Here is a 72,089-nt window from a genome sequence, read left to right on the forward strand (position 1 = left end):
AAGATTAGCATTTCTGAAATTAAAAATAATATAATATATTAAATAATTGAACAGTGGAAAGAAAAGAATTCCCCACTCTCACCGCTTAACCAAAGCAAGAACACTCGCTCGTCAGATGAACTATGCTGCAAAGGTATCCACAAAGCAACCCCACGTGGCGCGGTGACGGCTAAATTCTGGAAAAGAGAGTGGGAGGGAGACATGCTAAAACTGGGAATGTTGTGAGAGAACGAGGAAGGAAAAGAGTGAGCGGAAAAGAAAAAAAAAAACGTAAATTCAGGAAGAAAGAAAGACAGAATGAAGTTTGAACAAACGTAGATAGGCGTCGTCGCTGGAGTCGTTCCGTCTGAATTTTCTCGGTAAACAAACAGCAGGGGGCTTCTGTTGTTTGTCATAGCAAAAGCTTTCTGCATAGAGGGACGGAGAGAGAGAGAGAGAGAAATGGCTTTGTCTTTGTCTTTATCTCTGTCATCTTCGTCTTCGGCGACGGTGGCAGTGGACAAGGCGACGAGCGATCTTCTGATAGGTCCTGATTGGACTATGAACATCGACATATGCGACTCCGTCAATTCCCATCATTGGTAATATCAGAAACAAACCTCTTTTTTTTTTTCTTTGAAGTTCTTTGTTTCTTTTTTTTTTTTTTTTTTTGGTTCCCTGGGGTTGACTTTGACGTTGTTTCAGTGTAGGGTTTCTGTTTGATCGAAAGTTGAGTTGTTTTGGATGTATCTTTGTGTTTTTATCCGCAAATTTTTGTATATTCTTATTTTTATGTATCTTATTTCGACTTCCGTTCTGTTAATATGTTGGATGATAGTTTTAAAAAAATAGATATGTTGGGTGATAATTATTTCTTGTTTTTTTCCTTTTTTTTTTTTTTTTTGGATTACTATTTCCTAATTAAAACGTAAAACAAGAAATTTTCCTTTTAAGTATTTTCGTAGAAATTGTATGCCCGCGAAAACTATTATTGTGGCTAACTTTTGGTTCTTTGGGTTTCCCTTACTTCAAACAATCAGAGCTAGAGCTAGTGAACGCGGGATGGGAGAAATGATTTCTGGGGCAACTTTCTGGGAGTTAGAAGTGTCGTTTTTGGTATAAGCAAATTATTTATTTATTTAATACTTTTACCAGCTGTTAGTTGAAGGGACAGGATAATGTTCCCCCAAAGCTTCACCCCAAAATTTGGAACAAGATAAATCGGGACTAGAAAGGAAAATACTTTTTTTCTTTGTTGGAAAAATCTTTTCATTATTCTTTTCCTTTGGAGCAAGCTTAGTCATATAGACTATGTGGAGTTTTTGTTGAATTTCGGTATTAGTTCCTATTACCTTAAAAATGAAAAAACTGCTGGAAACTTTTATTATGTTATCGTATGGAAAAGGTGAAAAGAAAATTTGGCAGGTTTAGTGATGAGGTTTTGTTTAATTTGCTCAGGCAGGCAAAAGATGTCGTGAAAGCTGTGAAGAAAAGGTTGCAACATAAGAACCCAAAAGTTCAACTACTGTCTTTGACGGTACCTCTCTGTTTCTTTTACTGCAATTGATCCAGACATACTTTTTGGGAGTCATAACCTGAAATTTCTACTAATCTACTTTTTGTTTGATATGTTGATTTGCTTAGTTTGAGACGGATTTCTCCTATGCAGCAAGTTTATTGATGGATTTATTGTGGTGAAATCTGATTTTGTAGCTCTTGGAAACAATGGTGAAGAACTGTGGTGACTATGTCCATTTTCAAGTTGCTGAGAAGAAAATATTAGAGGAGATGATCAAAATTGTCAAGAAAAAGGTATGTCTTGTACATATTTGATATGTGTGGTATATCTAATTTGCATGGTTGAAAGGTAGTTTTAGTTTTTATTTCCTGGCTTTCTCATCCATCCACAGTATAATAGGCAGGGATCATTGAGACCAAGTCATGTTTTCCCCAGTTTTATGCTGGTTTAGCCCCGTTGTCCTATAAACTTTGTCGCATGTGTGTTAACAGTTCTTATGGTCATAGTTCAAGCAATCAATGACTTGCGGCAACTGGTTTGGAGCAAAACTATTGGAAGAAACAGAGATATCCTGTTATGGATACTCTATAAGTGGTGACATGTTGATAAGGTGCTTGTTTCCACTCATTGAAGAGAAATTATAGTGGAAACTGACAGGATCAGATTATTAATATGGAGTGGATGACTTGTTCAGCAAGTCATGATGAGCAAGTTTCATGTTTAAGGGTTTAACTCTAGACTCTATTGGCTAGGAATCTTTTTATTGAGATATTTTTTCCTTACTCCTTTTGAAAAAATGTCACCTGAGGTTATCCTGAGTGAAAAACATATGTAGTTTGGAAGCCCTGCTTCTTTATCTTAGTTTTAATTTGGTTCTTTAATTTGGGCCACAGAACAAGGAAAGCAGGGTCCATTTATGGAAAAGTGTCATGCTTATTGCAATTTCCATGCAATGATCATGGCGTTGATGAGGACGGCCTTCGCATTTGAACAACTGTTTGGTTGCCCATGAACAGTGGTTCTCTCCATGTCGTCATTATAACTTGAGCTAAACTTAATTCAACTGAACTCAAATGTGAATTTTGGGTTGATAAGATGCATTAGTCGTGGCCCAATGTAATATGTTCATGTGTTTAGTCTCTCCTTTTTATTGTGTTTGCATGGGGGATATATTGAGCTCTCGTTATGATTTAGTCTCTCCTTTTTCATTTTTGGCAATTGACATTTGTTTTTTGTTCTTGTCCTTATTTCTTTCTTATCCTCCCTTTGATAGTTGTTTCTGTTAATTGATTCTGCCAAACCATAAAAGATGCAGATGGATTTTCTTTCTTTTTTTTTTGTGATAAATACATCTATTGGTGGGTTTTGTAGGCAGATATGCAAGTTAGAGAAAAAATCTTGGTATTGATAGATTCTTGGCAAGAGGCTTTTGGGGGTCTGGAGGAAAGCATCCTCAGTACTACATGGCATATGAGGAACTAAGGGTAAGCACGTAACTACCCCAAGTCAACTGGTTATGCTTGACGGTTCTTTCCCGCCTGGTTTAATATTTCCACTGTATGTCTTTCCTTTTTTTATAGATAAAATATGATTTTATTTGATCATGTAAATAAGCAATGCCCAAGTACGCAGGAAGAATATATGAACATATCTACCAATCTATTGATTTGACACGTTTCATGACATTACATCAATGATATTAGGCTTATAGGTCTTACCATGATACTGCTTTTATGGGTAACTATCAAGGAGTTCATGTTTTACCTTAATGGCCAGCACATTATTAGGCTGCCAAAACCTTTGCCTATTTATAATCCATTACCTGTTTGGCATTTTGGGTTGTGTTTATTCTATAAGCAATATAATCAGTAATATATACTCTACTAACCAAGGAAACACGGTAAAGATGGACCCTACCATGTTGCACCTGTTGTTTTAGGAGAAGTGTTACATCTACACAAATCTTACACAAGAAAGTTTACACACTGATGTGACTTACTGCACTTTTTCAGATTTACTTAACAATAAAAAAAAAAATGGATTTTACAATATGATGGATCACATTAAACCATACCAAAGCCTGCCATTAAATTTCTTTGCTCCTTGATGAGCAGCCTGTTTGCATGCTTTTAATTCACAATTTTGAGTTGTATGAATGGCAGCATTCTGGAGTAAAATTTCCCAAGCGTTCTTTAGATGCAGCTCCAATATTTACACCACCTGTAAGTCATCCAACCCTGAGACTCAGTCAAGCAAGATATGGAAGAATGCCTAGCAATTCTTCAAGGAGGCTTGATGAAACCATGGCAACGGAAATAGAAAGCTTAAGGTGAGGGTTTGTCTTTGGTCTGCACACCCCTTTGGTCCTTTGTTGCCACTGCTTCCCACTTCTGTTAGTTCTCATTCTGGGCTTTGTTTTACAATTTTTTCTGATTCATCTTCATTATTATCTTAGTTTGTCAGACATGGATTCTATGCGGAATGTTATGGAGCTTTTAAGTGACATGCTTCAAGCTGTGAACCCCAATGACCGTGCAGTATGTTAAATGGCTGGGTTAAGAAGGATTATTACATGATGTTTCTGTTTGTGTTTATTAGGCTTTAAGAGATGAAGTTATCGTTGATCGGCTGGGTTATTTATGTTGAAAATCTAAGTAGGATTATTACATGATGTTTCTGTTTGTGTTTATAGGCTTTAAGAGATGAAGTTATCGTTGATCTTGTAAATCGCTGCCGTTCCAACCAGAAAAAGCTGATGCAGATGCTAACTACGACTGGGTTAGTTCCCTCCCATCTTATTTTGAGAAAAAGAAGGCATAACTTGTTTTCTGCATACCTCTTCATTATATGATTGAAGGAATGAATCACTTTGATCAGATGGGCATGAATCCTCCGGCTTGTTTGGAATTCTCATGTTGTCTTTTTGGTTGTGTGTAGGGACGAGGAACTTCTTGGTCAAGGTCTTGAATTAAATGACAGTCTACAAAGCTCGCTTGCAAAACATGATGCTATAGCTTCTGGTTACCCCCTGCCAGCTTTAGCTGCAAATTCCAGCACTGAAGTATGTGCCTCCAACACTAAACCAAGTGTAGCATTAAGCTTCAGCCCAAGACCTAATGCTGTACAACCAGTTCTCACAATTACAAGGGCCCCAATTGATGAGGAGGAGGAAGAGGAAGATGAATTTGCACAGCTTGCTCGAAGGTGGTTGCTCTCTTACTCCCATATACTCTGACTGCTTTTTCCTTTGTTTCATGGGAATGGCACTCTTAATGCTGGTGCTTATAGATTTCATGAACATTGAATTTGGATTCATATGATTAGCAGGGAAAATGTTCCACTCAGATGATGTAAATGATTATGTAGGAACTATGTTCCACTCAGATGATCATGACCTTTAACTGGTATAGGAAGGCACTTGAATGGAAGTTACTATTGCACACATTGGTCGCCTCACATTGGCAGTGTATATTATTAACTTTTGAAGGCTATAATCGGTCATCTTGTTCTATCAATGCAGGCATTCTAAAACTCAGCCCAAGACTTTTCACAGTACTGGAACCAACGAGGCTCTATTGTCAATGAATACCAGCACTTCAATAACATCTGTCCTTGCAGCCCCAACATCTGGACCACATACTGCATTAGCACTACATGATCTACCTGCACCAGTTAGGAGTACGAAAGAACAGGACATGATTGACCTTTTGAGTATCACCTTATCGACAATGTCAGCCTCCCCTCATACTCACACTCCACCAGCCTCTAACCAAAACATGAACCAGGTTCCTATTTCCCCCAGTGCACAACGTTATCTCAATGCTCCCCAAACTTATGCTGGAAACCAAGGGCAAGTATCCAATAATAGTTATGTTGTTCCATGGGCCCAACCACAACTGCAACCTCAAGGCTTTCAACAAGTCCGACATCAACCTCAAAGCTTTCAACAGGTTCTGACTCAACCTCAAAGCTCTCAACATGTTCAAACTCGGCCTCGACCTCAAAGCTTTCAACAAGTTCAACCTCAACCTCAAAGCTTTCAACAAGTTCAACCCCAGGCTCAACCCCAGCCACAACTAAAATCCCAGTCCCGACCACAAATGCAACCTCACTACCAATATCCCCCTTATTATCCTCCACCACCTTGGGCTCCAACCCCGGTTTATTCTAACAACCAGAACCATGAGTCTACGACTCCACAAGCCAATAAAACTGCATCTTACACGCCCATGCATGCGACTCGACCCTTGCAGCATTATAATTCTTTCCCTTCAGCAGGAATCAATGGTTATGCTATGTATGGAGAACCACGGGTGAGTGCTGGACCTAGGAACCCTGCTGCAGCCCCTGCCCCTGCAGCAGGACCAAAGTCCTTTGTTCCCTCGTACAGATTGTTTGAAGATATCGATGTTTTTGGCAATGTAGCAAGCGGCAGCACATCATCTAGCTTGTCAGGAAGTTCTGGACAGGGTATGGTTGGCTGGAGAAAGTGAAAGGCTAATGATACAGCTTGCGGAAGAGGATAGACCTATGTGAATATGTTGGGTATCAATATCAGTGTCTTCTTCGACTTCAAAATGTAATGTATTTTCTTTTGGTACACGCATTGGTTTGTTACGATTGCCATTGATGGTCGACATCAGTGTGTTGCTTGTGATCGTGAGTGCAAGCAAAAGATGTAAAATTCCTTCCGGCAAATACAATGCATTTGGTTTCCTGTCTTTGGCCCTCTCCCACATGATTAAATTCCCGAAGCTCTAGGACAAAACAAGTCTTTTCTCGTGACCGATGGAGAACTGGGACACAAGCTCAAGCTCAACTAATCTACACATTAGATAATCGTTAATGAAAGAACCAAGTGACCATCACCACCATCATCATAAAGTTAAAGGAACAGGGGTGAAGTTGAATCCCCCGTGTTTCAGGAGTTCAACCCACAGCACTATGGGCAACTCTCAGAATCGTGACAAATAGAGTGCTGCATTTACACGTTTTAACAGGCGGAAGAAACAATGAAGACGCTAAAATGGAGAAATACATATATCTATATATAAAGAGGATAAACTATTTACACTCATTTACTCGTGACAGATTATTTGTCGAAGCCCCCCAATAAATATGTACTTAAAGCCATGACCCACAGGGCGGGGGGGGCTAACGAATGTATAGCACACCATTGGTAGAAAGCACCCAACCAGGATTCCACGATACATTGACAGCGAAGAAGAATTAGGGCAGCGAGAATGTGTGGCACGTGATGATCCAACTGCACCAGTGAAAGCTCCAGCAGTGACTCCAATGGAAGTCTCATGCACTTGTGTCCCTCTAATCCCTCTGATTAGAAGCCTATATCAAACAGACATCAGGAAATAACTCGCCTTCATCTTGCTTGAGAGTTGTCGTTGGCATAGACAGTGACACAACCATCTACAGCACCAGCAGCAAGCAATACTTGGTAGGGATGGAAGGCAAGGCAGCTTACAGAACTTATCTTCTGGCCCATGAATGTATGCAGGTACCGAATAGTGCCTAGTTGTTCACCCTCAAGGCTAAAGACTTTGATAAGCTGTTTGGCTGAACCACTGGCAATAACCGGGGCATGTCTATGAACAGCTAAAGCTGTAAGGGAGCCTCTGTGAGCATCAATTGTGAGGTAGGCATCCCTATCATTTCTGATATCAAGGAATTGAATGTCACCAGCTTGAGATGCGCTAACAATCTGAAAGAGGATTTGATGGTTAGAGGCACTTCACCTTCCCACAAGGATATTTCAAATTGAACCCATCAAGAGTAACAAGGGTTTATAAATTGAATGCAATGGAAGACAGAAAGAACCCTAAGCCAAGTCTATTGTCTAAACAAGGCATGAAACATTATTGGAGCTACGTTTACCTTCGCAGGATCAAGCCCAGGTTGGAAGCCAATTCCCACAACTCTTTCACCCTTTTGAGAGTGCGGCCGTGTTTCACAGACAAGCCTAAGAATTAGATGACATGACATGTCAAGGTACCGAAGGCATTGCACATGCAGATGTCAAACATGAAAACAATTAGGAACAGATAACATGCAAAACCAATAATTGTTTTTTGGAAAAAACAAAGCACGACTCATAGTCAACTTAAACTCAAGCAATGTCACAGTGACATTAAAGTGATTCCTTGACCCGAGTTCTTACGGTCAATATTTTAATTACAAAGCATCATGATCATTCAGATGCGCCCAATAAATAACATTTCCATCAACATAAGTAATCTAACACTGAAAAAATTTATTGACCTAACATCATAAATATGCATTTAGGAAAAAACTAAATAGATCAGAGTTTTTAAATGCAAATTACATGTTCATGGCCATCACACAGAAGAACATTAAAAAGAAAGTCTGGGCAACAATTAATGCAACCATTCTCGCAAAGTTTTTAGAAAAAAAAAATATCTAGGACGAGATTTTTTATCAACTAAAAATATTGAGCCATTTCATTTTACAATGGTTAAACCACCAATCAAAAGTCTTAACATTTCAGTGTGCCTAGATATTACATTGGAATACAAAAGGGTCAAACGGATACTCTTGCAATTATCAAATATGAAAATAATCCAAGTGGGCCCCTTATGGTCCTGCACCATGTCACCTGCAATGCTAAAAAAAACCTGAGATAATTGGAAACGCGGGACAGACTTCACTGCTATGACAGCAGTGTAAAAAAAAATTAAACCTCGTCTTGCTATTAATGAACATTTTCAAGTAGCACGTATTTTATCAGAGTGAAGTGAACCTAATAAACATCACAAAATGCCTAAATAACAGACACGATTGGGGGGCGCATTTTCCGGATTTATGCAGAAAAGATTATGTTGCATATGCTTGGATCATTTTCCCGTCATGTTGGATTGCGGAGCTATTTAAGGGGCGGAAAATACTTTAAATTTGAGAACATGCAGGTAAAAGTGGAAGGCTTTGTGGATATGATTAGACAACGGTGGATTTCATATCAGTTTCAGGGTACTCCAAGTTTTATATTGGCAGGAAACTTGAAAGCTTTGAAGAAATATTTGAAGACTTGGAACGAACAGGTCTTCGTAACATGGAATGTCAGAAGAGGGCTCTGCTGCAGGATCTACAAGGCTTGGAGGGTTTAGAGGAGGATAGAGCACTCTCTGAGGTGGAGTGTCTTCGGAAAAACCAGGTTGTATCATCTCGAGAGGATGACTTTCATGGAGGAAATTTCTTGGAGGCAGAAGTCAAGGGCATTATGGTTAAGGGAAGGGGATAAGTGAACAAAGTTCTTTCATCGAGTTGCCAATTCACATAGGAGAAACAATGTCATTGAGATGCTTAATATTGATGGAATTGTTTCTTCTGATTATTCCATGATCAAGGATCATATTATCCAGTATTATGAAGAGTTGCTATCTGACCAGTTTGCATGGAGGCCCAAACTTGATGGTCTATCCTTTGAGGGAATTGATCAATCAAGTGCTGCTTGGTTGGAGAGGCCATTTGAAGAGGAAGAGGTTCGCCAAGTAATTAGAAAGATGTCTAGAGACAAAGCACCGGGCCCAAATGGTTTTACTATGGCATTCTTTCAGACCCGAGGTGGTTAAGGAGGATGTTATGATGGTTCTCCACGAGTTTCTCTTTTGGGAACTTCGCGAAAAGTATCAATGCTACATTCATTGCACTCATCACCAAAAAAAGCTGGTGCTTCGAATGTAAAGGATTATAGCCCTCTTAACATTGTGAATAGGGTGTATAAGATTATTGCTAAAGTTCTAGCTGCCAGGATGAGCATAGTCATGGAAAAAATAATTTCTAGGTCACCAAATGCATTTGTTAGAGGGAGACAAATACTAGATTCAGTACTAATTGCTAATGAATGTCTGTATAGCAGAATTAAGTCGGGACTACCGGGTATTCAATGCAAACTTGATATGTAGAAGGCATACAGCCATGTCAAGGGATTTCTTTATTACTTGCTTGGGAGATGTGGTTTTGGGGAGAGATGTAGGTCATGAATCATGCATTGTGTGTCAACTGTTTGTTTCTCAATATTGGTGAACCATGATCTGGTGGGATTCTTTAGTAATACCTGGAGGTTAGGACAAGGCAACCCATTGTCCCCTTTACTTTTTGTCACTGTCATGGAGGCACTTAGGCCACGTTTGGTTACACATATGAGATGATATGAAAGTTAAAAGTTGAATAAAATATTGTTAATATTATTTTTGTTTTGGGATTTGGAAAAGATGAATTATTTATTGTATTTGTGTGGAAGTTTGAAAAAATTGTAAGGATTAGATGAGATGAGATGGTTTTTGTAACCAAGCGAGGCCTTAGTAGAATGTTGACGGCTTCGGTTGGGGGTGATTTTTTCTCAGGATTTTCAGTGGGGGATATTAACCGTGTCATACTTAACATCTCTCATCTTTTGTTTGCAGATGCTACATTGTTATTCTATGTGGCGGAACAAGGGCACATCCAATCTTTGAGGAATATATCCTTCTTTGCTTTGAAGCTGTTTCCAGGTTGAAAATAAATCTCTAAATCCGAGCCGGTTGCGGCTGGAAATGTTAGAAATATAAGGGGCTAGCTTGTCTATTGGGCTGTAAAGTATCATCACTACCCACGAAGTATTTTGGTCTTCCTCTTGGCCCCTTTCATGGTCAATTCCATTTGGAATGATGAATTGTAGAAGATAGAGTGCAGGCTAGCCAGGTGGAAAAGGATGTATCCATCAAAAGGGGGTAATCCTCCCCCTATAAAGAGCACACTCGCACACTCTCAAGCCTTCCCACAATATTTCTCATCCGTATTTCCTCTTCCTCTTGGGCTTGCATCTAGGATTGAGAAGCTCCAACGAATTTTTGGGGGATGAGTTAGGAGAGGAGTTTAAGTTCCAACTTGTTGGTTAGGATAAGGTGCGCTCTCCAAATACTGGGGGCAGTTTGGGGATTCATAACTTGAGAGTGTTCAAAATGGCCCTAATAGGGAAATGGTTGTGGTGCTATAATTATGAGGTGGAAGCTTTGTAGAAGATTGTGATAGATTAGAAGTATGAGAGTGCTAGGGGGGATGGGGTTCTAATGAGCGTCGAGGGGCTTATGGTGTGGGATTATGGAAAAATATAAGAGGGTGGGGGATGGTTCAAGGATCAGTATTTGGCATGATATATGGTGTGGAGATAGGGCTCTGAAGGATGCTTACCCCACAATTTTTAAGATTGCACGTGAGCAAGAGGCCTTGGTGGCTGAATCAGGGGAATCTCTTTTGCCTTTCAGCAGGGGAATGTCAATTTTATTAGGCAAGCTCACAATTGGGAGGTCAATGTTTTCATAGAATTCTTCAATTTGTTGTACTCTTTCGGAGATGGTAATGTAAGGGTGGACAAGATTGTTTGGCCTCCTAGCAAAGGAAAATTCTCCATACACTCGTTCTCTGAGGTCCTTATGACTCATGAAGAGAATCTCTTCCCTTGGAAGAGTATTTGGATGAGCAAGGCACCCCCAAAGCCGGCATTGTTTGTATGGATTTCTTACTTAGGAAAGATCCTAACCATGGATAACCTTAGGAAACACAGGATTATTGTAGTTGATTGGTGCTGTATGTGCAAAAACAGTGGTGAAACAGAGGATTACTTACTACTCCATAGCGATATTGTCAGGGCCTTATGGACTTTTTCAGTAGAGTTGAACTAGCATGGGTTATGCCTGGAAAGGTGGTTGATCTCCTAGCTAGTTGGAGAGCTGTTAACGGTATTCCTCCTGTGTGGAAGATGGCACCTACTTGTCTATTATGGTGTATTTGGAGGGAGAGGAATGTCCGAAACTTCGAGGATCTGGAGCGCGCTCCATGGAAGATCTAAAAAAGTTTTTCTATAACATTAATTTGTGTGCTATTGCTATAGATTTCAATGGTTTTAGTTTTCATGAATTAGGTGCATTAGGGTTTAGTTGCATTACCTCTAGTTTCTAATTAGGTGCATTCTCTTGTATTCTAGATGTGTGCTTCGGCTATGCCTATTTTCATATTAATAAAATCTTTCTTTCTTATAAAAAAAATACAAATGGAAGATGGATTTACGCAAAATTGGTATGCTTGGATGCCCATGTGCCACCCTTTCTTCACATATCTCACACCACACACAAACACATAAAATACTAACTGAAGAACTTTTCCTCGACACAAAGTAAAGAAGTTTTCCTCAAAAGCTGCTAGGAAAAATTACCATGTTGCAAATGAGTTTTACCCTTGACTATAGAATGATTTCCCTATGGTACAATGTCACAACTCACAACCATGAAAACATTTACATTACGACAGGAATATCGCATGTGAAATCTTACATTGCTGGTTTCCGAATATCATAGAGTCTGACAGAACCATCCACAAAACCAGCTGCAAATTGACCCCCGTGAACTTGAGAAGCAGCCTAGGCATGGCATACATTACAAATAAAACAAACCCCATCAAAAAAGTTCAAGCGTTCCCAATTGCTAAAATAACTATGGAAACATATATAAAAATGGAATATTATACTAAACACCCCCCACCCCATTGCAATGATACCTCTAAAATACAACAGCACACGCCATTTTCCAACTTAAACAGGCCAAAGTGTAGCTTTCCCAACATTAAATTATTATGAAAGATCTTGATGCAACGAAAATTATGATGTATGATTTACTACAACATTCATTCTGAAATTCTCTATGTTTCCCACATTTGTAACATTCAATAATTTGTTACCTTATTCAGCAAATCTAGCACAAGTTACATCTAATCAGAGATATTATTTAAACATACGGTTCTAGTTACCAGCTACATCATAGTAAAACTAAACAAAAAATGTGGAATGGCTAAAAACTCACCAATGCTGAGATGGTGCAATCTGATGTCGAGGGAGTGGAACTAACAAGCTGCTCTTTATCCAGATCCCAAAGCATGATGGATGACATCTCACCAGAAGCATACTAATGATAAAACATTGGGAAATTTTAACCACACTTGGCCTCAGAATAAGGTCCTAAAGTACAGGATTTACATCCAAAACAAAGCAGTTACCAAATATCCGGACTGCTGTTGCCAATCCACAACAGCACTTAAACTTCGCACAACAGATTTATGACCTTGAATTGAAGAGAATGCGGTTACAAGCTTTTGTTTATTCTTCAGATCATAATCTTTCCAAATTCGAATATTTCCATCACCTGAAGCATATGCACACACCGGAAGTTAGACTGTCTCATAATTTCTGATATTCCAACAAACAACTCTATGACCCTCATGATACTAACTAAAACAATAATAAATGACATTACATGAAGCAGCAAGAAGCAAGCTGTCATCAAGTTCATTTATAAGGCAGAGCTTAGCAATTCCTTTGTCAGGAAAATCGTGATTATCAAAAGAGTTGAGCAGGGTAGCTTCCTCATAATTCCATATCCTGCAAGAAAAAACACACATGGCTAATTTCAGGCAATGTACAAATTTATATACAGCACGACAACAAAGGACTTGTGAAAGTTTATTCATTAAACCAGCAGCAATTAAATTAACAGAAAACCATGTAATCATACAGTATAAGATGCAAAATGAAAAATTCTGCGAGAAAAGTTTCAAAAAAAATTAAATGTTATCTAACAAGAAAACAATCTAGCTGATATCACCCGTCACATGGAATTTATGAAGAAAACAAAAGGCAAAACATTTTCTCGTCAAGTTTCTTAGTTTTTGGAATATCAAATTTTTATTTTCAAACGGGATGTGTAAAGTAGTATCTAAAAGATATCATCAGATAAGTAGCATAAAAAAGTGACAGACAGATAGATCAATAGATCTATACGGAGGAAGAGAGGGAGGTATAGACTTCCGGGTTCCCATGTAAATTAGTTCATTCTCAGATAATCAAGCCATCTAAGCATGCATTCACAGCATAGGTAAAATAAAAGTACAATAAATGAAAAGATGCATACCTGATCCGTTCATTCTCATCTGCAGCAATAACAACAGGAGTGAAAGGTTGCAGCAGTATTGTTCTGGTGCCCGTTTCGAACTTTGTATCCCAGCTAGCAATTTGATTATTATTATTAAGCCTGCTAACGGCTGACCAAGAAATAAACAACCACATTGGTTCCACAACCAAAAACCATAATACATTTTCTAAGCCTATCACAGAAGCATATTATAAGGAACAGAAGACTAATCAACAAAAAAACACACATGAGTGCTGGCATTTAACTATATGCTCCAATGCAAATTTCTCCCTCTCTTCTCTTCTAGCTAGTATTACTTCACTATCGTCTGAAGCAGTAAGAAGTGGCTTGGAGAAGTAGCCACAACTCCAATTATAGATTGTTGACTGCGGAAGTAAACTGCGTTCCGAAACCCCAGATGAACCTCCAGAACCAAGAAGAGGGTCAGCTAATCCTGAGTCAGGAGAATTTATCAGATGAGGCCTGAACTCTAAAGAGCAAACTCTTCGCATTCCAGTTAAATAACTGGGTCGAGGAGGGCTGACAGGAGGAGTTCGGAAGGTTAAAGGTAAATGACCTGCCAACAACACAAGTACATTATGATTAAAAGCAAAAATTAAAGGCATAATCATTATTGGAATCAAAGTAATACATTGGATTACTCCAATCAAAATAACTACCATTTCAAATATCAGTAAACAACACCATATTGTTCACACCCAAAAATTACCTCCACTCATGTCAAACCACGAAGACGAACGGGCTAGTCCAGAAAGATTAGGACTTGGAGATGCTTTTGCCAGTTCACCAGGCCGAACATTGCCGCTGGTGGTCCTCAAAGGTTTTGCCACCACTTGTTCAATCCCAATAATGGACAGTACCCGCCGACCAAGACTTGCTATGCGTGGAGATGGATCCTTGGCTAATGTACACATAGCCAATACACATTGTGAATACATTGCATTGTCCAGAGGTTTTGACCTGGAATGGTTAACAACCCCATTGCTGACACCATCATTCAATATTCCAGAATCAGAATGTTGAGATGAATCATCAGACAAAGGAGAACCATGCATAATTCCAGAGTTAGCTAGAGGGCTGCTGGTGGAGACCCTTCCATCTCGAAACACTGATGGATTGTCATTGCCAACTCTTAAAACAGAACCAACTTGGGATGAAACAATGTTTCCATGCGATATGTACTGGTTTGGGTTACTATATCCACTGCTTGTACTTTTTATATGAGCCAAAGAAGGTATGGAATTCAGCAGAGAATTAGACTGGGGTTTCCAATATGCAGCAGCAATTGACTTGAGATGCTTGTTGTGGCCAAAGGCAAAGCGCCCAAGCGCTGCCAAGGAACGAGGAAGACCAGACTTGGTTACTTTCAAAGTTGCTATTAACAGAAGTTATAATCCACAGCTATAACAATTACAATGAATAAGCAGCAGCATAAAACAAGCAACTAGGAATTCCCCAAACTGAAACAAATAATGGGTAAAAGAATAGATGAGTGGTGTACAAGCATTGCCAAATCTATGTTTGTGCTAGTTAAAGAAGAGGGGAAAGGTAAAGTTCCAAGATATTACTTGTCAATCGTGGCTTTTGATGGTTTACAAAATTATCAATCAAGAGTTTTGAACACAATGAATTTTCGACTAATTTGAACATCACAGTATAACAGTATTAATATTTTATACCACCAAAAAAGAGACAATAGCTCTGCTTATCAATTTTTCACCGAATCCAACCTAGCATAATTGATTCTGCAAAAAGGATTCCCTTTATAATCATTACAAGGTGTGTAACCTCTACCACTTTCATCCAAAAATATCAAGTATATACTAGGGGTGGGCAGTGGGGCCCTGCACCCCGCTGCCCCACCCCCGCTTGGCGGGGCCAGCAACCCAGCTCTGCCATGCGGGGGCAGGGCCCCCCGCCCCGCATCTAGGGCCCCTAGTAGGGGTGAGTGGCGGGGAGGGCCCAAGGCCGCCCCGCCCCAGCTTACATTTATATATATATATATATATATATATTATATATATGTAAATATAAATATATATTTATATTTTACAAATTGTGTATATATAAATATATATTACAACTTGTTAGACTTGTTCACAATTTTTTTAGTCCATAGGGGGCAGGTAGCACCCCTAGTATATACTAGATGAAAACACAGATGCAGAAAACAATGGAATCAGATTAATATGGGAAATTGATGACCATTCACATACCCACGGCAACCTCAGCCCTGACCAGTGGACTTCCATCAGCAACAACACTTAAAAGGCTTCTAGTGATACTAATCTCAGCCCTGATCTTTTCATCATCATCACATTCTTCATCTCCTCCAACACCATCTCTAGAGAGGGCCCCCATGTCAAGCAGGGTACCAAGGGCATAAACAGCACAAGCCCTGACCTGGAAAAAAAAAAAGAATTATACACTGAATCATTACAAATTCAATGAAGAAATTTAAAAAAATAAAATTAATCAAAGAAAAAAAGAGTGACAAAGCATGATGGCAAACCTCTGGTTGGGGCTCAGAAAGTAGGGTAGCAAATATCGCAGGGGCATCAGCCTGCAAGCCCATTATTTGGGCCTCTGTGAAATCCTCCCACAGCTTTCCCATACATAGGCAAAGCCACTGAAGAAAAAGGGGGTCAGTTGAATCATTAGGGGTTGAACCCTGAAGGTGCTTCAAACAGACATGAATTAAATCAGCTTCAACACAGGCTTCCTGGCCCTTTCTGTGCCCATCAACAATTACAGCCAAAACGAATGCAGCCATTGCACGCTGCTCTGGATATGCTTCCATGCTATCAAGAAATCTAATGAAATATGTATGCCCCCCATCCTTTACCAGATCAACCTGACATGACTATCATCCCACAAGACATAAAAGAGTAATCAATATTTAATATATAAAGGATGCATGTTAAAAACCAGTTTCAGCACTAGCACTAGTGGCAGAAAAAAAAAAAAAAAGGAGGCAGGAATAAAGAATCAGTGGCACATGAAATTTCTTTCTGACTTGTGTGCCAAAACTTATAGGATATCATTTTCTTTTTTATAAGTAAACAATTCTATTAAAAAGAATAGGCATAGCGCAAGTATACAAGATGGTATACAAGAGGCGACACCTATCTAGGAAGGAGAAATAGAAACATGAAAATCAAGGCCATTGAAATCAACAGCTTTGACCCATAAAAATAAGATTCTAACAAAAAGTAATCTAAGCTCTTCCAATAAGCGCTCATTGTCTTCAAACATCTAGACATTATGCTCCTATCATATGCACCACAAAATACAGATAGGAACAATCTTCCACAGCTGTGATTTGTGGAATACCGCCTAGATTTGTCCAACTGTGATGCACGGGGATCCGAGTCTAAATCCGAGACCGATGAGGCTCAGCTGACAGATGCAACGTTAAAAGCATTGGACTACTTAAAGAAGGTAGACCAGTAAAAGGTAGGCGAGAAGAGATAAAGATTTGGGCGAGGAGCGGCAGATTTGGGAGAGGAGACTCAAGTAGGCAGGATGAGATAAAGACTTGGGCGAGGAGACTTACCTCTCGGTTGGGCGAGGAGACTTATCCCTCGGTTAGGCGACGAGACTTATCTCTTGGTTGGGCGAGAAGACTTATCTCTTAGTTGGTTGGGCGAGAAGTGGCGGCATCCGTATTTTAACTATAACTTCGGTTACAAGTGTCAGAATCGCGCATATGACCCCAATCTGGAAAGCTCTTCGGCACATACGTCATGGTCACCATGCTTCATCTTGGTGGGCCCCTTGCAACCCCAAAATCAGCTGTTTTTACCTCTGAAACGTCAACTTTAGTCAACTCTTTCATTTTTGGTTAATTTCCTTTTATGGTAATGTTTATCTTTAATAACGATTTTATTCCGAATTCTTAGGCTACATTTTAGTCATAGTTATCTTATTCCTTATTCCATGGTTTGGCCTTAATTACAGTTTTGCCATTCTTCATTACCTATTTAAGCCCGACTTGTGGGCTTCAGAAGGGGATGGATTTTTCTTATAGTAAAACCTTAATCTCAGAGTTTATCACTGTTTGCGATTTTCTCAATCTTAATCTCTAACTTCCGTTGTTTAACTAGCCGTCAGAATAATCTTCTATTTTGATCTGGCAACAAATTGGCTAGAAGCTCAACCACAATGGCAAGCATAACCCAGGCCAGCTATGATTGTCTGAATACATCTTCCCATAACACTCAAGCAACCTCACAATATTGTAGAAGGTGATCCACAATCTCCCCACTTTTTTCACACATACAGCACCAGTCCACTATAATCACCTTGCATTTCCGTATATTATCCATTGTCAAAATCTTACCCAGAGAAGTTATCCAAGCAAAGAATGTCGCTTTGGGGGGTGCCTTGTTTCTCTAGATCTTTCTCCAAGGAAAGTGATTGGTATGTATTTGTGTAAGTGACTTATAGAAAGAGCAAACCGAGAATATACCTTTTCCTGCAGGTACCCACCACAACGTATCAGATCCTTGGGAGCTTGGTTTCATGGAGTACAAGAGTCTAAAGAGATCCTCAAAGCTGTCAATTTCCCAATCTTGGGCCGCTCTGGTAAAGCTCACATTCCATTGGACAAGATCACCAGCTATCCCCATGAGATCAACCATTGAAGCTTCCTTCTCACATGCAATCCTAAAAGCTAAAGGGAAAGAATCCTTGAGTGCATTATCTCCGCACAATAAGTCGTACTAGAATTTAATTCTAGAGCCATCTCCCAGCACAAGTCTAGTGTAACGAGCAAAAGCCTCCCACCCTTTTCTAATATGCTTCCAAACTCCCACTCCACACGTCCCTTGTACCTCCCTACTGCACCACCTTCCCCACAAGCCTCTAAACTTGGGATCAATCACCAATTTCCAAAGAGCTTCCAGTTCCATATTGTATCGTCACAACCATTTCCCAAGGGTCCGATTGAAAACCTTCAAGTTTCTAATGCCCAGCCCACCAGATGAAATTGACGAGCACACCTTATCCCACTTTACTAGATGGAACTTGAATTCATTGCCTAATCCACTTCAAAGGAAATACTGATGAAGTTTCTCAATACAGGTTGCCACACTCGCTGGAATTGGGAATGAAGATAAAAAAAATAAATTCGTAGATTTGACAAAGTGCTTTTGATTAAGGCAACCCTTCCGCCTTTCGATAAGTACAATATTTTCTAACCTGCCAATCTACGTTCAATCTTCTCAATTACTGTACTCCAGATAGATATAGCCCTTGATGCAACCCCAAAGGAAATTCGAGGTAACACATAGGAAGAGAAGAAACTTTACATTCAAGAGAGCCAGCCAACCGCCAGAAGTTGCAAGCGTTACCAACAGTAACCAATTCTGACTTGGCTAAATTCACTTTCAAGCCATATATGGCTTCAAAATAAAGTAGGAGTGCCCCTTATGCTCAAATCTGGTTTTGTTCTGCCTCAAAAAATTAGAGTATCATCTGCGAACAACAAATGGAAAATGTTAAAGAGTACCCCTATTTATGTCACCAACAGAAAAACTAGCCACAAAACCACTGTTAACGAAGGTAGAAATCATTCTCCTAAGTGTCTCCATGACTATGATGAAAAGGAGTGGAGATAGAGGATCCCCTGTCTTAGACCCTGAGAGTTGTTAAAAAATCCTTATGGACTGCCATTTACCAACTGAGAACTTCGCCGTGGATATGCACCACCGAATCCACAAGCACCATCTCTCTCCAAAGCCACACCTCTCCAGCAAGTAAAGTAGGAAATTCCAATTGACGTGATCATAGGCCTTCTCCATATCCAACTTGCATAAGATACCCGAATTTCCAAACTTTAATCTACTATCAATACATTCATTGGCAATGAGAACCGAGTCCAAAATTTGTCTACCCCTTACAACTGTGTTTTGGAGTTTCGTAATGATCTTGTACACGCCATTCACAAGACTAATGGGACGATATTGCTTCACCTCTGATGCACCATTCTTCTTGGGAATAAGAGCAATAAAAGTGGCATTGAGGCTTTTGTCAAATTTTCATACCGACAAAAATTCCTAGAACACCTTCATTAGATCTTCTTTCACCACATCCCAACATGACTGAAAGAATCCCATAGAAAAGCCATCTGGACTAGGTGCTTTGTCTTTGACCATCCTTCTCACCACACCATGAACCTCTGTCTCCTCAAAAGGCCTCTCCAACCAAGAGACATGCTGCTGCTCAATGGACTCAAATGCTAGTCCATCAAGCTTTGGCCTCCACACCTATTTTGTAAGCAAATGTTGAAAACAACCAACAATATGCTCTTTAATCACAGGGGCCTCCGTACATACCGCACCATCTATATTCTCTCAATGGTATTAGTTCTCCTATGAGAGTTGGTCACTCTATGGAAGAACTTCGTGCTTCGATCTCCTTTCAACCACAAAGCCGCCATGATATCTCCTCCAAAAAGGTAACCCAATCTAGTTCTAAAATTAACTCTGTCTTGCGAGAGACTTCATCCAGAGAGAGAATCCGACTTTCTTGTATCCTCTCTACCTCCTGTAGCTCTTCCAGCATAGCCTTCTTACGATCGCCTATATCACCAAAGGATTGAGCATTCCAAAGCTTTAAGTCTTTTTTCAAATCCTTCAATTTGCCCGCAAAGATGAAACTAGGAGTGCCCTAGAATTGATATTAGGATCACCATTGTCTGACCCTATCCACAAAACCATTAGTTTTAAGCCACATATTCTGGAATTTAAAATACCACATCCCTCCTTGAATGTCTCCACAATCCAGCAAGATAGGAAAATGATTTGAAGAGAGGCAAGGAAGCCTCTTCTAACATATATCCGAATAATGAGTTTCACACTCCGAGGATACTAGGAATCCATCCTTTCTACACCACGTTTGGATGTTAGACCGAGTGCATGAGAGGAATATCCACCAATCCCAAATCGAAAATACACTCTGAGAACTCCATCATTGATGGTTGCAACCTACCTTCTCCTGTGCGTTCGCTTGGGAAGCATGTCATTAAAGTCGCCACCTATGCACCATGGTAGGTCCCACCAACTATGTACTCCAACTAACTCATCCCATAGAGGTATTCTCTCACTGTCTAAGTTCAGCCCATAGACACCAGCAAAAGCCCACACAAAGTTGTCTTCTAAACTCTTAAGGAACATGCCACTGTATATTCCCCAATGTACTCCATTTTCTCCACCACCCTTCTATCCTGCATAACTAATACTCCTTCTGAAGCCCCGACAGATGCAAGATAAGCCCAATCCACATATGGACAGCTCCATAAGCCTCGAACTAAACTTCTTGGAATCACTTCCAACTTGGTTTCTTGCAGGCACACAATGTCCGCCTTCCACTCATGCAACAAATGTTTTATCTGAAGGCGATTATTATCCCCATTAAGCCCTTGGACATTCCAAAATACAATCTTGGGCTTCATAAAGAGTGTGTTGGCGCCTTCCCTTTGGATCGTTCTCCACTTGAGCCATCCTCAGTTTATACACCATGTTACTCTCTTTAGCTCTCTCTGCTTCTTGGAGCCCGATTTCTTGGGCTTAACATGACCCACTTCAATGGCAGTAAGCAAGCCCATGAATTGTTCCTCGAAACCCTCGCAGTCAATCCCCAAACAATGTTGGATTTCCTTGTGCAAGATCCAATCAAAAACAGTGTTGACATGGTAACAGACAATTTAGGGGCATTGGTTCCCCAACTCAATTGATCTCATCTCTAGTTGCCCATTGCAAATCCATCTGCACCCCCATTTCCTCCTCAGCGATCAAAGACCTACTTTTCCACTCAAAGCAGCCCTGCGTAGAGATTATCAGCCCATTGGGAGGACCATCTTCATTTACAGCTTCTGTAAACAGAACTCAAGCCACGTCCACCTGTTGTACAGCCTTTGCCAGAGAGGATACCACCTAGGAATCAACAGAATCCTCTTCCCTGCTACTCATCATAACCATCTATATGTGATGTGCCTGAGACCCAGCACACGACGGTGAGAACACGGCACCATTGTCGTCGACGTCACCATATGGGCTCCCGTCAAGGGTTCCTCGGCCGGTCGCGAGTCAGTCGGAGCCTTTACCGGCAAGGTTGACAAGCTCCCTCTGGTGGAAGGCCCAACGTCGCCACCCGCTTGGACTCTCAACATTGGCTGGGCCCCAAGCTTTTCCTTTCCTCTATTCTGCTTCACAGGCTGAGGCCCATGGGAGTGGCCTGTTAGAAACTGCCCCACTCTTAGCTGCCCACGTTCTGAGTCCTTGCTGAATTCATGCCCAAGCCTAGGCCCATGTAAATACCTCGTCTCCAAGTCCCGGCCCATGCAAGGCCCCTGCCTCCTCAACACACCATTTTGATTATTAAGGGTGCTAGGACCACTTGATTCAATGTACCATATTAAGGACTCCACCTTCTCCTGCAGTTGTGCTTACACATCCATTAGTGAACTGTGCACGCCATCCTTTGCCAACCTGACAGCGAGCCAACCCCCGCCACCCTCCCACTAACTACTTGATGTACCAATGATATGAGGGCCTTGCCAGTCCCCTTGCCAGGGACACCTCTCTGAGCTGCCTTAATTCCATTTTCTCCACCCATGTTCCACCCACGGGACTAAATTGGCATTGTCGTCTGTATCAGAGCCTCCCTATACGAGCGGTGTTGTGGTTGGCTCGCCTCCACCAAAGACCTCAGTGATGCCTCTCCACAGTTACGACTCAAGTTTCTACTTTCATTTTCAAACTCCCTCAGGGCCTCTGCCATCCTCCTTGGTCCTCTACCCTCAGTATCCTCATCCTCTGGTATGAAAAAAAGCTACGTCAACTGCCACCCTCGTATTCAACTAGCACCATGCAGCGATTGTGGGCATTTGAACATCTCTGTGCAATGAAACTCCTATTGTCGTCCCCTGTCGTGGTGTAAAAATCTTTCTTTTTGCCCTTCAGGCAATCCTCCATAATTTTGGCAAACCATTGCACCATGGACAGCCCCAGCCTCATCTCTTTCACCACCTTCTAGCTCCTTTCAGTTATAAGCATGAATCTTCCATCCTTTGACAATGTAAAGACTTTTGATTCTACCGCTACGTGTTTTGGGAACCCCATAATCATCCAAATCTCAGCAAATGGATTCTGGTTTTGACAACATATGGTATTTAATAACTAAATTGGGACAGGAGCCACGAAATTGGGAACAGTTTCTTTCTCCTAGGGTTTCAAACCACGAGCCCTATTCCAATATGAATCAACACAAATTTTCCCTAGAACACAATGCGTCCCAGGAAATGCCAGCCATAAAGGCGTATCAAAGTATCTCTCAGTGTCTACTAGTCCCTCAAATTTCTAGGGTTTGGTTTTTATCCCTCTCTATGGCATATAGATTTTGGTTTGGTTAGGTCATGTTCGTGGGGGGTTGGGGGACTATGCGACCTCTGCGAGTAGTGGGCTGGGCATGAAGAAGAGGAATAAGACGACGACGACAAAGAAGAAGAAGAAGAAGAAGAAGAGGGCTTTATTATAGGACATCATACAAACAGTTGCTAGGCTCCTGTAAAAAAAACTACTTAGAGAAAATTCCTCAGAGACGAGGTTGAATAAACCAATTTTTCACCTTGCTAAATTGTGGTGGAGGCTACCAAAGTGTCAAAATTCCACCATAACTAATTCCATTTGAATAAATAGCAACTTGATTTTCTGACAAAAAAAAACCTGAAATCTACAGAAACACTATGGTTTAGATTTAGTATACCTTATCAAGAGCAAGAATCTTTGTCCATATGAATACAAGAATTTGCCGAACCTCTGGTGTTATTGTTTGCAATAGCTTCAAGACATATGGGAAGATTCCAACGAACAGAGCCTGCAAAAATAGAGAAGAAACTCATTGAGCCAATCACTACATTAAAAGAGGAAAGAGAGAAGCAAAACTAAAGCTACCAATAACTACCAGATCTACTGCCCAGGGTCCCATATCAAGGAATCTTCCAAGAAGAACCAGTGCCCGAAATCGATGACTTTGGCTACGTAAAACCTGAAACCAAAATGGTATATGGACTTGTTATTATAAGCAAAGACGATTGGGAACATAGAGACTGATCCATTGAAGAACAAAAAATCCATTCCACCAGCAGCCAGAACCTTAAAAGTTGTCAGTCAAAGCAATTTACATCAATCATAACATTATGGCTCTACCAGAAGGCTTACTGTGTTATCATTTCCATTTCAAGAATTTTTTTTTTTTTTTTTTTTATAAGCATCTCCATTTCAAGAAATTGAAACCGAGACTAACCAAACTCAAGTCATTTCCTTGTTAGTTCTTGAATTAGCACTTGTAAAACAATTTTCTAAAACAATTCTTAATACAATCATACTGTATTACTGATAGGACTAACAACTCAAGAAATAGGACTCAGCAGGCAATTTGGGTAAAAAAAAATTGCAAGCATCCCTACATCCCAGAAAATTTATACACCATTATACAGGAAGGATGGCCGAATGATGGCCCCCAATACTCAAGAGCAAGTGATGTGCTGCACCTGAAGAACAATGGGCAACTGCTCTGGTGGTTTCTTATGTTCAGATCCATGGTCAAGCCATACCTCAAAAGCTGTCAACTGCTCAGTGAAAAATGGACTAGCCTGAAACAACATAAACGTGCTACTCAGAGGAAAAAAGCAAAAAGAGAATAATAAGAGTATACAAAATCATCATTCTTAATAATTCCCTTGATAAGCTAAATTCTAAAATCATGCAAGCCCAGAGTGAAATAAAAACAAGTACAATAAAACCCAAAAGAACATACTACGAACTCTGCATTAGGGTCCTCAATCAGTGATGGAAGCTGAGCAAGGCAAATCTCAGAAGCCATGTCCCACGCATCCCTGCATTGTGCAAAAGTGACAGTAATAATTAAATTTTATAAACACCTAACCGAAAAAATATACATGCATATCCTGCATACCACATATGATGCTGATGGGTTGGTGGCAACATTGGTTGAGAGATGGGGGAACAATTAGCAGAACGCATAATTCGCTCCGCAAGTAAAAAATTTCGAAATAAACTGGCAACTAACAAATCTTGTCTGAACAGTCTCTGAAAAAGATCTGCAGCGCAAAACTAAGTAATGGGTAATTGTACCACTAACAAGAAGCATAAATGAACAGCTCAAGGCCATGCTATGAAGCATTAAATCGGTGAAGTTAAAAATTTACCATGAGGAAGAACATTCCATGCAATTGTGTCGGTCACAGCGGTAAAAATCCAGTTCAATTCACCCAGAAGTGTTTTCCGATCATTCTGGCGGCCAGGAATTTTATCTATGAGGGAATCATCAAGGGACTCGTGAAGCAAGGAACGTTTGCAGAACCTATGACAAAGTATGCCGATTGATAAGTCCAATTAACACAAGGATAGTTTTTTTTTATCAGTCCAATTAACACATGGATAATTAACCACTCAATCACTTAAGTTCAATTTTCTTCAATTCGCATATTGCAACAACAAAAAGTAAAATAAAAAATCAGCGATGGGCCAAAGAATACATGGAAAACTTGTAGGATTAAATAAAAAATCAGAACACATACCTCCACAAGAGATAATGAAGGTCAGCAAGCATGCATTGATGCATATATCACATACAAACGGTTTTAAAAATGCAGCACAGACAGCCCCACAATTAATCCAATTAAATAACTACTAAATGGCAGAACAAACAACAACAAAATAGGTCATTAGCTGATGCTCACAAACCAAGCCAGTAACTGAATCTGAAGCAATACGGCCTACTCCACAATAACACAAGTGGATTATGTTCGTGCGCACAAACTTACAATTCAAATGTTCAAACATCTGACAAGAAGCAACCCAGTGACACTGGTAAACTAGGGGTGCATCTGTTCATAGGCATCAGGATAGAGTTACTTCCCCATTACATAATTGGACAAGTCCTAATAAAGGGATGATGCAAAAAGGGTGCCTTGATCATTTTTTTTCTTTTTTTCTTTTTTTATTGATAAGTAAAAAGAGGTGCCTTGATCATTCATCCCAACAAAAAGGGAAAAAGACTGTTCTCCACGTATCTCCTACTAGCATCAGTAGTTTATCATTAATTTTTTATAGGTATTAGTAATTTATATTGTTAAAAACATTTTTTTGTTAAGTGTATTGTTAAAAAGCATAACCACCTTAAAGTGAAAAGAAAGCACAAAAAATCAGCATCAAGCCTCGTAATTATCAAAGGGAAAGGAACCCTATACCCATGATGACACAAAAGTAGATGAAAACGGCAGAAGGAGCTGCAAGCCAACTCTTGATCAAATACAAAGATTTCTTTTTCAATACTCTAATCTTTCGGACAGCTTAATTTCAATGACTTTCTTGTATCTTTTTCTCTCTCTAGACAAGTGTCTCTTGCATAAATTCTCTGTACCGGGATTGTGCGTTCTGTGCTTTTTAATGAAGTTTCAACCACTTATTAAATAACCTTTAAATGACTACAAAGACCACAACCAGGCTCCATTAATCAAGTAACTGGAGAAGATAAAATGGAGAGCTGTTAAAAGAGTACAGCATATTATACCCGGGATCAAATAAGTTCTTTTTTAAAAAAAAAAAAAAAAAAAGTTTCTCGATAAGAGGGTCGTCATAATCTATTGGTCCACAAGCCTCACCCTTAGTCACAACTCCAATTAGATCGAAATTATGAACTTTCAATTTTTCTAAATGTACATTATATAACATGGCTTACTAAAATTAATATTCTCCAATATACTCACCTAAATTTAATGCTCAATGACACGTAGAGAAATTTCAATAAATTTTGTATCAGAAAGAAAATATAAGCTCACAATTTAACTTTAACTTTCTTGCGGATGAGAAAGAAATCATAGACAAATAAACACTACTTCAATACTTAATCCATAAATATTAGGGTGCTCCACAATTATTGTTCATACTAAAAAGTGACAAGATAACTTATGCTTTTTCTCTCATGATACCTCCATAATGATTGTTCATACTAAAAAAATTATTACAAATAGAACGACTAAAAACAGAATTTTGATTTAGCAGGAAAATTATATTTTAAATTCAGGATTCAGAAGACAATATTATCTACAATGAAACATCCTGAAAAGAGATCAAAGTGTCAGCTAGTAGTCAAACTGAACAACAAACAGGGAGATATATTTCACCATCGTAATGCCATCTTTATAGGAGTAGTGAGGCAAGCAGTAAACACATCAGCAGGAAATTCAGCACTCTGTGGAAGAGTCTCGTGTGCTTCACAGGCCGCAAGCAGAATGCAATCCCTTGAGGATCCAGAAGTACCCCAGTCATTAAGCTATCAAGAAACAATCCAATATTTACCTTAACAGTCAGGATAACATTAATACCTGTCCCTAAATTAAAGCTACCAAATTACCATTTCAAATGACTTGTAGCAAAGACACTGTTTGGTACCTCAGTGAAGGCATTGATAATCATCCCAGCAGCAGAGCAGTCAAAAACATATATCGATGGAGTCTTCAACCAGGAATCAAGGTCACTGATTGGCAAGGGGATATACTGTGTATAACTCTGCAACAACATAAGTTAGAACATGCTGACAAGCTATTTAATAGTGACAATAAAACAGCACAAAAAAGAAGGTTGGAAAGCAGTAACGGACCCTATTAAAGAGCCAAATTTCACCATTAGCCGTAGGTTTTGGCACACCATGTCCATTATAATGGAACAGAACTCTCTCTGACTTGGCATATTTACGACATGTATTACAAAGTTTCTTCACTTCCTCCACGGTAGGATCAAGTTGATACTTATAGCGAGCCTGCTAATTTTTAATACATTAAAAATGAACCTGATACCGTAACATGTCACACGAATACATGATAAAAATGTTCTGACCTTTGGTTGCCACCTTTCATACTGACTACTCAAGGTTTTTCCAATTGTCTCGAGTGCTTTTTGAGGTATCATAGAAAAAGGATCTGCACAGATGCAAGAATATTAGAAAACAAGAAAGACCTTTTTTTAGCCCCTATTCAATTTCGGTTTAAATTCAGTGAGTTTCTGCCATTCTTGTCTATTTGGTCATTCGGGCCAAAATTTGCATTCTTGTCCAGAATGTCTTCAATGGAAATTTTATGATTTTCTTGAATTGTGATAACAATTCTGTAATTTTGCTTCTGTGGCATTTTTAGGCTTATTGAATGCTGCTCACAGTTTTGTAATTTCAATTCAAGCACTTTTCATGTCATTTTACTTTTCCAATTATTTCTTTTTCTCAACTCTCAATTATACTAATTTAGCACCATAGTTTCTTCCTTTAAAGTGCAAGATGAAATTTTTTTCTTAATTTTTATTATCTTCCTTGTGTTTTTTTCTTAATTTTTATTATCTTTCTTGTTATTCTGATGTTAACTAGTGTGTTCCAAATAATTGCTTTTTTCTTCATTTTCGTGAAAAAGAAACAATATAACATGCTAGAACACATGTACCAGAAATGGGAAAAGAAACATAAATCATAAGCACAACATAGCTAAGCACAGCATATGATTCATCAAACAAATCCAAAAATAAGTCCAGAATTTAACTCAAATCAGCATGAATAAAATTACCATTGAAAGATACTAAAACTAAACAACAACACTGAATCCCTTTTAACACATTTATACTAATTTCAACCACCTCTGTAGAACATCCCACCAAGAAGAAGTAATGAAATAAAATCATTTGCCAGATAATATAAGAAGTACTCACTAATAACATAGCAAGGAAAGAGAAGTATTGGAGACCTATTATATGACAGCTCAGACTCGAAAGAATCCTTAAAATCCCAAAACAAGAAAAATAGAAGCAAAATGACAATACATTAATAACGAACAAACAACCCATAAAACCAGAGGAATGGAAGAAAATCGGCAGCTTTAAATGCACCTATCCAGCACTCCATTCTGGCACAAGGAGATATCTTGATTACATCAGGTGGATCAACACTAATGTTTAAGCATAAAACTAGAGCAACACATCCCGTCTTCATCTGCATTTAACAAAAAGGAGTTGATCAAAAGCAGAATCTGTGTAAGATAGAACTGTCCCAAGACCCATTTACCAGAATATACTAAAACAAGGAAGCAGTGAGAGAGGGAAGGAGAGACAGACACACACACACACACACACACACACACACACACACACTCCACAGCTACCATACAAAACTAAGAGGCCTCGGGTAGGATGATCTTAGCATTGGTGTCGGAGGGCCTGCTTTCAGGCTTATCAATGCTGACTAATAATGAGGGAGCACTTGTCCCATATCTATTATTCGCAGATGATAAGCTAATTTTTTGTGATGCAAACCCTGAGCATTTGCATTATTTTCACTGCTTGTTCCTTTGGCTAGAAAGCAGTTTCAAGTTGAAAGTCAATTCAGCCAAGTCTGAGATACTACCAATTGGTAATGTGGGTAATTTTGATGGCTTGGCTTGTAGCTTAGGGTGTTGGGTGTCTTCACTGCAATGACACTCTGGGAGGGCATTGTAGAGAAGCTTGAACATCGTTTGGCAAGCTAGAAAAGGTTGTATTTTTCTAGAGAAGGCAGGTACCTTGATTAAGAACACACTCTCAAGCCTGTCCACCAGCTTTATGTATTTGTTTACTCTCCTTGTCGGCATGGCAAAGACGTTACAGAGGGCTTTTGTAATGCCTTAAGCGAAGGCCCAAGCTACATCTAGGTCATACTCCAAAAGGACTAGTCAATGGTACAATTGGGATCCCGTTGAAACCATTATAAAGAGTAAGAACTTCCCCCTCCCAAGCAACATGGAATCCCATACACCACCTACAATCACTACTCAGTATGGAGTATCACAATCTTCCCTCTTTAAATTCCCAATATCCTCGTCACGTCATTCCATCGAAGTTGGCATGACTCAAGTCCCATAAATCTGGTTGAGATAGGCTCTAATACCACTTGGTAACGCCCAAAGCGAAGGCCCAAACCACATCTAAGTCATACTTCAAAAGAACTAGTCAATGGTACAATTGAAGTCCCATTGGAACCACTATAAAGAGAGAACTTTTCCCTCCCAACCAATTTGTAACCCCATACACCACCTACACTCACTGCTCAGTATCAAAGATTTCTTATGGAATGGTTTAGGGGAGTAGAAATTTCATTTGGTGAACTAGGCTAAGGTCTGTTCGGCAATTTTGGAAGGTGGTCTGGGTATCAAAAGGCTACTTAATTCAATAGAGCTATGTTGAGGAAGTGATTGTGGCGCTATTCTAACAAAAGGGAGAGATTATGGAGAATGGTGGTAAACTTGAAGCATGGCCGTGAATGGGGTCAAGGGTCAAAAGTCACATGACATAAATAGTCAAAAGTCATATGAGGTTAATATAAGCTATGGGATTGGATCATGAAAGAACATTTGCAAGGGTTGGGGGAGTTCCCTTGGCCTATTAAGTATAAGGTGGGGGATGGAACAAACATAAAATTATAATACAATGCAGGGTGTGTTGATCGCCTGCTTAACGGAATCTTTTTGGATCTGTTCAATGTTGCTAGGGAATGGTGCTTCAGTGGTGACTCTCCACAATGGGATTGAAGTTTGTTGGACCTCTATACCTCTCTTTTTATAGGCAAGAAGTTTTATTCGTAATAATAGGCATTGTACTACATGATGTATGAATGAGTAAGCCTAACGAGGATTTACAACCAATATAAGAAACTCGTGGAGATTAAGCCCATTAAAATCTATTGCCCCTGCCCAAAGGAATAAGGTTTTAAAAAAGAAAGCTTCATTCTCCTCTCATGGTCTACAAATCTTCTAACTTTACCTCTTTTTATAATTGACTATATACTTTTTGATTGAGACAAGGCCAAGAAGACAAGATTTATTGGAGCTTATACAAGATAGGGGTGTATGAGCTTAAGTCCTTTTATAGCACATTAGTCCCCCACGACAACACTACTTTTTCATGGAAATTCTATTTGGAGAAGGAAACCTAGCTTGAGAGTATCTTTCTTTGTTTGGACAGCTACACTTGACAAGATCCTTAGTCTAGAGAACTTGAGACTTACACCATATTATCTCAAATGTATCGTATCATTTACTCATCAAAAAATTTATCGTATCGTTTTATGGAAAAAAAAAAAAAAAAAAAGTTAAGAGAGGTTAGAACCATAAAGATAATTGAAGGTCATTTGTTTATGGAGGCCTCCTTACTTCCCAATACACCTTTTTTGGTTTGAGCAACAAATAGAAAAGCTTTATTCCCTCATGAAAAATCAATTGCAAGATATACTCCAAGCTTCTTAACGATTCCCGTTCAAAAATAACAGCCTCATACTAGACATTCAGAAACTTCAACCAGAGTAAATGGTGTCATCAGACCTAGAAACTACCTTAGTAGGTTGGGCAAGCAATAGAAGTATAGGCACTCAATATGACTAAGCTTTGTATTTAATGCTTTATGCAAATATTTAGTTCTCTAAACTGCAACTCATCAATCAACAATGGACCATGTTCCTAGATTTGATTCTAACCACAATGTTGTGCTCCATTCACTCTATGAACTAAATTTATTTTTTTGATTGGTAAATAAGGATTTATTGATGAGAACTAGGCATAGTCAAGGAACACGAGACATATACAAGAGCGACAACTAGGCATGATTGACCAAGGATACAAGGAATTAAAGGATATTCAGACCATTGAAGTTTAATGCAATCAACCCATGGAATAAAGTGTGAAAAAGAAAACTCTAAGCTCGTCCATTGCCTGCTAACCAGGGATACAAGGAATTAAAGGATATTCAGACCATTGAAGTTTAATACAATTAACCAATGGAATAAAGTGTGAAAAAGAGAACTCTAAGCTCGTCCATTGCCTGCTCGCGATATTCAAAACTTCTACCATTTCTCTCCCTCCAAAGACACCACCATAACCAAATGAGGACCATCTTCCATATTGCTATGATTTGTGAGTTACCACACAAACCTCTCCAATTAGCTAGGAAGTCAACTACCTTTCTCGGCATCACCCAAGCTATCCCCACCCTAGCAAAAAATCCGCTCCATAAGGTCATGCCACCTCGCAGTGAAGAAGTAAATGGTCCACAGTATCCCAGCTCTTGTTGCACATGCAACACCAATCCACTACGATGATCCGATGTCTCCATAGGTTGTCTAAGGTGAGGATCTTTCCCAAGCAAACTGTCGATACAAAGAAAAAAAAAAAAAAACTACTTTCAAAGGTGCATTCGTCTTCCAAATACTCTTCCACGAGAATGAGAGAGATTTGTTCATGATAAGAGACTGATTGAATTACCAAACAAAAAACTTCCCTTTCTTCAACTCTAGATGAACCTATCTACCTAGTAGAATAGACAAGGTTGTAGAAATTAGTGAATTCCTCAACTTCCCAATCTTGTGCAGCTCTGAGGAAGGTGGCATTCCATTGAGGAACACCATCGGGCAGCTCTAATAGATCAACAATTGAGGCTTCCTGCGACCTTGCAAGTCCATAAATTCCAAGAAAAGCTTCCTTAAGAGCCTTGTCACCACACCATAGGTCATGCCAAAACTTGATTCAACATCCATCACCCACCTCGAACCGAGTATATCTAGAGAAAGCTTCCCATCCTCTTCTTATGGGTTTCAAAAGCCCCACCCCATATGGTTCACTCACCTCATTTGTGCACCAACCACCCCAAAAGCCCCACCCCACTATGAACTAAATTTTAAAGTTCGATAATATTTTGAACTCAGTTATGAACACAGAAATTTTTGGTGCAATTATAGGACTCAGCCAAGAAAACACAAAATTACGATCCTCACAAGTCTATGAAATCCTAGAAGCTCATGCTATATATTTCCTATCAATTGTAGATCACACAACAAACTGAAAAAAACGATACTTTTCACATATAAGATTGCATAATCGTTATCGACTTTATTCTCTACAAAAATGAAACACATAAAATGCCTAGCATGGTTTAAATTACAATTATTACATGCACACAAGACAACAACTTTGATGCCTCGGAAATCGGCAAGGGTTTTCCTAAATTTCACACTCAATATGGTCACACAAAACCCATAATAAGGACTTGATTTAACCACATACATCTAAGGAAAATACTGATCCAGCCATGCATACTCATTTTTAACGGTGCTCAGCTTGGGTCAACTAACAGGACCTGTGAAAGTTCCATTACAGGGAAGGACGACTTACCAGCACAACAACGAAATTGAAATGCATCGGCGTAACCGCTAAACTAATATAATAGGGGTATGGGAGCACTAACGAGCAAGAAAGAAAGTCCATTTTCCCACGTCTTGGTCAAATCTGTTACAATTTGGACAGATCATACTGAAACAGGTAAAATAACTTCGATTTCTACACGAAAGCACCAATCACCTAAATGCTAAAAAGCCTATTTATCAATATTTTTAAATCAGTTTAAGAAATGCCACCTTTTCAACAATTACCAGTTTTAAAGACTAAATTATCCCACTATTTCAAGGCACCGGGTTCCCCAAATAAAGGTTTTCATTTAGATCATAAATTTGCAGCTGAGTAAATAATAAAATCAATTTCTGCCATATTACCCAACAAACTTAAACCTAAAAGCAATTCAATATCCAGTATAACAAAAAGAGGAGCAGCAACAGAGACTGGGGAGCATACTCGGTCCTTAGGCCGCCATTTCGAAACCAAACCGTTATCAGATGGGCCGGTAGGCACACAAGCCTCGAAGGCCTCGTGCCGAAGCTCACAAAACACTTTGTTCTGGGGCAAGTATGCCATGCTCGTAGTGGTGGAAGCTGACGCATTCCCATGACTACTGCTGGCAGTCTCCGAATCCCTTCTCTGTGAACCCAAATCCCCGTCTTCGTGGTTCGAAGCACACTCGTCGAAGTGATTCGAGACCACCGTTGTCACAACCGAAGATTGCGAATACCGAGACGCCATCAAATCCCCCAATGCCATTCAAATCTCCCGAACCCCCTCAAAGTGCAAACCCAATCGGCAAACCAACCACTTGCCCTGAACGGAAAGCCATAGTATCTCAAAATGAACAAATCAAACCCTAGGCTTTTGAGTGGAGCTAATTAGTATGGCAAAGATTGAGAGAGTCAGATATCAATTGAAAGAGGAAGAGAGAGAAGCGAAGCCTATCTAATCAACGAAGCCACTAAACCAGCGGCGCATGGAGATACGTATGAGAAAAGCGAGAGAATCCAGCTCGAAAAGCCCTAGATAAGCAACTGAAGGTCTTTGAAAACCCTACAAACCCTAGAACCCGAAGAGAACGATAGAGGCGCATATGGTGGTGGCGGCACAACCAAAACAGAAATCTCTCTGAATAGTTTTAAGAGGATTTTGTAAGAGACTCTCTTTGTGTGTTGTGAGTTTTGTCTTTCTGCTTTTTTTACAAGTTTGTTCCTTCTTCCAATTTTTCCCACTTCCTCTCTCCTTTTAGATATCTTATTATTTTTAATATTTTATTACTCGAAAAATAAAATTACAACTTCTCATATATTTATTAAAAAATACTTTAATCATAAAAATATTTCATTAAAATGATAAGATTTAATTTATAAGATTTAAATTTTAAATTTTTTCTTATAAATTAAATTATATCATATAAACATTTTATTAAATATATTTTTTTAGAATGATTTATAAATAAAATTTTTCATATATTATTGGTTTTGCTTGTTTTTCTTTATTAATCATAATGTTTTAAAACTTTTTTCTTCCCATATTTTGGAAATAAATAGCAACGGGTATTTTTTATTTCTGGAATATTTATTGGTATTCAATAAACAAATCGAAAATCATACTTAATCAAGTCATGATTGTTAGTATTATGCATTTAGAAAAATTCAGCATATCACGGTATCATCTCTTTTATTATAATGAAGTGGCATTATCCATTTATCTTTAAGACTTTTTCTTTTAAAAAATAATAAGAGATAATTCTAAATTGATACATTTATAAAGGGAGATAATAGTATACTACGATGTATTCCTAATTTATTCAATCACTAAATTCTGCATATATTACCATATTGGTTTTAGTTTCTCACTAACTCCAACTATAACGATAAGAGTAATGTTATATATAGTCATGGAATATACAAATATCATATATTCCTTTTAAAAAATTATTTTTTTCATATGAGTCTCAATTTACTCATTATTTTTAAAATGAGTGCATGACGTTTGTGTATTTTATAACTGTAAATATCATTTCTTATAATATCTCTCTTACCTTTATCACGTATTTATTTATTTTTCTTCAATAGTGGATGATATAAATTTCTTTACGATATCAAGGCTTACCAAAAAAAAAAGTGTATTAAAGAGAATCAATTTTAATTAAAGCAAGGATTTTAAAAATGTGACAAACTTAAAAATAAAGCCTTGACATTTTTGAATTTGTCAAAGAAGGGATCGAATTACGGAAAAGTTGAGCAACATTGTAGCACTTTTACAAGGAGCTTGCAAAAACTAGTTGAAAGCAAATGATCTCAATTAAATCGGCAAGAGAGAGAGATGGAAACAAGCTATGATTTGCCATCAAAGAGAGTCGTTTGAGAGTTCAATGTGTAAGGCTTTGGTGATCACGAAATAGGAAAAATAAAATTATTTTATACATAAAAAGATTACATAAAAGTAAATTTACTAATTGATGTGGTTTTATAAAATTCGTTAGATCTACTTTACAGTAAAAGTAATTTTACAATCTGATGTATCACATCAAACTATATCAATTTGTGAATTTATTTTTACGTAATCTCTTTATATTTAAAGTATTTCTAAATAGAAAATGGGGCAACAAATGTAGAAGTCCAACAGTCAAGGAGAAAAGGTGAGGTTGTGTGGGGAAAGGAAATGATCAATAGACAAAAGTTGCAAGATATAAGTACCAAAAGCCAAAAAGAAAATGGGAGAAAAGGTCGGGTGAAAGCCAAGAGAATGAGAATGGAAATATAGGGAGCAACCAAAAATGTTAAAGAGAATTTTGGAAATCTAATCTTAAGCTGTATATAAGTTATTAATCTGTAGGATCAAGAATGTTGCATGTGCAATGCATTGCTTGATCTTTCTTTTTTTGTTTTACTCATCATTTTCAATGGACTCAAAAAGAGTCAAAGTTTGCTTACCCATTTCTGTACGCACATTCATTGAGTCCGTGAACGTTTGTCATGAGCTTTGGAAATCAAGAATATGACAAAAACTTGTGGGAGAAACAAGACAAGTGGATTAACATCTTTTAAGAGTATAGTTTTATGGACAAATCTGAAATGTTAAATATACTTAAAAAAAAATTTATAAAAAATTGACTTCTCCACGTACCGGTTATTAATATATTGTAAATCATAAAATTTGAATTTAAAAAAAAGATTAACAAAATAAGTCTTGTAAGTAAAAATATAAGTAAAATTATAAGTACATATAGCACTACTCATCTGTAGAAATCTTCTCGTTTATTTTCATAACTCCTCTAAACTCATCTTATCTCATCTAATTATTACAACTTTCTCAAATTTTCATACAAAATAAAATAAATAATTCAATTCTTTTCAATCCTAAAACAATAATAATATTAAAAAAAATTTTTGCTACACAACCTCCGCCACACTCCACACTCCACACTTTTTAAAATTTTAAAATTTTTTAATATTTTAAAAAAAATTTTGAATTTATTTTTTTAAAATTATTTCAAATTTTCTATTCATTATTCATATAATAAATATTTGATAAAAGAAAAAAATAATAAAAATTTAAAAAAAAATGTGGAGTGTGGAGTGTGAGGAGATTGTGAAGATTTATTTATTAAAAAATAATATTTTAATAATATTTTATTTAATTTTTAATTTTTATTTAAAATTATTTTATCTCATCTTATTTTACTATCCGAATTTTTTATGTGCAAATCTGCAGAAAAGATCGAGTTTTCTGCTGCAAAGGAATTCTTTTTTTTTTTTTTTTTCCGTTTTTTAACACTTGTTGATTTTGGCTGATATTGATTTTATTGGTTTGGTTTTAACTTTTACATTTACCCCTTTGTGGAAGCCGGGTACATTCGTTTTTAAAAAAAAAAAAAACAAAAAAAACAAATAGAAATCATTATTTAAAAAAACGATATTTTCATATAAATTTTAAATTTATTCAACTTTTCTAAAAATAGTACATAGAATTGAAATAAAATAAAAAGATGTAGGTGCATTTTGGATTAAAATAAAATAAAAATAACACAGGTATAACTCACTGACACACATCAATGTCGTTTTGGTAATAAACAGCTCAGCAATTGTACATTTGTACAATGCGTACGCTCGAGCTGTCAATACAGTTGCTTGAATTCGAAGGTGGAATGATGCTGGAGCCAGCTTATCAATGTCTGATCTCTTCCTCTCCCTTATTTTTTTAACCACCTCACATTAAATTAATTATCAATTCATGCTAAAGATTAACTATAAAATTAAAATGAAATTTTACAAAATTTAGAAACATATTATTTCCTTATGAAACACGTTTTTTCTATGTAAAAGAATAAAAATTTTAAAAAATTTAGAAAGATTCCTCAAGACTTCCCTTTCCAAACACATGTTAGGGTTAGTTTGGATACAGAAATCATCTCGTTTCATCTAATCTCATCTCATCATTATAATTTTTCTAAATTTTTATACAAAATATAATAAACAATTCAATTTTTTCAAATCTTAAAATAATAGTAATATTAAAAAATAATATTTTAATAATATTTTATTCAACTGATCTAAAACTATCTCATCTCATTTTACTATCCAAACGAGCCATTGGATAGAACCAAACAGTTTACAAAATAACTAGTTAATAAAAATAAATTTATAAATTAACATATTTTTATATAATTTGTCATTTATTTTTATTATAAAATAGATCTAATAAATTATATAAATTTTTAATTAGTTCATCATTATCATAAAACTCCATAAAAATTCATTTAAAAGTTTTCTAAAGAACTTCAAAATACTTTCAATGATCCTTAAATTCAAAAACAAATTACAATTAGATAGATCAAGATAATCTTACAATGATGAAGACTCGTCGTAGCTTACCAAAGCATCTTGACAAGACTTACAAAAGCATATGCCCTCAATTATTAACCACTCGATCTCGAATACTAAGCTCCAAAGCAAACATCGGTGGTCACGCACGGAGAAATTTCAAAGATATCACCCAATTTTCTAATAGGGAGGCAAATCTCCACATTAATGGTATATATTTGATATATTAAAATATAAATCTGTAAATATTTTTATTTAATAAATTATTTGTAAATGGATGACTTTTTGTTGCCCATGAGGTTATAACCAAACTTATGCATGGAAGATCATCGCTGTCTTTGAATCTATGCAACTTAAATTATAACACTTGGACCCAATCAAGCTCTATTTTTATTTATTTATTTATTTTTAGTTCATTTTATTTTATTTTATTTTCTTCACATGTTTATTTTTTTTCTGCATGTTTTATTTTGTTTTCTTTTCTTTCCTTCTTTTTTTTTTCTTTTCCCCATAGGTCTTCCTTTCGTCCACGGCATGCATGCACACATATGACTCAGCTTTCACTTGCACACACGTCTTTCTTATCTCTAGGGTTTTTTTTTTCATCGCCAATATATGTATATATATATATATATATATATACATACACGCACATACCTGCATGTTGGTTTACCAAGCCTATGAAAGGAATAAGATATGAATAAAATGTTCTGGCCTCAATGCCAATAGATATCAGATACAAGTTATGCGGAAGCAAAAGTTAAATGGAAATCAGGTTGTTGCAGATGTTGAAGCAGTTGGCGATAATTCTGCAGTGTTGAGTTTTGACTGAGTCTCTTGCTTAACATCCCCCTGCAAGCTGGAAGGGGGTAGACACACTTGTAGCTTGTGCCGAAGCTCACAAAATCGACTTGTGCTTAATCCTTTTGTAAAAAATCAGCAATCTGGTCTTGGGAACAAATGAACTTGAGTGTCATATCTTTATTAAGAACTTTCTCACGGATAAAATAGTAGTCCACTTCAATATGCTTGGTTCTAGAATGAAAAACAGGATTAGGAGCTAAGGCTAATGCACCAATGTTGTCACACCAAATTGTGGGAGGGATAGAGAGCGGTATACAGAGTTCTTTGAGAAGCATTCTAACCTAATAGAGTTCGGCTGTGGTGATTGTTAAAGCTCGATATTCCACCTCGGTGCTGGATCGAGTTACAACATTTGTTTCTTAGCAGTCCAAGATACTAAACATGAACCAAGGAATACACCATAGCCTGTAGTTGAACGACGATCATCAGGATTATCGGCCCAATCCGAGTCGCAATAGGCTTAAAGAGTAAGATATCCTTTTTAATACCATAAGCCGTTGTCAATTGTTCCTTTGAGGTAGCGGAGAACCCGCTTTGCAGCAGACCAGTGAGTGGATCTTGGACAATGCATATGTTGGCATAGTTGGTTAACTGAGAAAGCAATATCCGGATGAGTTAAAGTGTAATATTGTAGAGCACCAACAGTTTGGCGATACTCAGTTATTTGAGCTGCTGATAGAGGTTCAGCATCATGAGTTGAAAGCTCAAGTCCTGAAGAACATGGTGAGGGATAAGGTTTAGCACCAGTCATCTTAGTGCGATGGAGAAGATCACCAATATACTTTGACTGCCGAAGGTGTAAACCCGTAGAGTCTCGATGAGCTTGAATGACAAGAAAATAATTTAATGAACCAAGATCCTTCATTTTGAATTCCATTTGCAACTTGACAATAAGAGAAGCAATAAGAGAAGGATGCGTGCCTGTCACAAGAATATCATCCACATAGATGAGAAAGAACAAGTGAATATTTCCTTGATGATAAATAAATAATGAAGAGTCCACCGGTGAGGAAATAAATCCAAGCTGAAGTAGAGACTGAGATAGGCGCATGAACCAAGCTCGTGGGGCTTGTTTGAGTCCATATAAGGACTTCTCAAGTTTACAAACATAGGTAGGAAAATCTGGATGAACAAAGCCTTGAGGTTGCTTCATATAGACTTTCTCTTGTAAAACACCATGCAAGAAAGCATTAGAAACATCTAATTGTCTTATTTTCCAATCAAAGTGAACAGCAAGAGCAAGGACAACTCGAATTGTGGAAGGTTTAATAACTGGACTGAATGTTTCAGTGAAATCTATGCCACATTCTTGTTCAAAACCTTTAGCCACTAATCAGGCTTTAAGTCGATCAACCTGACCATTGGATTTTTGTTTAACCTTGTAGACCCATTTGTTATCAATAATATTATGACTCAATGGTCGAGGGCAGAGTGTCTATGTACGATTTGCAATCAGAGCATCATATTCCTCTTGCATAGCCGAGCACCATTCAGACTGCAAAGAGGCTTGTTTGTAAGAACGAGGTTCAATTGGCATTATTATACTGGTGAAAGCCTTAAGAGGGTGTTTTGTGGAGTAGAAAGTCTGATATTCAGGGAAGGTGCGAGGCTTGAGATGGCCTGTTTGAGATCGAGTGGTCATAGGATGAGAACTTTGAGAGGCGAGAGGAAGTATAGGTGTAGTTAAGGAGGGAGGTGGAGATGGAGAAATATCTAGACTTGAAGTAGATGTGGGAGGAAAGACATCATATGAAGAGGATAAAGGGGTTCGGTCAGGAGAATTATGAGGGGTAGAGATATCTGTATGAGTGCTAAGAGATCGATTAGATCCAATATTAGAAGAAGATAAATCAGAGTTAAAATTTGAAGGAAATAGAATAGGAAAGGAATTACCATGAGAGGTAGCCACTGTGGAAGGTAGTGAGGACTTCAAGCCATCCTTAGCAGGAAACGTAAGTTCATAAAAAATCACATGACGAGAGAGAAAAAATTTATGAGAAACTGGATCTAGACACCTATAGCTGCGTTGATTGGCACTATAACCCAGAAATATATACTTCTTGGTATGAAACATGAGTTTGTGGGATGCATATGGCCTTAAAAGTGGATAACAAGCACATCCGAAGGTACGAAGAGATGTATAATCAGGAAGTTTGCCAAACAATTTAAAGAAAGGTGTGTCATTGTTAAGAACCAATGTAGGCAAACGATTAATAAGGCATATAGTTGTTAAGAAAGCATCAACCCAGTATGTGGGAGGTAAATGAGATTAAGCAAGTAAGGATAATCCAATTTCAGAAATATGTCTATGCTTTCTCTCCGTAGTACCATTTTGCTGAGGAGTGTGAGGACATGTGATGCGATGATGAATGCCATTGGTTGCAAGAAATGATTGAAATGGTGTAGACATGTATTCCCCACCTCCATCAGTTTGGAAGTTCTTAATTTTGCAAGATAATTGATTTTCAATAAGAACTTTAAATTTGAGAAAACAGACATAAACATCAGATTTATTGTGAAGAGGAAAAGCCATGTAAACCGAGAAAAATCATCAATGAAAAGAACATAATAACGGCAACCACTAAGAGATTGAGTTGAGCAAGACCAAACATCAGAATGAATAAGTTCCAAAGGTGAACTTGTTATTCGATGAGAATTTAAAAAGGGAAGTTGTTTGCCTTTGCCAAGTTTACAAGGCTCACAAACTTCATTATTATTCAATAAACCAACATAAGGAAGAGAATGTTTATTCAATAACTGAGTAACAACTGAATGGGAAGCATGTCCTAATCTAGAATGCCAAACTGGAACCGAAGCTTTGACTCCTACTACCGCTGCCATTGCAAGTGGTTTATTGAGAACTAACGACTACAAATTGATGGGATGAAGTCCACCACTACTCTATCCTTCCAACAGTGTCTTCCCATGTGGTTGTCCTTGACAAAATAATGATAATCAGTTAAAATGAAGAAACAGTGATTGTCAAGATAGAATTTATTAATAGAAAGTAAATTAGCAGAGGCTTGAGGACAATGAAGAACATGACCAAGTTTAAGTGAAGAAGTAGGTGTATGGAGAACGATGTAACCAGTATTTTTTATTTTCAAACCTTGTCCATTACCAACAGCAACATGTTCCTGTCCAGTGTACGGTTGTGCAAGAGTTAGCTGCTCAAGATTGGTTGTAATATGCTTATTAGCCCCACTGTCAGCGAACCAAGGATCTTCGACAACATGAGTAGCATTAGTTTGAGCAACCATAGCCGCTAATTGAGTAGGAGGATGGCGACCTTGATAAGCATAGTCCATGCGATGAAAACAGTCAAATGCCTAGTGGTTTGGTTTGCCACAGATTTGGCAAGAGGTGCGTGGGTTATTAAAGGTTTGCAGGGGTTGGTTTGGTCGAGGAGACTGGGTATTAGGTGCTGGCTTTTTGGAGTAGTATGGAGGTTGGAAGGCTTGCGGGTGGGGTTTTGTGGGATATTTTGGCTTTCTGTTATAAGGTTGTTGGGGACGTCTTGGAGCAAATAATGCTAAATTATTGGTTTCAGGTGGGACTGAATGGAGTTGGGTTTCTAGGAGCAACTCACAGGATAGCAACTCGGCTTGGAAGTCTTCAAATGAAAGAGCTTTGTCTCGAGTTGCAAGGGATAGAGAAGTAACAAAGGAGTGATAGGAATGATTCAAACCATTCACAATGTAGGCAATTAAATCATCATCATCAATGGTCTTACCAACAGCTCCTAGTTGTGCTGCTAGTTGCTTTGCCGAATCAAGGTAAGTGGCACATTTCATGGAACCTTGATTCAAAGTTTGTAAAAGCTGCTTCTAGTGATTGATGCGAGATCGAGATGGAGAAACAAATTTGTTGGCCAAGGCAAGCCAAGCAGGTCGTGTTGAATTGAGACCATACACAGATGGTGCTACTTTATCAGAAAGAGTAGCATTAATCCAGCCCAAAATAAATTGATCCTTTCGATTCCAAAGGATATACTCAGGATTGAGAGTAGTTGTTGATTTCCCTTGATCATCAATGAGAAATTGAGAGGGGCACGGTAGAGAACCATCCACGAAACCCATTAAATCATGACTCTTGAGAACCGGAACAATTTGAGACAATCACATGAGATAGTTGGTCTCATCCAACTTAGCCGAAACCAGTTGGCTAAGATTGGGGGCAATAAAATTGACAAATGGTGAGGCAGCCATTAGACAAAGTTAGAAGGAAAAAAAAAGTTGAAGGATCGATATAGAGATGCGTGAGCAGACTGGCTCGATACCATGAAAGGAATAAGATATGAATAAAAGGTTCTGGCCTCAATGCCAAAGCAGTACGTGTATTGAAGGATCAATTTAACAGCTTAACTGCCGCAAAACTCCCACAGCATTCTCCAACCACGCACGCACAGAATCACCATCCACAAATCATCATCCGTTTTAATATCGTCCCTCCTTCCCCTCATCCTCCAGCATTCCATGTCGCGTGAAGCCCAGCAGCCGCATCTCTTTCTGTCAACCACGGGACCACCGTGGAACTGCCACCAGCAACCTCTATGCCCAGCCCATACAAGATCAACGCAACTCGTGCTTACACGTAGCCCGCACCGTGCATTGCCGCACCACCCTAGCACCTCCACATAGTTGTCATCCAGTTCATCCACCCCTCGTAAGCATCTGCCAAGACCAACCACCAGAACCGCGTGCCATAGCCATGGGAAATAGCAACTCACCGCTTACACCAAGTCAAAATCCACTGTTTTATCTCCAAAAAACAGAGCACCTTGTTTGGGCCACTGTGAGTTCGTCTTTACCACCCAGCCACCGACGTTGCCACTGTCCATCTCCCAGCTCCTTGCTCAACTCCTTCCCACACGTTTAACGCTGCCGGGACAACCATCTTCATCTCCGCACCTTACACAGTACCTCCTTCGTGGTGAGTTTCCGTTCCATTATTCTCCGTCGCTCCTTCACTATCCATCTCCCTCACCATATTGCTCTCTCTCTCTTGCTTTCCAGTGCTCCGCCGTGACCACCGCCGTCTGCCTAGCCCCTCCGTACGTTGCACGCTGCCGCGTGTTTTCTCCTTGCGTAAGCCCTGCATGCACGTTTTTTTTTTTCTTTCACGGTTTTTGCCGTGTGGTTGGTTTTCAAAGAAGGGAGAAATTACACTAATACCTTTACTACATATTATTTAGATATGGAATTATAGTTTTGCCCTTATTATTAGATGGTTTCCATTTTAAATTTTGTTTATATTAAATCTGTTTTTACATGGTTTATGCGGAAAGTATAAGAAATTTACAGGAAATAAATAGGGTTTTCAAAATTTTGTAGCATATTATTTTTACAGTAAGTGTGAAATTTTATTTTAAACATTTTAAATATGATTACAGAAAATCACTTAAGTCTTTTAACATGTTATTCAGTAAAAATTTATTTTAAGAGTAAACAATAGTGGAGTAATGTTGTTTTTACACTTGATATGTTTTAGTCTATTTAAAAATAATTATGTTTATTTTAAAATATTTTGGGATAATTATATTATCTAGTATTAAATTTTATAGTTGGTTTTCAATAATAAATATATCTGACTTTTAAATGTTTTAGTCATAGTTATTAAATCAACAGTGATGATTTGAAATTTTAGGTTTTGAAGAATTTAATAGGTTATTTTAGAAGCGTAGGATTGAATATCGAAATATTAGATTAATTGAAAATTTACGAGAATTATGTGATTATTTTATAGGTGACGATTAATTATTGTTCGACATTTTTTAGAAAAATTTTGAAAAGGCTAAGAAGTCCAGGTAAGCGGGATTCCTATGCTAAACTTTGCATTAAAATAAAATGAGTTGAGGTTGACTTTTTGAAAAATATACATATTTGGTTATGAAAAGAAATTTAAACTACCTCAATTATTTGTTCTGTATTATTCATGAGATTCTGTTTAAGAAGAAAATATTTTCCATCATGACTAGTGTAAACATGAATTTATTTTTAACATTCTATTTTTGATTTATGCAAAAAGAGAAAATATAAAAATTTGTACATAAATATTGTAAATATGCTTCGGATCTATTTTGATTACGAAAATAATATGATTTTGTTCAGTACTCTGTTTGGATAAGATGTGATTTCTGAAAACCTTTGGCATGACTCTTTGATTCTGAATTTGATTCTCTGTCCGTTTTGTTCAGTTACGGCCCTGCCACGGGTTATAATAGTGGATATGGCCCAACTGTAAATAAATTCTGGTACTTAGTTGACTATTCGCTGCGTTATTTTATTTGTATACTGTTGCATGTACACACACTGGCACTTCGTTGGGATGTGTGACCGTGTTGTCACCATCCTGGCGTCTCGATCCCTGTGTATTTATATAAGGGGGATTGGGGGCGCCACACCAACCACGGGTAATAATAATGGATACGGCCCAACCGTATGTTACAATAGTGGAAACGGCCCAACCACGGGTAATAATAGTGGATACGGCCTAACCACATGTTATAATAGTAGATACAGCCCTGCCACGGGTTATAGTAGTGGTCTCTGTTTTGAGTACACACCTTGGTGATAGAGTAATTTATGTTCTGCATGGTTATCGGCAGATTGCACAACCCTACCATGGGGTTATACATGGTTTCTGTTCTGATATGATGTTCAGATGATGATAATGATCATTTATGCTATGCCAAAAAGAATATTTTTGAATGAAATTATTTCTAAATCTTTGCTCTGATATTTTGATAACATGTTTTGCTTCCGCACTTTGAAAATAAAAATGTTTTGTTCTACATTCTGATTTATGTAAATGCTCATGTTTACACACTAGTATATGTCCTCTACTTACTGAGTTATTGATAACTCACCTCTTATCTCCATATATTTTTCAGATAATTTTGATGGTTCATCTGGAGATCAAGAGTAGGAAATTTTAGCAAGGTGTGATGATCGAAGTGGAATAAGTGCCTGAAGGTACAAGTGCTTATTTGAGAGTCGTAGTTAGTAAACTGATTTTATTTTTCGGGTATTTTGATTTGATGAGTTAAGGATAATTTCGAGTTTTGGAGAGTTTTTAATTTAAGTTATTGAGATTTTCTTTATTGTTCCCATGGAAAAACTTAGATATTTGGATTGATTAAATGGATTAATATTTTATGAGATTTTCTAGATTTTATAATTGTATTATTTAAGTTGATTTTAGGTATTAAGAATTAACTCTCTGGACCTTCGAGAATGGGGCGTTACATAAATAGTACTTATTATATGTAATTAATTGCGTGAATACACTATTAGAGAAAGGAGCAATCCCATCAATTTGGTATCTCTTTGATTTTAAAATATTTCAAGGATATTAATTTTTTTCATAAATCTTTAAACTAATACCGCAATACATATTGACAATCAGGTTGAATAAATCGACCCAATCAAATATTAATAACAAAATAATAAATTACGGGTCAAATCATTGACCCTTAATTCAAGTAATAAAATTATGATAAAATGAAAATATAATTTAAGAAAATTATAATGATAAAATAAAATCGTTTCTATATCCAAACGGGACCTAAATATTTGGATCTATCTCCTGAATAAGTTAAAATGGCTGTGTTGTTATTTATTAAACGAGTTATTTGAACCATGTATACGTTGTGTTGTTTTTTATTAATGTTGTAAAATTTGAGATATTTGACACATAAGTCAAGAAACGGATGCCCTCAAGAAACATAACTCTTTTTTTTAATGGTGTAAAATTTGGATTGACTCAACAAGTCATATACCCATGATTCAACACGAAACAAACCAAATTCATGAATCAAATTGCCTACTTGCAATTTTTTTTTTAATTTTAAACTATTTTTCATGTACGGCAAGAAAGGGATGCTCTCATATTTTAATAACATAGAAGTAAAGAGATAAAAAAAAAAAAAAAAAAAAGGAAAGAAAGTTTAATGGGTGTCATGCATATCTGAACCGAATCTCATATTTATTTTTAATCTTAGGCCTAGTTTGGGTACTAATTGAGGTATTCTCATTATTCTATTTTATTATTAGTTTTTATTATTATTTAATATTTTATTATGATTTTTTTACTATTATTCACAGAATACTTGAGAATACCTTACTACCTAAACGCAACCTTAAAAATATAAGGTGTTGATTCCTTAGCCACAAATACTATGCAGCTTGTACGACCTACAAATCTCACCAAATATTATAAAGAGTTGCTCCCAGTCGGTCGGGTGAAAACCCAATTTTAACACCGGCCTATAAAATTTTACCACGTAAGCCATGCAACAAATCTTCATTTATACTCATATGCACTAAATTCCTTCTTTATTTTTCATCTATTCTCCTATTCTCTCTATTTCTCCCCCATCCCGCTGCAACTTCCCTCCTCTCTCTCTCTCTCTCAAATACACGTTTCTCGCTCTCCTCTGCAAGCCGCCCAGAAAGCAGTAAAAGTTTGCTACTTTTTATTTTTATTTTTTTTATTTTTATTTTATAATTAGCAACAACTTTGTCTTTTTTTTTCCTGAGATTTAGATTTTTATTGCCATTTTGTTGTTGTGGGTATCTTTTAGGCTGGTTTGACGTGTGGAGAAAGATGACGATAAATTTAATATGATTTTTAACTCATAGGCAATGACCTACAGAAAAGAGAGTATTTTAGAGAGAGAGAGGGGGGAGTTACAGCAGGGTGGGGAGAAATGAAAAATAAAAAAGGAATCTAGTACATGTGAGTGTAGATGGAGATAATTGCGTTTGGATATTGAACTGAGTTGAGTTGAGTTGAAATGATAAAATTGTATTAGAATATTATTTTTTAATATTATTATTATTTTGAGATTTGAAAAAATTGAATTGTTTATTATATTTTGTATTAAAATTTAAAAAAATTATAATAATGAATTAAGATGAATTGAAGTGAATTAAGCTTTCAAACGAAGAATGTACTGCATGGTGAAATGCTACTCTCTTCATAGATGGAGATTTATTGTACGAGGCACGTGTGATGTGCCTCATAGGAGTCAGTGACTCGAGTCATCAGTCTTCCATCTTTTTTTTTTTGTTTTCGTTTTCGATGTTATTAGTGGTAGCATTTTATTTCATATAATTGATCTCATATAATTTCATGTATTAATGATCTCGTAATCTACTCTCTTCCCTCCTCAATCACATGTACAGAAATTGAGTTTTTTTCTTGTTCTTTTTTTTTTTTCCGTCAATACTCATTTGTTTAAAAAAAAAAATGAAAAATCTATTTGTATGTTTGTTAATGACACACTCAACACGCTATTAATGTAAAAATTTGTCACATCAACGTATTTGTGTTTTGATAATTTTATGACTCTAATGAATCCCACAACAAATTATATATTTACACACTTATTTATAAATGGTAAACCCGATTTTTGTTAGCGGTATTGGTTTGGAGGGTGGAGTATAAGCTGAGTTGGATTTCATTATGATTGTGTTTGACGGCTGAGATCATTTCAAATTAATTCACTATTATTTACAAATAATCATTACTATTTATAGATAATTTGATATACTTTTAACATCCAAACGTATCCATATCAATTTGCTGAATAAGTGTATCCATAGACCCAAGTCAGGCATTTGAAGTTTGAATAAGGCTTGTGGATCTACATCTATCAAAGATGTTAAAGGTAGAAAGAGGTGTCTAGAGAATCAATGAGTGAGTGTTCCCTCCCACATTCATTCCAAGACCCTAATTTCAATCAAAGTTCGGAATCCTATAGAAGACAATCATCTCGATTTGAACAATTAAGTTGGAAGGTACAAGTGGTTAACCTAGAAGTCGCAATACTCTATTGAAGAAAGCATTAATAATCTCACCACCTTTTTTCATGTCCGGGTAGCTTTTCCTCATTGCTTTTTGTGCACCATAAAGGCATAAACAACAAACAAAGACCGAAAAGAGTATTTATCACCAGGTCCAACAACTTTCACATGTCCCTTCGATGAAAGGTTCAAATGCCCAATGTAACCGAGCAAGGAAGGTTCAATTTCATCTGGGACGAAGTTAAAACATAAGACTTAACTCTTATATTTACTTTTTTCTAGTTAAGTGCGCACGTGCTTATTCCCAATTATCTTATAAATTAATAATTTCAAATGAATAAAAAATATCTCAATCCAAATCTACAAATTAATAATATTAATTTGAAAAAGAAGAGTTTGATTTACATATATTAAATTCACAAACAATTATGTTAAGCGAAATAAGTTTAGCTCCATGCTTTTACGGGCATTCGGAACACGATAACAACCCCTCTATGCTCCCCCTACCTAGGGGGCAAGAACTTTTGCTCTCATGGGAGTGAGCACTTTGCTTTTCCACAATGCTCATTAAAGTTGTGAGCTTCATGCTCTTTTATCTTGCTGGCCTAGGACCAAGCACTTTAGCTCTTGTTGTGCTCGACTGTGGGTGAACATTGCTCGTGCTAATGCTTGCATAGGGGCAAACACTTTTGCTCTTCTCGATACTCGTCTGAGGGATGAGTACTTTTGCTTTACTAGTGCTCATCTAGGGGCGACCTTTTTAACGCTCCATCATACTCGCTTGGTAGGCAAGCACTTTTTCTCTCCCTAGTACTCGCATGGTGGGCGAGCACTTCGCTTTTCCATGCTGCTCGCCATGGTCGAGAGCGTCATACTTCTTCACATTGCTCGACTAGGTGGCAAGCATTTTACTATTCACACAAAACTCCCCGAAGTTGGGAGCTTCTTGCTCCTTCATGTTGCTAGCCTTGGGGCAAGCACTGGGAGAGCATAAGTGCTTGCACACCCAATCGAGTAACGTAAAGGAGTATGGAGCTTGCCACCTTGGTGAGCAAAGTGGAAAAGCGATGCTCACCAAGGGGCAAGCAAAAGTGTTTAAGTTTGTACATCATTGTCTATTTTTCCTTAAATATACAAAGTGCAAGCACCAAGGACAGCAAATGTGCGATTACAAGGGAGATGTCGTACCTCTTGGATGAGCAAAAGTGTTGTACAAACTTATGTTTGCACTTTTGCTAATAGCACAACATGCTTGCCTATTTTTTGTCAAATAACATTTCTACATAACCGCATCTCACTTGAGAGCAAAGTGTTGATAACATTTCTATTTTTCTCTATTTTTCATTTAGCACTTTTGCTCTTCCTGATACTCTATTACTTGGTCGAGCAAAAGTGCCTAAATTTTTTTTCTCACAGTGCTTGCCTTGGGACAATCACTTTTGATTTCCTTGGTGCTATTAGTGAGTCCCATAACCTACAAGGCCAATGATCAAAGGAAAATCGGTCCCTGCCAATCTTGCCCCAAGACTCGCTAACGATTACCAAATAGGAAGAAAGTATTCGCTTGTTCGAGATTACTGAACAAGGCCTATCTCCACAAGAACTTGCTCGTGATCATCGAGTAAGCAGAAAGTATGCACTTTCTCTAAATTACCAAGTGAGGTCTATATCCACAAGACTTTATTCAAAATTGTCGAGTAGGAAGCAAGTATGCTCTTTCTCAAGATCATCAAGAAAAAGCCAGAAATTAACTTTTTATACGTAGAGAATAGATAACTTCTATTAATGTTTATTATATTTTTCTCACATAACGATGAAAGATTGCAATCAAGACCCAACATCAAAGGTTAAATTCTCACTGGCCACTTGATCTAATAACTTAGTTTTGATATACTGATACCAGTTATAATAACTCAAAAAATTAAAAAGTTGAACCTGAAGTGACATATATTCGATTTCATACTCTAAAAGTGATTATTATAAAACATTAGAATTGAGAGTTTAAAAAAGATGTCTATAATTTCCTTAGCCCCATGTACGCTTTATTGTTAAAGTTATATTATATTTGTCACAATTGACTAATAAAGTAAGAGAGTAGTAGTCATAGAAAGAATGTTGGATTTAGTCATCTCTTTTAATATCCCTTATCTCTCGTTAGAGACCCTCCAAACGAAATCCAAATCATCATTTCATTTTTTTCTCATCGGAGCAAGGGTGCTACCTACACCTTATGGGGCGGGGTTGTTCCTTTCTTGCACCCTGCCCTTGCATGGGCGGGATGGAGGTTTTTACCCCTTGAATTCTGCCACCACATTCCAGGGGAAGGGCTCCCTATCCATGTGTTGGGATGCCAGTGGTCTGTCCACCGCCCACCCACAACTGTCCCAGCCAAAAAACTCAAAACAAAATTCAAACACACGATAGAAACCACAAAATATCATAACACAACAATGAACAAAGATACAAAATACAAATCAAATCCACAACAATACACATCTAATTGGAATGAAGAAAATAACAAGAAAACAAAACCAAAACTAGAAAAAAAAAAAAACCTAAACACAAAACAAAATCTCAAGGCTTCAAACACAATGTTGTTGGATTCTCGTTGTACTACCAGAGGGGGAAGAGAGAAGAAGAGGATGCGGGCTGCACCGTCGCGACGATTGCGAGAGGGAGAAAGGGCAGCTGCACAAATAGCCAGAGAGGAAAGATAGAGAAAGGGGGAAGAGAGAAGTGACTATGGGTGGAGGGGGGAATCCTAAACTTAAACCCCCAAACGATGTCGTTTGTTAACGAATATTATATATATGTATGTATGTATATATATAATTATATATAAATATATATATATATTGGGCTAGGGTGGTGGACACGGGGTGGTGGGGGGTGTCGCCCCACCGCCCACCCTTACATTAGAGAGGAGCTAAGGGAGGGAGTTACGACACTCACTGAGGATTCTTATCAAATGTTGTAAGTTTTTTTTTTTTTTTTTCCTTCAAACATTTTTTTAAACCCTCTAGACATTTAAAAAAAATTCACAAAGTCATTAAAAAATAGTTTCTTAACCATTAACTAAAAAAAAAAAAAAAGGAGAAAAGCTAGTCTGTTGTTTTTTCAGTAGCCACTCTCAGTGAGAGCGGCATTTACGTTAGAGTTATTTGATTCTGACTCACTATCACTCAAGCCGACTTTTATTATTTTCCTTTGAGACTTCTTATAAATATATATGATTTTTATTTCTAATCAAGCTTCATATATATTAAATAGTTACAAGAAACAAGAATCCAAAGGGTGGGAGACTCGAATAATCATATCAAACCAGCTAATACAACACAAGAAAAGAAAAAAAAAAGCGAGATCTGAAGCCAAAGGCTCCTATCCATTTCCTACAAGGGGATGCCACTAGAAGCCTTTTTCTGCAATCTGAAAAGTGGATTGCAACACTATGACTAAAAGACGCAATAGATTGTGTTGTGCTGCACTTTGCTGGTCCAATTTGATTGAAAGAAATGCCCACTACCTTTTTCTCATAATCTTTGGTTAGGAGAAGCGGTAGTATAAAAAAATAGTATTTGATAGATGGTTCGATACGTCGAAGGATAGACGTTAGTGGTTGTAGAACGCTCACCATAACGTGGTGGCGCATAGATCTAACCCGTGGCATAGGCCTCATGTGAGACTCACGTGCTACTTGTATGGACGTGGTTCTTCTAGAGGCCAACAGATCGGCACTTGGGGAGTCTTGTGGAGCAACGCGTGACGGTTGAAGGTAGCTGTAAAGTAATAGATCGGCCCATCTCTGTACTATTTTGGAAAATAAAAGAAAAGACCAGAAAAAAAGGTGGACAACATTGGAAAAAAACTAGAGGGAAGGAGGGGAGAAGGAGGGGTGGAGCTTCGCACCCCCCTTGGACGGCAGAGGAAAGGTCTTAGGAAATGAACCTTGGAAGAGCTTTTTGGAAGAAGAGAGAAAATGAGATGGGGAGTTATATATATAGGACAATCTACTTTAACATGACCAAAACCGTGACATTAATGCTGTTGAATTCCTCGAGTTTTTCTATATTTTCTTACTTTAGACCAAAACTGTCCTTCAAAGAATTTCTTTCACTTTTATTCATATCTTTCATTAACCTAGCTAAAAAGTTCCCTGCACCTTTTGGTGTTTTCAAAGCATTAGATTTATTCATTTAGATTTTGGCAATGCAGATTCATAGCGCTGAAGAGACCCATGTAACGTTTGTATTCTACCTATATCTATGTCATTGCTTTCTTTTTGTTAATGTGATTTAGGTCCAAACCTCTCAAGCAAAGCTTTAAGGGCTTTTCCCACAATCCTATATTTTGAAATTTTTTCAGCCAAGTTAAAACTAGAATTCAAGATATCATTTCATTTAACATAAAACTCATTGAAATCTGAGTGGCCTCGAATACTTTTCAACCTTCTTTTGCAATTTTATACATAGATATCATTTTTAATTCCTGGAGAGAAATAACCATAGATATTGCATTTATACCTTACAATTGTAGTTATACTCATTAGCTTATCTTAGACCAATTCATGGTATCTCATCCCCAACAAGACTCACCAGTTCAAGTGTGTCATGCAACCAAAAATCATGAAAATATTCCATTCAACAAGCTTCCACATATCTTCCCAAGATCATGCTTTTTCACTTTATCACATTTCCCGTTTGTAGTTGAAACCTTTCTACGCATCAATAGCATGAAGATAAGTTGGTGTAATGCAAATTATTCAAATATTAATTATTTTAGAGCTAAGACTGGACTTATGCTCATTTATGCTTGATGTGTAATTGTGTAATATGTGTTTGTTGTTGACTGTAAAATCACCACTTGTCCCAAAATGTTAAACTGATGGGAAGATGTAGATTTTATTATTTATTTTATATCTTAACATTTACTCTCACGTGTGGGTCAGACTCTCCCTAATGGGTGACCCAACACGTGAAATATTTAATTAAATGAGATAGTGTAGAGTCAGGGTTCAAACTCAGGACATCTGCTCTGATACCATGAAGAAATTAATAGGCCTAACTCATCTCATAAAATTAGTTCTATAAGTGACAATTGCAAATTTCTTATAAACATGCTCAAGACATTGTCTACAGGCAATGCGATATTATTCCTCAACACCCCCCTTACGTACATGCCAGTATTTTTCCTGGTTCTTGTCATGGGGGTATATAGTGTGAGCCCCCATTCGTCATGTGTTAGGCTCTGATACTATGAAAAAATTTATGGGTCCAACTCATCTCATAAAACTGGTTCTACAAGAGAGAATTGTTCATTCCTTATAAACATGCCTAAAATATTGTTCACAAATAATGTGTAATTATTCCTCAACATTAACGTGATCATGAGATGCTACATTACAACTTAGAATTTATGAAGAATGAAAGAGTAGACAGGTTTAAGTTATCCTTTATTCCAATAGTTTGCCAAATTATGTCTTTTTGTACAATGAGAACTTGTGTTGGATTTGTCAAATAATGTCTTGGAGTTGACCACTACGTGTAGTGGATCTGGCCCTATGTGACAAGGTGGAGGACTTAAAATTCAATTTCTAACAAATGTAATGAGTTCTACAATCAACCTCCAATATATTGCTATATAAAGTTCAAACATTATATCTTTTGTCCCTCATTATATCACTAAAAATAACATGAAGCTTGGTTTGGATAGAGAGATGCTTCAATCTCATCCCATATCATATCATTTCATCCTATCTTATCTCAATATCCGAACATCATAAACACAACTCTTTTCAATTTTAATTTTTTAATATTTTCATCTAATCATTATTTAATTATTACAACCTTCCCAAACTTTCAAACAAAAAAAAAAAAATCAACTTTTTCAAATCTCAAAACAAAAATTATATAAAAAAAATTATATTCTAACAATATTTTAATTTTATAATATTTTTATTCAACTTTTTTTTCTCATTTCCTAAAACCCTTAAACAATTTCTAACTCATCTCATCTCAATTTAAATATCTCACTACTATTCACAAACCATCTCAACTCACTAATCAAACTAGGCCTAAGTCCCTCATCAATCCAGACGTTTTCACCCTCTAAAGCCACTGCATACTTGGCCAATAAATGTGCCATAGTGTTCCCTTCTCTAGGGACATATTGCACATTCCACTCCTTTATTCTTCATAAAAAGCTTTTGATATCTTCTTTCATGTGACCCATCTATGAGAAATTAGGGGTGGCAATATGTGACACAATCTGAAAATCCAACATGAATACGACACGAAATTAACGGGTTTAAATTTGATGTTAACGGGTTCGGGTCAAAACGAATTGACCTATTAATAAGACACAATTTATAAATGGATCAAGAACGGGTCAGCCCACTTAAGACAAAACCAACCCGTTATCACTGGTTTAAATTTGTACTCACAACCATAATTTTATTATTGTTAGATTGTAATATTTGTATTTTTCAATATGCTTATATTTTTATTATTAAGATTGTAATTTTGAACCTATACGCATATTTGTTAATATAGAGATTGTAATATTGATTTTATTATAAGTTAAAATCTGAAAAATATTGATATTTTTTGTTAGTGGGTACTCTAATTATGTTTTTAGATATTGTGACTACTAATAAATATAAATCTTAATTTTATATAAATTTATGTTAATTAGATCAAATGAGTTATGCAGATTAGTTTAACCCATTTACATGAAATAAGTTGAAACGAGTCATCTCGTGTTGACCAATTTCTAATTAATTATTAAACGGGTGATACGACATTACCTGTTATTTAAATGGATCATGTTAGAGTTTGAAGATCTAACTCGTTTAGCTTAACGGGCCGGGTTTAGGTTAAGTTATATAACCGAATATGTATGACTTGACACGACCCGCGAACACAAATTGCCACCCCTAGGAGGAGTCTTCCTTTATTTTGTTCACAACTTTGATAATTACCGGGGCATCCCCTTCCAATATCAAATTCTTGAATGCTAGATCATTACGTACTTCAATGGCTCTCCAATGCGCATAACACTTTGCTAATGTAGACTAAGTAACATGCCTTCTGTTAGCACACACTGAAACTAGTATCTCCCCCTCATCATCCCTTATGATAATCCCCAACCCCATTATCTTGCTTTTTGGATCTAAAGCAACATCCCAATTAGCCTTTACAACTTTCATATATGGTTTTTCCCAACATTTAGCTGATCTTCCTATATCAGTTGTTGAGTGTCTCTCATTCTGCGATTCCTGGGCAGACTAAAAATCTTTCATTCCTTCATTAGTCATCTGAATCACCTTCCTTGGGCTATAAAACTGATTCTCGAAAATAAACTTATTTCTTCTTAGCCATATATTGCGCATGGTAGTAGCAATCCACTCCATCTTTGCCCTTTTAAACTTTCACATCAGTTTCTCCCACAACTCAAGAAATTCCTCTTCAACTGAAACCTATTTATGAAATGGAGTTGAGCTTTGTGCCCACATATCACTTGCAGATGGGTAGCTCCATAAGGCATGCGTTACTGATTCTTAATGTCTTTCATGGATTGGGCATATGGGGCTATCTATAATTTTCTTCCTATAAAGATTACTCCTAGTAGGCAAAATGTTATTCCATGCTTTCCAAAGAAACATCTTCACTACACTAGGGACATTTAACTCCCACGTGTTCTTCAAGCTTGCCTCGCTTTAATTCACCTCTGAGAATTCCCCTTTTATTTTTCTTTTTCTATTCATATCCACGTGGTATGCACTCTTAACGAAAAAAAGACCATTTGTAGTATATCCCTGGATTAGCTTATCCTCAGCTCCCAACTTGCTTAAGGCCTCGTTTGGATGTTGAGATGAGATGAGGTGAGATGAAAAATTTGTAAATAGTGTTGAAATTATTTGAGTTAAGATATTTTTTTGGGATTTTAGGAAAAAATAAAGAAAAAGTTGAATAAAAATATTATTAAGTTAAAATATTGTTAGAATATAATTTTTAATATAACTTTTGTTTTGAGATTTGAAAAAGTTGAATTACCTTTTGTGTTTTGTTTAAAGTTTGAAAAAATTGTAATGATTAGATAATAATTATATGAAAAAGTAGAGATTTTGAAATTAAAAAGTATTTGTGTTTAAGTGTTTGGATGTTGAGATGATATGAGATACTAAACATCCGAGCAGCCCTAAAGGTATATGCATATTTGCTTAGCTTCTTCTTCCTCAAATATCTCTTTGACAAGTGCATCATCCCACTCTTTGGACTGTTCATTAATTAACTTGTTAACATTGACATAGTGGGGATGATTAATTAACTTGTTCATTAATCATCCTCACTAAGAATCTTTATAGGAGATTGCACATATAAAGACAAAGGATCGAGATGATAACCATTTGTTGCCTCACATTCTTATTTTTTCCTCCATTGTATGTCAATCCTCCACTTTAAACCCTATTTTAGTAAGCCAATAGTTGACTATAAGAACTAACGAGGAAAAAATGGATTTTGTTTTATATATTTTCTAAGATAGGTTAGCATTATCAAACTAAGTTCTTCAAAATCATGAGGTGGAGGAAAATATTAGGGAAGAATCTAGATTCTTATACCCTATCTAAAGAAAGAAAGTGAAGAATAAGGAAATACATATTAAGATGATTTTTATCAAAAATGATTCATTTTTTCATTTGTATAGTAACTATAAAAAATGATTCTATCATTTCGTGTTCTCAAAGCTTCCCCCATTTAGTATAGTATATTCTTGGAGATTATGATGAGTTTAACAAAAGAACGCGTCAGACAAATGAGAAGCCTCTCCTGAGCATGATCAATCATGTAGTACTATATTTTCATCCCAATTTTGTATGGAACATTAATCTAAAGACCTTTTTTCTAGTACAAATTAAAATCAAGATATAGAGTACTACCCATACAAGAACAATCTTAATTCGACCGATAAAGGTTTGGTTTATGTTGGGTTGGGGTGGATATGCCTTTGTGGCATTCTCTTCTCTCATCAATGGAGGCGTCATTTCGGACTTTCACCATCATTTTTTAAAAAAGCCTCCCCCCAGCGCCTCCCCCTCCCCCCCCACCCAAGTAAAAAATCGAAAGTTCCAGTAGGATTGTTCATCCGGGTTACGACATGGGAACTCGAGTATATCTGTACAAGAACCCGGATCGGGTTAGTCAGAGTCAGACTTGGGCTGGTAAAAAACTTGAATTCTGGGTTGAAGCTGATTTTTTTTTTTAGTTTGCATAGTGCATACGAAGGAAAGCCTTTATTCTTTGCTTTGTTTCCCCTGCTTCGAGTCGCACATGGTCTTCTTCTCGGTTTTAAGGAAAATTCTCTGCTTTGCTTTTGGGTCAAGAATCTAGGGCTCGGTATCACTTTAATGCCCATGAATCTCTATGCATGCCATTGAGGGGAAACAACTTCATAGAACTGGGTTTCATTTTCAGTCTTATAAGCATTGGATCAATGGTAAGTTTTTTCCCACTACTCTCGAAAGAAACTACCATGCACGCACAATTAAACTTCTCTATTTTTTATTTACTTCTTCAATTCCTTTAATTTCCTGAATCCATGATCTCCTTCGTCCTCTTTGTCCATGCATGATGCATCATCTTCTTTCGTCCATGTAGTTTGTTTTTTGTTTTCTTTTTGGGTTAACATTTTTCATTCTGAATGTTGTTTTTCTCTTGTTTGGAAATTAATATTAGGGTCACAAGTAGATGATAAGAAGCAATCTTCAGACTTGGCATAGAATGGTAGACATGCAACACCAGATGTAAGATTTGCTCTATTGAACTCTAATGCTTTTGGCCAATCTTTTAGGTTTCAATACTTTTCTTTCTCCTGTCTCAGTTTCTCCAAGTTGATGCTTAAAACAGTAAACTAACTGGATTGCATGGATTCAAGTAATTGATATATGAAACTTGGAAATCAAATTGCAAGTAAAAAGAATAGGGAAGAGTATGGAAAACTAAACTAAAAAAAAAAAAAAAATTGGGTTTCGGGTTTAAAAGAATTGGAATCCGGTTTCACCCGACCCGGATGAACAACCCTAGGTTCCAGATCTAATTTTTGCCGGAGGGGAAAGAGGCCTTGGTTTCCTTCTCCTCCTCCCTCTCCTTCCCTCCTTCCTCCATTCACCCACCTTGTCTATCAAGGTTTCTTTTACTTAGTTTTATTTTGCTTTCTTTAAGGCCGAAAAAGACAGATCTATAACTTTTTGGCAACTACCGAGAGACACGCATGACATAAGCAGATTTTTATAGGTTGAAAATTGTTTGGAAGAAAGTTGTGGTTTTGAAAAAATCACCGTGCGTGGTTCTCACGCGCAGCCCACATATGTGTGTGGCCCTCACGCGTCATTCCTTCCTGCAACTCTTCTCGACACACACGCCAAATCACCAGACTAGTCACTACCATACATTTCATATATGACCTTTGTGGATGAAAATAGATAAGTGTGTTGCCTTCACTGGCCGTCACAAATTCAAAAGTTTACCAGAGTTGATCCAAACTATAATCCGTCATTTTTCACATTATCTTACTATTTTCCTTTTTGGTTTCCTTATTGTTAATTAAAAAAAATAAAAAAAAGTTTGTCTCTCAGACGTTTGTCTGTAGAAGTTGAGTCCTCTCTTTCTATGAAGGGTGAGATTAAGTCTCTGTTTAAGCAAAATGTGTTGTCTCTCTTGGACGTTTGTCTGTAAAGAGTATCAATAATATTGAAGATCAGATTAGTCACAAAATGAAATAGTATATATGCTGGTGGAGCTCTAAATGCATTATTTTGGTTTATGATGTCATGTTTGATATGGGGACATCCCAGAATATATCCGGTCATGGATGTAAGTTTATCTGATGAATGAATGATGACAGTTTCCCTTCAAAAAAAAAAATGGTTGCATCCTTTCCTTGTAGTTGTTTGTTTCCTGTTTACCCGCAAGGATTATAAACAAATATTCGGATGTAAGCTTGAAAGGGAAAGAGACAGAAAATGAAGAACCAAGATCAACAAACTGAAGACGAATAGATTTCCCGAGAGACAACGAGGAGTTGACTCATTGTTTTTTAAGGATCATAGCAACTTATTCAAGATGATGTAGATACCTGGTATTTTTATATGGTAATAGTTTTCACTCACAGAATAGACGAAATCATACACCACTATTTAGTACAATTTGTAAACGATCGAATTTAGACATCTTCATCCACATATAGATGGGAGGGCTTTACATCTTAGACATGATGTAATCCATAGAATCCACAAGGAAATCTGCACCCCAAAAAAAAAGCATCTTTAGCAAAAGGACTAGTGGCAATGATACCAATGTCACCAAAGGTAACTCGAGATTTCAAGTCACTAATTTGCTCGGTTGTCGACATGTTAAGGAAGTAAAGAAAGACCTACCTGCATCTTCCTTGGTGAAGCAAAGGGGAGGTGTGATTCTAAATACATTTCCATAGAATCCACCTTTTCCGATCAACACTCCCAATTCTGCAATATCCACAGATTTCCATTAGCTGCTAGAATGAGACTTAGCTAGTGAGTTTTAAGGTATGGCAGATGAGAGAGATGCGGACCTTTCATCTGGTCCAATACATGGAGAATTTCAGCCTTTGCAGGAGTTTTCAGCTGGCGATCAGTGACAAGTTCAACTCCAAGCATAAGTCCTCTTCCCCTCACATCCCCAATGACTGCATATATCAGTATGGTACAACAGAGAAAAATGAGAGACTGTAAAGTTATACAAAGGTTTAATTGCCTAGACGCAAAGGCTTGTGGAAAACGGTTTACTTTCATATTTATCCTTGAGGACAAGTAGTCTGTCTTTCAGGTATGACCCCACAGCAAGTGCATTCTCCTGAAGATTTTCTTTCTCGATCACTTTCAAAACTGCCAGTCCTGCAGCGGTACATACTGGATTCCCACCAAAAGTGTTGAAGTAGTTGCGGCGAGTCAAGACCTCTGCAATCTGAGGAGTTGTTACCACCGCCCCAAGGGGAATGCCATTTCCAATGCTCTGCAGATACCAAGATAACAAAATCAGTCAAGATACCAGCAAAATTATGAAGCATTGTGTACAGCTTGAAATGAGGTGAATGGATGACTTCTGGCATCCTAAGTTTTAAGCACTACTGAAGATTTGAATCACTACAAGTACTCATTCATGCAATCCTACCAAGCAGCATGCGAACAAATTTGGTGACAGGTTTTCATTAGTGATGCATTTGGTGTTAATGATCAGGTTTGTAAATAGGTTTTTCGTTAATAAGTTGAGCTTCTGTACCAGATAGAAGGTATTCAACTCCAAGAACTTTTCAAAGATGTATGGCAAGTTAACTACTATAATGTTACTGTGCCACCAAGTTCTCATCAACATCTCCAGAACCCCAATAAATAATGAGCAAAAGAAAGAAGAGAAAATGAACCTTTGCCATTGTGACTATGTCAGGCACGACACCTTGGGTTTCAAAGCCCCAAAAGTGACTCCCTGTGCGGGCAAACCCAGACTGAACTTCATCAGCAATACAAAGTCCTCCTGCTTTCTTAATACTACCATAAACAGCAGGCAAGTAACCTGGGGCCAATTCTACAATCCCCCCCACACCCTGTTACACATAAAAATGAGGTTAAGGAGGACTATGAATAGTTATGTCCATATATAGTAGCTAGGGAATGAACAATTTCGTGGGTAGATGATTTACCTGAATTGCTTCAGATATAAAAGCAGCAATATTTCCAGAAGTTCCAAAATCAATAAGATCTTGGACATCTTTTGCATACATCTCACCTTCTGAGCCAAAAACACCTCTGTATGGGTCTGGATTCATGGCATGATGAACTCCGCTCTATTGACCAAAGCTACAAAAATTAGTATAGTAGCAGCATATATCTGGTGGTCAAGCTCTATATCTATAAAAATTGTCTAAGGTTTACTAGGTTTCACAGACAAGAAATAAAAACGATATAAATTGCATGTTTTGTTCAACAAAGCATAAATATTATTGTAAGAGCACAATAAATCATTGATCAAGTATTGAGGTTAGCTCCTGATTTGAAACAACCCAAAACATAAAACAAGTAGTTATTTAATTTATTTGTTTCTCTGTTATAAATTGATGATGTCAGACTCGTGGCCTACTTTTTTTTGTTTTCTACAAACAGAAATCATGATACCTATGTGAAATCACCACTTATCCCGAAAGCTTAAGCTGATGAGAAGAGGTATATTTTTTATTATTTGTATTATATTCTTAATACTTTTCCTCACGTGTGGGTCAGTATCTTCTTCAATGAATAGGTCCAACACGTAGAATATTTCATCAAATGGATAGAGTGTAGAGTCATGGTTCAAACTCAAGACCTCTATTCTGATACTATATAAAATCATCACTTGTCTAAAAAGCTTAAATTAATAGAAAGAGATAAATTTCATTATTTATTATTTCTCAACAACCTATTCCCCTTACATCCCCCACCGAAAAAAATCTTGATGACATGATTGGAAGCATCGAATTGACATCAAATTTGTTCGAATATTACCACAATGGTCATGGTGACACATTCAGTTTCATCATCGTCATATATAATGCTTAGTTCAGTCGCTGTGACTGTCCAAGTGGCCTGAGTTTAGCATTGTTGATAATGCAAAGTGGGGCTACCTTGTCCCAAAAGCTAACTATAATATGCTTCCTCACCCTCCATGATATGACCTCTTTACAAGCCACCTAACAATTGAACCATTTAGGCCAAGAACCACCCTTTCCAAAAATCCTTTTGTCCTTTTCAGTCAAATCATGGTCACGAGTCAGTAACAAAGTGGACGATAAGTCGTAAGAAAATAAACGTGACGATGTTTTGATTCGACATAAAATCAAATTAAATCACGTTAATTTAAAAAATTATTTTTATATAATTATTTTATGATTAGAATATTTTTTATTATTAAAATTAGTACGTGTAACGATATACATCCATTGATAGCTATTATCAACTGCATTTCCTTTTTTTAACGTTTTGATGATTCATACGCAATCGTATGGCTGAAGTACAAAACTATTTATAAGCTATTTGTTTAGCTTACTTTTTAGCACTTAAAGGAGTGTTAGAATTGTTTGAAGTTTAAATAGAAAATTATATTTATAAGACTATATGAAGTATTCACCTTTTTCACACTAATGATATGACAAATATTGACGGTTAAAATTATATGATCTAATTTGTTACGTGTAATTTTTTATATTTGGTGCACGGGGCCCATCACACATGCCATATCGTATGTTTCTGTTTTGTAAATCTTGAAAGGAAATAATTTAAACAATTATAAAATATGTAAGTTTGGCCCATTTCATTTAAAAAATTAAAAAAAAATTGGCTCATTAGAAAAATGAGATGAGATAAAATAAAATAAGATGATTTTAGATGAGTTGAATAAAATATTGTTAGAATATTATTTTTTAATATTATTATTATTTTGTAATTTGAAAAAATTGAATTATTTTATATTTTGTATGAGAATTTAAAAAAGTTATAATAAAAAAGTGAAATGAATTAAAATAATTTCTGTATCCAAACGAGCCATTAGACTCAAATGAAAAAAATTAATATTTTTATGATGAGTCCCACCCTTTATCTAGCATTACTACTTAAATCACCACCCAACTTTGCCATCTTAGTCCCTAACTTGGGTTCAGAGTCGTGGGCACTTTGTAAAGGGGAATTAAATTAAGATCAATACAAGAGTCACGAGTCACGACAACAAGGAGAAGTACCTGTACGACATTAAATTTCCATATGCTCTGTCCAGTGGCTCCCATCGTCCCGGCTGCGTTTCCATGATATCCATTCCTCAGTGATATTATGTCGTGGCACCCTGTGTACAACCTGGCCATCATTATCGCCAACTCGTTCGCTTCCGTCCCAGAATTCGTAAAAAACACCACCTGCGGTAATCCCAAATTCTTTAATAAAGTCGATCCAGAATATATATTCAGCTTTTTTCCGATCAGTTTAGAATCGGTGAATTAGAAATAACGTGATGTTATCATAAAAGTCGGTAAATATTTTAACTAGGAACCTTAAGGTCGCCGGGCAACTTGGAGGCGAGGGCCTCTGCGAAATCGGCGATGGCGGAGTTGAGGTAGAGGACGGTGGAGTGTTGCAAGCGCTTGGTTTGATTGACGATGGCGTCCACCACATCGGGATGGCAGTGCCCGCAGCAAACCGTAGCGATCCCGCCGAAAGCGTCCACGTATCTCTTCCCTTCCTCATCGAACAAGTACTGCCTCTTCCCCGCTACAACGTGCAGCTATCAAAGCCAACGCCCCCGCACCCCCAAAAAAAAAAAAAAAAAAAAAAGAACAGAAACATCAATTCCAATCTCACACGAATACATACACACACACACAGACAAAGACAGAAATTAACCCACGAAAAAGCTCGATCTTTGATTATCATGCTCAAATATTAAAACAGTAAATGCTTTATATTTCTAGATGCAAGATGAGGTAATTTGGTGCGGACTCACCGGCTTCTTGTAGAAGTGAAAGAAGGAAGGGCTGAGAAACTCCTTCCGCTTCGCCATGATTTCGTCGGCGGAAGGGCCGTCGTAGGGGGGAGGAGAGTAATCGAAGGGGGGCATTTTCCGGACGAAAACATCATTTTCAGGTAGAGAGGCCTCCTTCGATGCCACCTGAGAGAGGCAACGCTGCGCAATCGCAGAGTTTCTTCCCGACAACACCCTCCGCACTACAAGTCCCTGCATTTTTTTTCCCTGTTTTGTTTCCTCTCAGTCTAAAAAGAAAAAAAAAAAAAAAATCAACGCTTCCTCTCGCTTCTTCTCGTGTTTGTTTTGTTGGTTTTGGAGATGCGAGGAAGAAGATTCCGAGAATGAGGGGACTGCGGTGATGGCTGATGCTAAATATAAACGAAGCTGGAAATTTATATATAGGGAGGGAGGGAAGTAGTAGTAGGAGAAAGATACTGCTGTTTGAGGTTGACTCGTTGAAATTCTTGAACGCCTCAACATCATAGGCGAACAAAAATAGATTAAGCTTCCGTTTGAAATTTGGACTGTTTTCAGATTAATTTAATTTATTCTAATTTTAAATTAAGTCTAACATCTAAATACATAACTCTCAAATTATTAAATTAATCTCAACTCAAAATCTCTTAACACATCAGACTCACAATATTTTTCAACTCAATACCTATTTACACGCATGACTCACAGTTTTTTTCAACTTCTCATAAATATATCTAAACTCATCTTAACATCTAAACACATTTAAACTCATCTTAGGTGTGCTACACAAAACACACTTCACTATCTCAACTCATTACTATTTATAAAGAACTCAACTCATCTTAACTTAACTTAACATTCAAACATGGCCTAAATAATAATATTGGTATAATCAGTTTCCAACCTATTTTACATTACCATCCCATTAAAAAAAGAATATCACTTTATTTAAATTTTTGATTTCATATGATCCTCTATAGAAGGAATTACTTTTGTATTATTATTCAGTTTATTAAAGACTAAATTATTTTGAACTATAAATAATTTAGTAAAGCTACAAATAATTATTATTAGTTAAATATTTTGCAATCCAAAAGGTGTTGATATATTTTTTTTTATCAAACAAACAATTCATTCAACTCAACCAAATAGGTTACAAACAGCTATCAAGCGAAATGGCTTGAGAGATAAAGTCTGGAAACCCATTCCACCACATCATGATGGAATCTACAACCCAAGCGTGTCTAGCTAGGCCATGAGCTGCCTCATTGCCTAGTCTATTCACATGACAAACTTTTACATCAACAAAATTTCTCAACAGAGCCTAATCTCATGGATGATAGACCCCCATGGTGACTGGTCTACCGAAACATCATTCAATTCCTTCACCACCAGCAAACAATCTGATTCCGAAATCCAGTTCGTGATCCCCATGTGCGAAATAAGTTGAAGGCCATGTAGAGCAGCCAAGAACTCTATCGTCTCTGGTTGTTCCACTTCCCACTCGCCCTTACTGGCTGCCATAATGACCTTCCCTTGTGCATCCCTTAGAATAGCGCCAACCCTTGCTTTATGAAGATGATGGAAGACAACTCCATCTATATTGAGTTTCATGAATCCCCCAAGTGGTGGCTGCCAGCCACAGAAACTCTTCAATCCAGAAGTTAGACATACCTTTACCTCTCCATATAGTCTCTGCATTGTCACAGCATGTTCCATCACCCTTCTTGTATCCAGGAGCTCATCCTCATGTCGTTTACGATTCCTTCTAAACCATAGGCTCGAGGCAATTGAGAAGAAAATTGCCAAGTCCTGTAGACTCCCTATAGACCTCACCTGCATAGCAGCATTAAAAATACTCTGGTCTCTACCTATATGATCCATAACAGGGAGATATCATGTCCATAAAGCCGCAATACTAGGGCAGTTCAACAAAATATGTGGTAAATTTTCTGTGTCAGCATCAGAAAAACAGCAGCCATTCCTAACCTCCAGTTTCCTTTTCTGCAAATTCTCTTTTGTAGGTAGGCAATCCAGACAAGCTCGCCTGGAAAATATCCTAACTCTATGTTGGATTTTCAATCTCCATATTGCCTTCGATCGGTCCCCTTGAGACCTAGTAGTAGATGATTCCCCCCAGCCTGCCTTTTGTTAGTTCTCAGCCACCTATATGCTGACTTCACACTAAATCTTCCACTCCTGTCCTCACCTCATATGAACTTGTCAGCTTCTTCCCCTGGAAATATTGGGATTCTCAGTATTTTGTCAACAATATTTGGATTGAAGAGAGTTCTCACCTTATCCTCATTCCACCACTTGGTTTCTTTATCAAGTAACCCTTCCACCTTCCCATTATCATCTCTAATTTGCATGACATGAGGTAATTCTTGGAGCACTTCTGGATCAGCAACTGGAATCCAGTGGTCCTGCCATATCTTCACAATTTTGCCATCGTCAATCCTCCATCTGGACCCTCACTTTAGAATATCCCTTGCTTCCCAAATGCCTCTCCAAGTAAAAGATTGATTATTTCCCAACTTCGATCCAAAGAAGCTGGATTTTGAGAAGTATTTAGCCTTAAGGAGCTTGTGAAGCAAAGTACCTTCCCCATTTAGAATCCTCCACCCTTGCTTAGCCAAAAGGGCCAAGTTAAAGTCTCTCAAGTCCTTGAAACCCATGCCTCCACAAGCTTTGGACTCACACATTTTGGCCCAGCTTACCTAGTGTATATTTTTCTCTTCCTTTCTTTGATCCCACCAAAACCTAGACATCATTGTTTCCAAATCAGAACATAGCACTTTAGGCAATAGGAAACAACTCATGGAGTAAGTTGGTATTGCCATTGCCACTGCTTTAATCAGAATTTCCTTTCCTCCCCGTGATAGTAACTTTTCCTTCCAGCTTTGAAGCTTATTCCACACCAGATGCTTAATATCTAAAAAGGCCCTTGCTTTTAATCTTCCAATAATAGGTGGTAATCCTAAGTACTTTCCATAACTATTCTCAGCCTCAATGTGCCACATGTCCATAATCTGCCTTCGAGTCTGAGAATTAACATTTTTGCTAAACACTATGGAAGTTTTCTCCATGTTTATTTTTTGGCCTGAGGTCCCCTCATACACCTTCAACAAGGACCAAATGTTTTGACTCTCCCGGACAGTGGCTTGAAAGAAAACCACACTGTCATTAGCAAATATGAGGTTATCAATGACTGGGGCTCCCTTACAAACTCGCACCCCAGTAATTTTCTTTTCTTCCCCCGCCCTCTTCAATAGGGATATAAGACCCTCTGTGCAAAGAAGAAATAGGTAAGGGGATAGTGGATCCCCTTGCCTTAAACCTCTATTCGGAACAATAGGGCCCTTAGGAATTCCATTAATCAACACAGAGTAGGAAATAGTTCGCACGCAAAACATAATCATGTTTACAACTTTTTCATCAAAACCCATAGCCCTCATGATTGTTTCTAGGAACTCCCATTCAATCCTGTCGTAGGCTTTACTCATATCTAGCTTAATAGACATGTAACCCTTTCTATCTACCTTTCTATGCTTCAAGTAATGGATGTGTTCATAGGCTATTAAGACATTGTTAGTAATCAAGTGTCCAGGTACAAATGCAGATTGTGATTCAAAAATAACATGGTTGAGTATACCTTTCAACCTATTTGCAATAACCTTGGAAATTAACTTATACATTACATTACACAGGCTCACTGGTCTAAACTCAGTAATTTTTGTAGGCCCAGGCTTATTGGGGATCAGAGTAATGAAAGTATGGTTTAAGCTTGAAGGGAACTCACCCGTGTTTAGAGCTAACAGAACTGCCTCAGTCACCTTTCTTCCTACAGCTGGCCAGAATTTCTAAAAGAAAACAGGGGGCATCCCATCAGGCCCAGGAGCCTTCAAAGGATGCATCTCCTTCAGGGCCCACTCTATCTCTACCTCAGTGTAGGCTCCATTCAAAGTCTCATTCATGGTAGGTGTTACTCTACCATTAAGGCTACCCAAAAAGTCCATCTGACCCCTCTACAATGAAGAGGAAAACAATTCCTCAAAATGCTCTAAGATCAGCTTGTCCCTCTCCTCTCCTTGCACCCATTCTCCCATCTCATTTTTCAATTTCCAAATAGAGTTCCTTCTCTTGCGCTGAGAAGCCTTTGAGTGGAAGAATCTTGAGTTTTGATCCCCCTCCTTTAGCCAAAGAGCTTTCGATCTCTGCCTCCACATTAATTCATCCATCTCTAACCACAACTGGACATTTCTCCTAGCTGCCTCCATCTGGCTATTCCTTCTAGACCCCTCCTCCTGAAGCCTTTGTAAAATCTGTTGTGCCTTTTTTAGTTCCGATTGTACCTTACCAAAGTGAGTCACATTCCATCTCTGCAGTTCCTCTTCACATTCTAAATTTTTTATCATAGCTTTATCTACTGCATTCCCTTGCCCATCCCTTTCCCACACCGTATTGATGATGTCCTAACAACCTTCCTCCCCTACCCAGATTGCCTCAAAACAAAACAGTCTCTTCTGCCTTTCTCTTTCCCCACCTCCCTCCACCTCCATCCAGACCGAGATATGATCAGAATAGGATATGGATCCATGCATAACAATAGCCTAAGGGAACAAATCACACCAAGGTCCATTTGCTAGGAACCTATCTAGCCTCTCATGCACTCTTGCCTGCCCATCCCTAGAGTTGCACCAAGCGAACATTGATCCCCTAAACCCTAAGTCCCTCAACTCGCAATCTTGAATCAACCTCCTAAACTCACTGATATGCCCTTAGGGCGTGGCCTACCTCATTTTTTCTCCATTTGACTCAAAATTTCATTGAAATCCCCCATTAATACCCAGGGACCCGATCTACCCACATGTAGGTTTCTTAAAACACTCCACGTATGACCTCGCCTAGACACCTCTAGGTTGCTGTAAACCCCCGTCACAAAGAACCAGGGTTTCTTCGCCCCCACATCCCTTACTACGACATCCACATGATTACTAGAGTAACTCAGAACATCTAGAACAACAGAGCTCAACCATAGTAAGGCAAGACCTCCACCTCGACCCACACAATCCACAACAAAACAATTAGAAAGACCAATGGCATACTTACATTTGTCCATCTCCCTCACCGTCAGCCTCGTTTCCTGGAGGAAAAGTATCTTGGGACCTTGCTTCACCACTAGATTCCGAAGCGTACGAATGCCACATGGGTTCCCAAGCCCACGTGCATTCCAAGATAGAGTTTTCATAATCCTCGACAGGGTTGGAACCCAGCCTCTGCCGATCATTTCTGCAGCTTCCGGTGGCCTTCATCTCGCCCCGCAACAGCTGCATCATGACTCTGGTTTTCCTCCTCTTCCTCTCCCGGAAGGACCTTTCTTCCATTTTCTGGTTTGAGTGAGATCAGACCCTCTCTCCTGAGAGGCTAAGGGTTCATTTTGGGCCTTAAGGCCCGCACAGAGATTGGAAGGTCATGGATTCTTACCTAGAAGGGTACCTGAGTCAGATGAATATTATGAATCTGTTGATTCTCATCCACCTCTCCCACTAGTAACAGACACTTATTGAATGACCATGGCCCCTCCCAGAGAACCCTCCTTTTATCGCTCTCATCCTCAAACTCGATGAGCATTGTCTTGAAGCTCATCTCTCGAAACCACACCTTTTTACCAGGGCGCCAGATCTTCCACATTGTATTGAAGAGGGCCTCTCTATTGTAATATTTTGCCGTCAATAGCTGGGCGAACATGCACCTCTCGCTTTGAAGCGACGCCTCCTCCAGTACTTTGACCTCAATCCGCACCTCTTCTTCCTCTCCCTCCTTCAGGGACAATCTTTTGTAGAGATCATATAGACCCTTCGTTGACATTGCAGTAGCCACTAAGAACCAACCAAAAGATGAATTGAAAAAAAGAAAGAAATAAAGAAAACCTCTACGCCCCCGAGAGGAAATGGAACCCTAGCAGAGCGTTTTCCGCCCGCTTAAGCAAATTCAAAAGGTGTTGATAGTTAAGATGGAGAAATGCTACAAGAAAGTCTTACACCACACACCTCTGCATAACTAATACATGCATGATTTGTTATTTTTTTTTTCTATTTAAACACACATATATTTAAGCATTAAGATAGAATATTGACAAAGATAATAAATCACATATTGATTAAGTAGAAGTGTGTAGTATAAGACTTCAAGGCAGGATTTTTCTTTAAGAGGTAATATTTGTCTATTTGACATGAGGTCAATTAGAGAAATATTTGTAAAATAAAACTAAAAAAATAACGTGACTTGAACGATATGGTAGATCATATTATGAATCCAACAGTACTACTCAACGCGACCATGCCAACCTCATAGAATACCTTATAACTTCAAGAGTTTTTATTATTAAACTAGAAAACTGATCTATAAATATATATATATATATATATATATATATATATATATATGATAACCAGATTCTTAGTTGTTATGATTTATTTTTTATATTCTAAAGTAACAGTAACGAATTAATTCCCCATCATCGGTTCCTTTCATCATCGATAACCTATGTAGTTGGGAGACAAAGGGCTTGCATAAGTCCAATCATGGTTTCTTAGTGAGTGTCGCCTCGCCGGAATAATTTGATAGAGATAACCTAAACTATTTTGTTTGGCAAGGGCTTAAACATTTTTGTATTCCTTTCTTTCACAAGTAACAATCGGAATGGTTAAAAGCTTGTGACGTTAACGTTATCGATGAGAGAAGAATGAAGAATCTGACAGACCCATTGCTATCCTCATGGCTCATAGCTCTCAAATAAAAGAAATATTATTTTCATAAGCTATTATTTACTACTATACACCCTATGAAAAATATTCCTGCACTATATTAAAAACACTTACACATCTTATAAAAATAAAAAATTATATGTGTAAAGTGTGAAAATAAATAGTGACTGATGCATAAAATTGTTCCAAATAAAAATGTATTATTTTAAATACTATTTATCATTTTATTATTTTTTGATGAGCCATCAAATAATTATTATATAATTTTTTAATAATTTAATATCATAAGAAAATTAGTGAAAGGATAATGGTTAAAAGAATATTATTAAATATTAGATGTAATAAAAGTACTATTTATCATTCTTTTAACAATTATCATTTCATTATTTCTCAATGTAGCATAATAATTAACAGATAAATAAAAAAAAATGATATTTGTAGTCATGGAATGCGTAAGCGTTGAGCAATCTCTTTGAAAACAGTGAGTAAATACGAGATTCACATGAAAAAAAAATTAATTTTTTTAATAGCAGATCCTACTCTTGTTCAAAATGATTATGTGACGCTTGTACACTCTACGACTATATATAATATTACTCATATTGCGCTTGAATTTGGAAAGCTTGTTGCCAAGGTGCCATATACAAAAGGAGTGGCGAATTTCGCTAGAAAGACAAGTAACATTAAAGGTGCACACAGATGAGAAGTACAACAAATATAAATGGATTACATAAAACTAAACTCATAAATTAACATAATTTCATTTGATCTGTCGTATATCATGCTTGAACACTTCATTCTCGGTCTTATGAAGTATATTTAATTGTTTCTTTATTAAAATGAGCATTTACATATTTTGGTTTATTTTTTATTTTTAAAACTTTCTTTTCAGTTTATGGAGCTCATTAATTAAGGAGAAACGTCGGTACTTTTCTTTGTTTCTTTGAGTTTTAGTTCTATAAAAAACAGATGAAAAAAAATCATTAAAACCATAAAATCAATGAATAATTCCTATTAATGTCACATTTATGCCTATTAATGCTTGCTTAGTCACGAATTTTCTTTGCTTCTGATCTGGGTGACATAAGCTAAAAGGAAAGGGGGAAAAAAACATACAATCAAAAACTTTATACTTTATATATACATTGTAAGTGTGCGTTAGAAATTAACTATATAAGAAAGTTAGAAATCAAACTTTAAAAAAAAAAAAAATACTTCAAATACAAATATGTAAATGCATGCCGACTAAATATAGATGCTCATTAAAATGCTAAAATAGGTTTTAAATGTGATTTAAAAGATGCTTATTAAGAGGACCTTCATCATCATGTGTATTGTCCATCCCAAGCACTAAGGAAAAAAAAAAAAAACATCGCACCCTGAAATCGTGCCAAATGACTGCAGCATGCAGTACTGTAGTACTTAATGAACATGGTCGAGTTTTGAGCTGAATTAATGCAACATAAGCTAGCATGGATGCATGGATTGCGACCAAATTATTAAGAAAAGCAACG

General features: G+C 37.3%; 3 protein-coding genes across 4 annotated transcripts; 1 reads left to right on the forward strand and 2 right to left on the reverse strand.

The window, feature by feature from the left end:
- The first annotated feature begins 216 nt into the window (after positions 1-216).
- On the forward strand, positions 217-6,218 carry LOC121267912 (TOM1-like protein 6). The gene is given in 10 exon segments (XM_041172016.1): positions 217-581; positions 1,438-1,516; positions 1,693-1,791; positions 2,870-2,933; positions 2,936-2,982; positions 3,661-3,827; positions 3,954-4,035; positions 4,191-4,276; positions 4,436-4,702; positions 5,019-6,218. Coding segments are annotated over 10 exon segments (2,004 nt in total). The 5' UTR covers positions 217-441; the 3' UTR covers positions 5,992-6,218.
- A 165-nt stretch (positions 6,219-6,383) lies between these two features.
- On the reverse strand, positions 6,384-33,970 carry LOC121267911 (regulatory-associated protein of TOR 1-like). Of its 2 annotated transcripts, none has more exons than XM_041172014.1 (23): positions 33,209-33,970; positions 28,449-28,551; positions 27,417-27,499; positions 27,181-27,339; positions 26,973-27,089; positions 26,705-26,853; positions 24,725-24,879; positions 24,472-24,616; positions 24,313-24,391; positions 24,047-24,148; positions 23,458-23,541; positions 23,260-23,370; positions 16,004-16,354; positions 15,708-15,894; positions 14,201-14,821; positions 13,718-14,047; positions 13,471-13,600; positions 12,817-12,941; positions 12,560-12,705; positions 12,367-12,468; positions 11,842-11,927; positions 7,391-7,475; positions 6,384-7,217 (listed from the first exon to the last, which is right to left on the reverse strand). In XM_041172014.1, exons 1-23 carry the CDS (start codon positions 33,509-33,511, stop codon positions 6,879-6,881), a joined length of 4,092 nt encoding a protein of 1,363 aa, XP_041027948.1. In that variant the 5' UTR covers positions 33,512-33,970; the 3' UTR covers positions 6,384-6,878. The 2 variants fall into 2 exon arrangements, with proteins under 2 accessions (XP_041027948.1, XP_041027949.1); XM_041172015.1 differs by lacking the exon at positions 33,209-33,970 and adding an exon at positions 29,117-29,261.
- Positions 33,971-59,288: 25,318 nt separating this feature from the next.
- Positions 59,289-64,278, reverse strand: LOC121268099 (alanine--glyoxylate aminotransferase 2 homolog 2, mitochondrial-like). Its single transcript, XM_041172230.1, has 9 exons — positions 63,809-64,278; positions 63,359-63,589; positions 63,054-63,224; positions 60,987-61,130; positions 60,711-60,890; positions 60,076-60,301; positions 59,862-59,975; positions 59,689-59,775; positions 59,289-59,553 (listed from the first exon to the last, which is right to left on the reverse strand). The coding sequence occupies exons 1-9, from the start codon at positions 64,043-64,045 to the stop codon at positions 59,510-59,512; spliced, it is 1,434 nt and encodes a 477-aa protein (XP_041028164.1). The 5' UTR covers positions 64,046-64,278; the 3' UTR covers positions 59,289-59,509.
- Between the last annotated feature and the right edge of the window lie 7,811 nt (positions 64,279-72,089).

This window comes from Juglans microcarpa x Juglans regia, chromosome 5S, assembly GCF_004785595.1.
Source record: "Juglans microcarpa x Juglans regia isolate MS1-56 chromosome 5S, Jm3101_v1.0, whole genome shotgun sequence".
Taxonomy (NCBI): Eukaryota; Viridiplantae; Streptophyta; class Magnoliopsida; order Fagales; family Juglandaceae; genus Juglans; species Juglans microcarpa x Juglans regia.

What these genes read in the sequence shown, in the direction of transcription:
- LOC121267911 (XM_041172014.1), bottom strand. Translation starts at nt 33,511, where the DNA reads ATGGCATTGGGGGATTTGATGGCGTCTCGGTATTCGCAATCTTCGGTT. An exon ending in CAGAATGGAGTGCTGGATAG is followed by an intron (nt 27,500 to 28,448) that starts GTGCATTTAAAG and finishes GCATCTGTGCAG; the next exon opens with ATCCTTTTTCTATGATACCT. An exon ending in AAATTTGGCTCTTTAATAGG is followed by an intron (nt 27,090 to 27,180) that starts GTCCGTTACTGC and finishes ATGTTGTTGCAG; the next exon opens with AGTTATACACAGTATATCCC.
- LOC121268099 (XM_041172230.1), bottom strand. Translation starts at nt 64,045, where the DNA reads ATGCAGGGACTTGTAGTGCGGAGGGTGTTGTCGGGAAGAAACTCTGCG. An exon ending in GGAAATTTAATGTCGTACAG is followed by an intron (nt 61,131 to 63,053) that starts GTACTTCTCCTT and finishes TTTGGTCAATAG; the next exon opens with AGCGGAGTTCATCATGCCAT. An exon ending in CCTCAAGGATAAATATGAAA is followed by an intron (nt 59,976 to 60,075) that starts GTAAACCGTTTT and finishes TGATATATGCAG; the next exon opens with TCATTGGGGATGTGAGGGGA.